The sequence below is a fragment of the Ictidomys tridecemlineatus genome, chromosome 8 (assembly GCF_052094955.1).
Source record: "Ictidomys tridecemlineatus isolate mIctTri1 chromosome 8, mIctTri1.hap1, whole genome shotgun sequence".
NCBI classification, from domain to species: Eukaryota; Metazoa; Chordata; class Mammalia; order Rodentia; family Sciuridae; genus Ictidomys; species Ictidomys tridecemlineatus.
Genome location: NC_135484.1, coordinates 128,683,678 through 128,755,430, shown reverse-complemented (window position 1 = coordinate 128,755,430; position 71,753 = coordinate 128,683,678). Strand labels below are relative to the sequence as shown.

General features: G+C 38.8%; 4 protein-coding genes, 2 long non-coding RNA genes and 1 pseudogene across 10 annotated transcripts in view; 4 read left to right on the top strand and 3 right to left on the bottom strand.

Annotated features, from left to right (window-relative positions):
* Zkscan4 (zinc finger with KRAB and SCAN domains 4) overlaps positions 1-5,378 on the bottom strand; it is a 7,999-nt gene extending 2,621 nt beyond the window's left edge. Inside the window, exons 1-4 of the mRNA XM_005340141.5 lie at positions 4,630-5,378; positions 3,334-3,481; positions 1,246-1,328; positions 1-117 (exon numbers count right to left, since the gene is read on the bottom strand). The exon at positions 1-117 is cut by the window's left edge and continues 7 nt beyond it. Coding sequence (XP_005340198.1) covers positions 1-117; positions 1,246-1,328; positions 3,334-3,481; positions 4,630-5,049 — 768 coding nt within the window. The 5' untranslated portion in view covers positions 5,050-5,378. The remainder of the gene's footprint in view (positions 118-1,245; positions 1,329-3,333; positions 3,482-4,629) is intronic.
* A 2,847-nt stretch (positions 5,379-8,225) lies between these two features.
* Positions 8,226-9,580, top strand: Nkapl (NFKB activating protein like). Its single transcript, XM_005340140.3, has one exon. The coding sequence runs from the start codon at positions 8,298-8,300 to the stop codon at positions 9,516-9,518; it is 1,221 nt and encodes a 406-aa protein (XP_005340197.1). The 5' UTR covers positions 8,226-8,297; the 3' UTR covers positions 9,519-9,580.
* A 5,687-nt stretch (positions 9,581-15,267) lies between these two features.
* Positions 15,268-47,233, top strand: Pgbd1 (piggyBac transposable element derived 1). 5 transcript variants are annotated; one of them, XM_040282211.1, is made up of 8 exons: positions 15,346-15,407; positions 20,493-20,569; positions 37,345-37,814; positions 39,071-39,206; positions 40,218-40,306; positions 43,030-43,153; positions 44,180-44,237; positions 45,389-47,233. In XM_040282211.1, exons 3-8 carry the CDS (start codon positions 37,419-37,421, stop codon positions 46,938-46,940), a joined length of 2,355 nt encoding a protein of 784 aa, XP_040138145.1. In that variant the 5' UTR covers positions 15,346-15,407; positions 20,493-20,569; positions 37,345-37,418; the 3' UTR covers positions 46,941-47,233. The 5 variants fall into 5 exon arrangements, with proteins under 5 accessions (XP_021575706.1, XP_040138145.1, XP_013220575.1 ...); XM_021720031.3 differs by lacking the exon at positions 20,493-20,569 and having other exon boundaries at positions 15,268-15,407; XM_013365121.3 differs by lacking the exons at positions 15,346-15,407; positions 20,493-20,569 and adding an exon at positions 33,939-34,381.
* Positions 15,402-27,438, top strand: Zscan26 (zinc finger and SCAN domain containing 26). Its single transcript, XM_013365116.4, is given in 3 exon segments — positions 15,402-15,541; positions 20,493-20,569; positions 25,725-27,438. Coding segments are annotated over 3 exon segments (1,044 nt in total). The 5' UTR covers positions 15,402-15,476; the 3' UTR covers positions 26,627-27,438.
* Positions 28,221-33,762, bottom strand: LOC120888982 (uncharacterized). Its single transcript, XR_005732654.2, has 2 exons — positions 33,622-33,762; positions 28,221-28,398 (listed from the first exon to the last, which is right to left on the bottom strand). It is a non-coding gene; the product is annotated as an uncharacterized LOC120888982 (long non-coding RNA).
* A 7,747-nt stretch (positions 47,234-54,980) lies between the features above and the next one.
* Positions 54,981-56,363, bottom strand: LOC101969077 (heterogeneous nuclear ribonucleoprotein K pseudogene; annotated as a pseudogene).
* Positions 56,364-58,962: 2,599 nt separating this feature from the next.
* LOC144366307 (uncharacterized) lies at positions 58,963-69,446 on the top strand. The gene is made up of 2 exons (XR_013425329.1): positions 58,963-59,198; positions 59,891-69,446. It is a non-coding gene; the product is annotated as an uncharacterized LOC144366307 (long non-coding RNA).
* Positions 69,447-71,753: the final 2,307 nt, after the last annotated feature.

The following is a 71,753-nucleotide window of genomic DNA, read 5'->3' as shown; positions in this document are numbered from 1 at the left end:
GACTAGGTTTCCACAGTTTTCCTGCCTTTCATCTCTGTAGAGGTTCATTTGAGATGAATTCAGCTGTGTCCAACCAGGAGAGAAGGTCAGGGCCACATTTTCCATTTTCAGCATCCTCTAAAACAATAAATAATCCCACTTAGTACTTCTTGCCTATAATCACTCCCAAAGCAGGATACTTGCAAAGAACAGACATAATTCTTTAGAAAGGGCCTACCTAACCTTATCTCAATAAAATCTTAATTTAAAAGAACTGTCAAAGGCAAGAAACAATTACATTTGATGTAAGTACTTCCATATAAATATCTAAACAGTCCAGAAAGTGAAAAGGTTTGGAAAACAAGGGGCAAAACAAAAGGAGTAGAACCATATCCAAACTCTCCAAAAGATGTGTGGTATGCTTTGGTAAAGGAGCACGTAAGGGCTTATTTACATTAATGGTTTTTAAAATACAATAAAATCTAGATCTGAGGTAAGAAAAAAATACAAAAACTCTGCAAACACTGAGTACTTCAAGCAGGACATTAAAGACTGAGAAATGAAAATCTAGGTTTAGTAAATCTTCCTTCTGGGAGTGGTGACACACTCTGTAATCTCAACTACTTAGGGGAAGCTGAGGCAAGAGGATCACAAGTTCAGAGCCAGCTTCAGCAACTTCATGAGACCCTGTCTCAAAAAATAAAAAGGGCTGGGGATTACAGGTGTGGTAGAGCACCCTGGGATCAATCCCCAGTATCACATTAAAAATAGGGCTAGGGATATAGTTCAGTTCATAAAGTGCTTGCCTCACACACACAAAGCCCCAGGTTCAATCTCCAGCACCACAAAAATAAATAAATAAATAAACAAGCAAAAAAAAAAAAAAAGTTGGGAATGTAGTTCAGTGGTAGAGTACTTGCCTAGTATGTGTAAGGCCCTTGATTTAATCCTCCTCACTGCCAAAACAAAACACCCCACAAAACAAACCACCATTACAATGAAATATTTAGTTGTTGAAGAAAAAAAATCCCACTGATAAAGGGGCTAACCAAAGAAAAGGGAAGCACAGAGAACCCTTTCCTGTAAGAAAACAGGAAAAGCCTCTTAAGTGGGCATCAAATATTAACCAATGATGAGATGAGAAAACTCAAATCCTATGTGGATTTAGAATGGGGTAGGGAAGAACTGGGGAAAGAGAAACCTAATAGGAAGCCTACCAATAGTAAAGTGTGTGGAGTATCAGAAAGGGGAGGGCTTTTAACTCACCTGGGACAGTGGAGTGGATCTGGCAGCTACTGGGGTATCTTCTCTGCAAATGATTCCCTGAGAAAGTCCAGGAACCTGGAGAACTAAGAAAGAAAGAAACTCTGGATAAGATATACCCTGGTGTTTAGCCTCCTTGCCTTATGGAATCTAAGATCAAAAACTGGGTTAGAACAGGGCAGGGTGGTGCATGTCTATAATCTCAGGGGCTCGAGAGGCTGAGGTAGGAGGATCATGAGTTAAAAGCCAGCCTCAGCAAAAGTGAGGTGCTAAGCACCTCAGTGAGATCCTGTCTCAAATACAAAATTGGGGGGGTGAGGCTGTGGCTCAGTGGAAGCACACTTGCCCAGCATGTGTGAGTCACTGGATTCAATTCTCAGCACCACATAAAAATAAATAAAGGACTGTCAACAACTAAAATATATTTTTAAAAAATACAAAATAGGGCTAGGGCTATGGCTCAATGGTCAAGCGCCCCTAAGTTCAATCCCTAGTACTCCAAAATTAAAAAAAAAAAAAAAAAAAACTGGGTTAGGAAATTGTTGCTGAGAAGTTTATACAGTGTGTTCCTTTCCAAAGTGCAAAGGCCTAAGGAGTTCTGGTATGCTCCTGCAGACACACAAAAAATATGGGCAGAATTCTTGGGAGGAATGGTAAAGTGAATACAATATAAAACCAAAACAAAGCTTTTCATTTTTAGACCTTTTGGTCTTCAGCTTTGATGGGAAGAGAAAAGGGGTTTTGTTTGTTTTTGTTTTTTGTTTTGGTTAAACTGTCTTTAGTGTGTATTAGAGTACTTTCCTCTTAGGTTCTGAAAAACTGAGAAAAATAAGGCTGATCCCATAAAGAAGACAGAGAAGTAGAGAGGAACCTCACTTTCCCTATAAGAAATGAACACTGCAAGATTCAGAAAAGGAGTTGGTTTAGGCCAAGACTTCTGTTGGGAAATAAAGACTATATGTTGAATGGTAAGTCTAAGTATTGTACATTCTGGGAACCTGCCTGAATGAACCCCCTAGAACACAAAGTTGCTTCCTGATAAATGATTTTCACCCTGTTTTCATTACAAATCTTATATTTAGAAGATGTATTCTCTTTAATTTGCAACAGTCCTACCATTTCTGGCTTTACAAATTTAGTTGGCTTTACAAATTCTACCTTATTTTCTTCATAGCACTTGTGAATATCTTAAATTATATTATTGATTCATTTTTATCTTCCCTACTAGAATATGAGCTCCACCAGAGCAAAAATTTGGTCTCACTGATGACTCTATTCCCAGTGCTAACAACACTGACTATTATAAAAAAGGTCTCCATAAATATATGTTAAATAAAAGGAGATCACTAAGTTTTTAAAAATAAATTCTTTCCTGGTGCCAAGTTTAATGAAGTCTTATTTAATATGTCTAGGTTTGGTTAGGAAAACTTTCTACTATTGTTTAAAATTCCTGTTTCAGTTGATCAGTAATCAGCATATAAAGTAAACATCAATAGTCAGTCATGGTGGCACACACCTGTAGTTACAGTAACTCAGGACAATGAGGCAGGAAGATCATAAGTTTGTGGCCAGCCTCAACAATTTAAGGAGACCCTCAGCAACTGTGACCCTACCTCAAAAAAAAAAAAAGGACTAGGCTTGGTGGCTCACACCTGTAATCCCAGCAGCTTGGGAGTCTGAGGCAGGAGGATTATGAGTTCAAAGCCAGCCTCAGCAAAAGCAATGTACTAAGCAATTCAGTGAGACCCTGTCTCTAAATTAAATACAAAATAGGGCTGGGTTTGTAGTTCAGTGGTCGAGTGCCCATGAGTTCAATCCCTGGTACTTCCCAAAATAAAATAAAATAAAAAGTAAAATGGACTGGGGATGTAGCTCAGTGGTAAAGCACCCCTGGGTTCAATCCCCAATACCAAAAAAAAAAAAGAGTAACTGTCAGTGGGTATAAGGAACTGAATCAAGTCTTTAGAATTCATACAGCCCAAGGCTAGGAATGTAGGTCTGTGGTGGAGTATTTGCCTAGCATGCACCTAGCACTACAAAGTAAAAAACAAAAGTAGATTCATACAACCCAGCCCAGAAAATAATACTCACCTCTGTCTTGTAGGTGCTGGGATGCAGGAGATTCATGCTTGAGCAGAGCCTTCATTGGTTGGAATTGGTTATTTTGTGATTCTTGAACTGGTGTCAACAATGCCACCTTGCAACAGAGCAGTTCTTGCCCCTGGTGACCACCGGGAGGCTGAAAGTCATTCATCAAGCATTTCTATCATGCCTTCTACATGTTATTTCTACTTTCTAGGCACTAAGACCTTTATGAATATTAATCCACTTAATTCAGACAACCCTAAGAGCTAGAACTTTGTGACTACAAAATTGAGGTCCAGTTTAGGTAGCTCACCTAAGACACCCAATTTATAAACAGCAATGCTAATATAGGAGCTCAGGCAGAACAATTCAAGAGCCCATAATCTTAACCATTATTCTGTGCTCCCCCATTATATGCAATTGTGCTTTTATGAAACTGTTTGGAATCTGGTGCTAAATTCTCAAAGAATACTAATATTTCTTCTTACCTGAAAAAATCTGGATAATAGTATCTAGTTTATGGGGCTTAGGAGACTAGTAAATAAGATTAAATAAGATTATAGTAGGCCAAACCACTCAACAGAGTTTGGCACACGGTATGTCCTTGTTAAATGTAGATTTTCTTCCAGACATCAGTTAGTTTTCAAGTTTCTTTCTCATGTGCGCTCAGAATTTCCCACATTCTTTATAAAGAATGTAAGAGACTCCAGATGATTTTTCACTGTTACAGAGCTCAGTGGAATCGATCCAAGTAAAGAAACTTGGTTTCCTGATAACTGATGGCTCTGAGAGAACTTGCACAAGAACACTGGAAAAAGATAAAGAGGAAACATTGTAAAACAGATGAGAAGATGGAGGTAAAAGTTCATCCATTTTTTAACAAGTTCAAACCCAGTGGTCTGTGAACTTGTATAGGAAAAAAATGGTCTTTTTTTTTACTAGTCTCTAAGAAAAATGTAACATTTAAACAAGCCAATGCGGCATAAGCAGTACTAAGACTTTGTCATCAAAATAGGTCTTATTATTTAGCACATTTAAGTTTAAAAAACACATATATAGAGCTTTACTAGACGTTTAATCATTTAATCATACACATTGCTAACTGTGTATCGATATGATTGAGTTCTTTTGTAATCCTTTATATTTTTCTTTATGTATTTAAATACTCTGAGTAAGGGTCCAGAATATCGATAAGGAGGTTCACAATACAAAAAGTGATCTTAAAGAAATACCCCTCGCTCTGCTCCGATCTTCAGGAAGGCACAGACCACAGCTCTTAGATACTAAACCTTTTCTTTCTACCTGAGGTGTGGGTTCATCCAGATGCTTCTCCAAATACTCCAACAGTACCACCACCTCCTCCCCGCTCTCTGGATGCTGCTCCCGCACCCAGTTCTGCAGGTCCCCAGGTAGGCTAGTCAGGAACTGCTCCAGCACCAACAGCTCCAGAATCTGTTCCTTGCTATGCATCTCAGGCCTCAGCCACTGTCGGCAGAGCTCCCGGAGCAGGCTCAGCGCCTCTCTGGGGCCTGAGGCTTCCGGATAACAGAAAGCGCGAAAGCGCTGGCGCGAACATTCCTTGCCCCAGGCGAGGCTACCGGGTGCGCTCTCCTCAGTAACCGAGGCGAATTCCTCCTTCTCCACCTTCACAGTCAGAATCCCCATCTGCTCTTCTGCAGAGTGGGCTTCCAGGGCAGTTTTTTCTCTCTGTTCTCTAGCCATCCCGAGCAAAAGCAGTGCTTGAATCGCACTCTAGCGCCCGTTGAATATCTTCGGAGAATTCATGAAAGATGGGAACTACTTGCCAGTGAAACTGGAAATGGTTCCCTCCTCTCATACCAGGGGCCCAGATCTTTCCTGAGGCGCAACTGCACAGATCTCTCCAGTAGTTCGTGCCTTGTGCAGCATACTCCTCTACACCCCACCCTAATCCCACAATAAATATTCTCAAAGGATGTCCTCGGGGTGAAAGTGAACGCTGTCCAGACACACTAGAGAAGTTGAGGCTGGGGTCTAGGAAGCCTCGCGGGGAATCAAAGTCACTTCCTGGGCTCTCTAGGAAATTCCTCTCGGTGGTTGTCTCCGAATTAACCCGTTAGGGATCCTGTCTTTACCCTCACTTAACGGAGGTTTGTTAAGGAGAGAATGGCATACCGTGAATCATAAGAAATAGGACAAGAATCTTCAAAATCTAAAGGTTGCTGCTGGGGTCCTCAATTCTTTCTGATGTAAAACTTGCCTAAAAACCTGTCATAAAATTGACACTAAAATACAGCTAGAAAGCAGTGTTTCCTAGAGTCTTCAGAACTCTGGTAGGAGTTTTTGTTCCTTAGAAACATCAGAGAGGCAGAACACATCACCAGGCACTTGTTTCAGAATAATGAATGCCTCAGGTCCTTGCTCCCCCAACACCTCCCTTAGTCTGCCACCTTCCTCCCTTTGAGGCAAAAACAGTAAATTGAAGGAAAGCTCTCCCACCCTGACCTCATCCCCTCACAAATCCTTAACACATTCTAGGCAGTGAACTGCCAATGTAGCCACTGAGATAACTCCAGAAAAAGTAACCAGAAACGTCCTCCCCCAGCACCAGGTTACCACTTTGTTTTCCATAGCCTGTTCTCCAAGTTACCAATTTCAGTTTCCATGGCATGTAACCAGGCTTATGCTGCTCTCTGCTTCCAGAAACTCTCTAGTCCCTTGCTTTAGGTACATATTTTCCTCCTGCTTTCTTTCTTCCTGTTTCTTTCCAGACCCTATTCATGGTCTAGCACTGTGGGTAGATATATAGGCTCTCAAAGCAGATCAACTGAGTAATCCTGACTTTATCACTCATCAGCTAGGTGATATTGATAACTTAAATTTAACTTCTCCATATGTATGTGAGTCAGCCTTTTGTTGCTGTGGCAACAATTCTGAGAACAATAGTAAAATGTTACATGTAAAAACAATTTCATTTTAGCTGAACTTTCAAAATCTGGTGCTTTTTTAAATAATTGCAAAATATTGTTTTCCAAAACTGTAACTAATTCTTAAAGTTCTTCAAATATATTTGTGTTCTGTTAGTGAGTATTTGTTATCTATAAATAAAACACAAAAAAATAAAATCCTCTCACCTCCAAAATGCATGATATGTGTTTATTCTTATTCCCAAGCACACTTTTTGCACTAATGTTTTTTTGGCTAAGTCAGGGGTGATTAAACTACTGTCTACAAACCAAAGTTGACTCATTGCCTGCTTCTGTATGACCTGAGTGAGGAATGGGCCATTTTTGATCTGTAGACAGTAGTTTACTCACCCCTGACTTAATGACATATGAAACCACATAAAATTCAGTTTCCAGAAATAAAATTTTATTGGAACAGAGTTAGGTCCACTTATTTACATGTCTATGGCTGCTTTTGCTGTCCAAGAGTAAAAATCAAACAAAATGTTATTTGTGTAAAAAAGAATTTCATGCTGGGCATAGTGGTGCTTGCCTGTAATCCCAGCGGTTTGGGAGACTGAGACAGAGGATTGTAAGTTCAAAGCCAGCAACAGTGAACAGTGCAACAGTGAAGCCTAAGCAACTCAGTGAGACCCTGTCTCTAAATAGAATACAAAATAGGGCTGGGGATGTGGCTCAGTGGTTGAATGCCCCTGAGTTCAATCCTTGGTACAAAAAATAAAATAAAATTCATCCTTCCTGTTAGAAAAACTGTATTACAAAAAAAAAACCCTGTATTTTAATAGCATTCTGAATAAAAAATTATATTTCACCTATCTTAAAAATGTGTGAAAATTTGTATTTTCTCTTGCTATCAGTATATCATAGCTTGATGGTAGAGCGCTTTCCTGGAATTCATGAGATTTTGGGTTTCATCCCCAGCAGTACAAACAAAACAATGAACGAAACACAAAAACTAGGTATTTATGTAATATCCTTCACATTGCCTCTTGCCCGACAAAGCCTAAACTATATTGATCTTTTACAGAAAATATATTCCACATCTGTTGTAGGTTATAGGTTTCATATACACATGGATATATTCTAAAATTCATTTTCCCACGTGCTATTGGTTTGTTAATATTTGAATTTCCCATCAAATACTGCATGGCTTAATTTCAGTAAACTGAAGTAACATTTCAGATCCATTTCATTGAACTATTAAGTCCTCAAAACAAATTTTTTCTTTATTTACAGAGAATCTGTGGTGCTTACCTTATTCATTGCGATATTTTCCATATACGTGTGATCATTCATTTATATTACTCCCAGCTTGCCAATTCCTATATTAGAATGGTTTACGGTATGGTACTAATCCATGTCCTTTTCAATCACATTACTAAACTTCTTAGATCAAATTATATATTTTGGTTCTATTCAATTTAATTTCCTCACTTCATTGTTTACAATCCTAGCACCATGAAAGCATCATTCCTAAATTGTGGTTTAGCTCATCTTTCACTTTCAAAGTCTATGAGCTAACTGAACGGATCACCTTAACTAGAGAGAACTCTGGTGAGAGAAATGCCTACGTACATTTTAAGACCAGGGAGAAATGGTTTTGTGTGAAATATTCGCCATTTCAGAGAGTTTGCTCTAAAAATATCTTCAGAAAGTGGTTCCGAACTACGTTTCTTAAGAAATGATGCCAGATGAGGAGAGTCAACGGGGGAAAATTCGGGAAGGCTGTGATTCAACAAGAGAGGAACTAATTAGTTTATTTCTCACGGGGGCCCAGGTTGTAGAAAGTAAATTTTAAAAAATAGGCACCCACTCCCAAAAGGAAGACCCATACAGCCTCCCCTGATACCGGCACCTCACCGTCCAGGCGCTGACTCGGTGTTCGCCTGGCAACCCCACGGAAGCAGAAGCCGAGCGCGGGGAGCCCAGGAGCGGTTCCTAGTGCCTGCCCCTGCGTAGACAGGAAGTGTCGAGGCCTCGGTGTCTGCAATAACTGTCCTGCGTTGGCCATTTGGAGTGCTGCTCATGGCTCCAGTATCTCGGTCCAGCTATTCCGAGGACCCCCCAGGTTCTCAGAGGCCACGACGCAGCTCTTCTGGGAGCCCACCGTCTGCACGGAACAGGCGCTCCCCTTGGGGTGGCAGTTCCCGCCCTCACTCCCGAGGACCAGAGGGCCTCAAGCCTCCCTGGGTTGGGGTGAGCGTTGGCCCTTCTTATCCCCTTAGCCGCGCTGAGTCTCGGGAGCGGCCTCCAGGCCTCCACAGCTACGACTTCTCGTCCTCCTCTTCAATTTACTGTGGGGGATATCGCCACCACCACCGTCACCACCACTACGGGGGCGATTGGCAGTGGGCAGAACACTATGAGAAGGAAAAGGAGGAGAGCTATCGGCAAAGGAGGCTGAAGGAGAGAGAGAGAATTGGGGAGTTGGGTGCGCCTGAAGTGTGGGGGCTGTCACCAAAGTTTCCTGAGCCAGATTCTGATGAACATACCCCAGTTGAAGAGGAGCTGAAGAATCAAAAGAGTACCAATTCAGATTCCAGCTCTGAAGAAAAAAGAAAAAAGAAGACCAGTCGTTCAAAAAAGAAAAAAAGAAAGAAGAAGTCCTCCAAAAGAAAACATAGGAAGTATTCTGATAATGATAGTAATTCAGTCTCTGACACTGATTCTAGCTCCGATGATGATAAAAAGAAAGTCAAAAAACCTAAGAAGAAAGACAAGAAAAAGAAACACAGAGCGAAAAAATACAAGAAAAAGAATAAGAAGACTAAAAAAGAATCTAGTGACACAAGCTATAAAGCTTCAGAAGGGGAATTTCCAGAAGGTATCTGGATGGGACAGTCAAAGACTGCAGATACAATGGATTTAATAGGCCCAGAAGCACCTATAATACATACCACTCAAGATGAGAAACCTTTGAACTATGGTCATGCTCTGCTCCCAGGTGAAGGTGCAGCTATGGCTGAGTATGTAAAAGCTGGAAAGCGTATCCCGCGAAGAGGTGAAATTGGGTTGACAAGTGAAGAGATTGCCTCATTTGAATGCTCGGGTTATGTCATGAGTGGTAGCAGACATCGCAGAATGGAGGCTGTAAGACTGCGTAAAGAGAATCAAATTTACAGTGCTGATGAAAAGAGAGCTCTTGCATCCTTTAACCAAGAAGAGAGAAGAAAGAGAGAGAATAAGATTCTAGCCAGTTTCCGAGAGATGGTGTACAGAAAGACAAAAGGGAAAGATGACAAGTAAAGACGTTTGTTGCACAGCAGGACTTTCAACAACAAATTTTCCATCGCCAAAATAATTTGAAAAGATTTTTCTGTGCTGTTATACTTACTACATTAGTAAGTCTCTCAGGGAAAAAAAATCTGCTTTTTGAGATATCTTTAGTCATTTTATTTTTATTTTCCATTTAAAAAATACCTGCACATGATTTTTAAAATATTCAAATGTTACTGAAAGAGAGTAAATCTGTCACTCCAGTCCCCAATTTCCCTTCCCAAAGAAACCTCTTTTTGGTGTCTCCTGTATCTTCCCATCGTTTTGTGTTTATACAAGGGCATACTTTGCTGTATGAAGGTTAGTTTTATCCTGAAAAATGTTTTAAGGGTTTTTTTCTTCCACATTTCTTTGATCTTTCTTTTGGAGGGCTTCATTGCCTCTTGGAGCCAGTCATTTGCCTCGAAAGGACTAAAAGAATCTCAAAAAAGAACAAAGGATTCAATTGAGTATATTATTCTGGTTGCAGTTAACAGATGAGCTTTTTGAAAAATAGAAGACATTTGATTCTTATAAACTGAAAAGTTTAGACAGCAAATGTATTTCCAGTTTGGCTTTACTAAAACTTGGGATTATTTCCCAATCTTTCTTTTCCATGAGTCATTTTCCTCAAACTGGTTTCAAAAAGGCTGCCAAATCTCCTGGTCTGCCTGTAAATAGGAAAATATTTGTAATATTGTCTATAATATCTGTAAAGAGCCAATATTTCTGACTTCATATTCCAAACAAGAATCCAGATTTTCTTGGGTCTCATGCCCACTTAAAACAAGGGCTATTGCCAGGAAAACAGAAAGGCCTACTCCCAGAGCTACAGGTATAGTTAGTTTATGAGTTACATGGGAAAAGAGTGCTATCTGCTGAATGAAAATCAGGGTAATGTTGGACAGGGAAAATAGACAACCAACATATGCCTGTGGTGTTGGATTTAAAAAAAAAAACATGAAATAGTAGATTTGCTGAAAGTTGAAGAAAGTCTTGGCTTTGACTATTAGAAACCAAGTTCTGATTAAAGAGGACATAGGGTTTATATAAATGAGATATAAGAGTGAAACGATGAAGATTGGAGGTACTTGAGTCTTCCAAAGAGTAGATTGGGGTCACCTACACTAACTATCAAAGAAAAAATGAGAAGATATAAAGGAGGAGCAGAACTCATGAAGAGAAGACCAGATCAGGAGGTACTCCATGCACAGGAGAGTTAGCATTGAGAGACTGATTCAGGATTCTCTAGGGAAGACTAGAATAAACTCAACTTGTGGTCTGTCATAAGGCCTTTGTTGTCATTTAGTGATTTCTGCCTGATATCTCACTGATCTTGACAAGTTCAATAGTGGCCAAACTATCTCATTTGAATAACACCCTTCTCAAGGCTCAAGATACTGGTAAGCTGAAGGTGCAAAGGTGGGCTTCTAGAATCTAGCATGGAAGTGTAATGTGAAAGGTCACCTTCATCCCAACGTATGGTACAGTTGAAACTGGACCATTCCAGCTTGAGGTTTTCCCAAAAAACATGGGGGAATATTGACGAAAGACTGTTACATCTTCATTTTTAGAAATAAACAATTTATTCCAAACTAAACACAGGAATTGACAATTTGCTTTCTTCGCTTAATGGTAGATCTTGGAGATGTTTTGTGTCTGTCCATGTCATTCTCCTAAATGACTTATAGCATTCCATTGTATGAAAGGACTATATTTTACTGAATGTTTAAAGTATTTCTTATATTTTACTATTACACAGTACTGTAATGAAAATCTCTATGATGTGTGTGACAATATACCTAGCATATTCATCTAAAATAGAATTATTGGGTCCCAAAAAAATCCTCTGAAAGCCAGGCACGATGGTGCATCCCTATAATCCCAGAGGCTTGGGAGGCTGAGGCAGAAGGATCTCGAGTTCAAAGCCAGCTTTCAAAAGCTTTTTATCTTTGCCAATCTGATGATGAAAATGGCAGTTCATTTTCTTTTCATTTCTTTAGGAGGTAAGAGAAAGCATCTTTTAATATATTTATGAGTGTTTTACAGTTTGTATGTGTGAGCACACTTTATAACTTGTCTATTCTATAGGCTTTTTGTTTTATTAATCAAAAAATTTTCAAATAATAAAAAATATCTATCATGTATCTTGAGAATATTTCTTCCTTTTATTTTTTCCTCTAAATTTGCTTTATATAATCGAATGGATATACATTAAAAATAGAAATTTAAGCAAGATACATTACCAATTTAACAGAACCCGATAATCTAATTTCTTCCAATTTTTCTCAAATTCATTTGAGTGTTTCCATCATGGTGCTCATAAAGAAATCAAACAACATATGGCTACTACAGTTGAATGTCAAATTAAGTACATATGACATACTAAATTCTTCTATAATACAATTATGAAGAATCTTTAAGGAACTTATGTTTTGTATATAGAAAAGTGTTAGAGTCAAACATTCAACTCAACAAAATTAAGAAACATTTCTGATTCCTCTGTTAGGTGTAGACTTCTTCTCCTTTTACTAATGAATTTTTTTTTAGCTGTAATATCACTGAGATGAACAAATAAATCAGAAAAAATAAACACATGCTAAATGGATAAACATTACTACTACATCTTTACTAGACCATCTCTACCTCTAACACTTCAGAAGCTTAGAGATTTAGAGTATTCTTACATTAACTGCAAGAAAAATTAAAGGAGAAATTCCTTTTTTGAGATCACAGCTATGAAGTCATGTGGTTATAAAATTCTGCATTTGTGTGCAAAACATGAATCACATTTACCTTTATTCACCCTAATAGTCTTATCAATCACCTAGCAGGACTTAAGATACCTTTCAAAGAAACAGGGACCGAGATGTGTTTTTATAACTTCAATAATCTCATCACTACAGTAATGAAAGATGCAGTATCCTTTTGCTATGGTTCAAGACAATAAGGAAGGAGAGATCGCAAGAAAGAGAAATCAAAATTATTACAACTGAAAAACTACTTCTCATTAAGTTTTACCATAATGCCACTTTCATTTTTACATAAGCATGGTGGCATAATTCAAGTTCAATAAATCGGAAATCTTTATATTTAAAATTTACCTTGACTTTCATTTATCACCATATTAACAACCAAAAGAATTAGAATTGAGTGTTTCCATCATGGTGCTCATAAAGAAATCAAACAACATATGGCTAATATGTTGGAAAAGGTAATATTAAACCCAATTTGCTGAGTTGATTTATTGCCACATTAACTCATTTTTATATAGAAAAGGGATAGTGCATCTCAGTTTGCTTACAAGCTAGGGGATCACTTAAAATTCTGCATTTCCTAACTGCAAACAGAATATAGCACTTACAACAGGTTATAAATAAACTGGTTTTTAAGCATAGAGCCAGCCCCAATGATAATACACTATTTAAAAAGACCTAAGGCAATGAATTTCATTTCCAATGGGAAAAAAGAACTGTGCAAACAAGCTTAAAACTACTTTTTTGTGTGTGCCAGTGTTATAAAATGTAGCTTTTAATAAAACCTTGACCCAAATGCCATTAACTTCAGAAAAGAATTTGGTGGAGAGAAGAAAGTTATTTCATTTAGGAAAAATAACCACTATCTTCTTTCCTAATCTTCAACACACACAATTTATTTATTTATTTATTTATTTATTTATTTATTTATTTATTTATTTAGAGAAAGAGAATTTTTTAATATTTATTTATTTAGTTAGTTTTCAGCGGACACAACATCTTTGTTTGTATGTGGTGCTGAAGATTGAACCCGGGCCGCACTCGCGCTACCGCTTGAGCCACATCCCCAACCCCAACACACACAATTTAAACATATACAGTTGCTTTTAACACTTTACACAATTCCTATGTACTGGAGCAATAACAAGGTCTAAATACAATTATATTCTTAAACACTGGATCAAGGCTTTACATAAATATACCATCCTACTCCCCACCTCCACCCCCAGCCCCCACCCCCCACGGAAGTTTCTAAAATCACATAACTTTCCTCAACATCTGCAGCCATCCAGGAATTTTTAGGAAACTTTTTGTGCATGATTTTAATTCCTAATTTCTGGGGTGGGGGGGTGGAACTGACTCTACCCACCAGATACAAAATATATACTGCAAATCCAGGCACCCCAATGCCCTACCTCTTCCAGCCACATCCTACATGCCTTCAGTTACCTAATTTTTATTAGGGGCTTAATTCATTGCTTGAGTTAAGGCTCTCAGAACCCAATCATTTCTCCTCCAAATCTTGCATTGTCTCACATGTGAGCTTTTGGGGACACCTCACATCCAAACCTGATGGCACCATAAAGATCACTGTAGTTTATAAAAATGAGAATAATTCTGGAAAATGAAAATCTTAAATTAGAATGATTAGCAATGACTATTCTGTCCTGGTAAAAATGGCATTTTATCTACACTTGCCCCTCCCAAAATTTGCAGACAGACTAATTAACATGCACACTTTGCTAGTATGGTGACTTGCACCTGTAGTTCTAGTTCTTTGAAAGGCTGAGATATAATCATCACTTGTGTTCAGGAGTTCAAGACCAGCCTGGAGAACATAAATATTCAGGCTAAAAAATAAATTAATTAAAATGAATTAATGGACTGGGGATGTTGCTCAGTGGTAGAACCCTTGCTTACTTTGTGCAAGACCCTAGGTTCAGCCCCTTGCACTGAAAAAAAAATGTATTGTACACCCTAATTTTAAAAACTCTATTTAAGAATTTTGATTTTCATAGGCTATTCAATTCAATGCCAATGATCTCAGCCTTGACAAATTAGCCATGGAAGGGGAGTTTGAGAGGGAGAGCAAGATACACTTACTTCCTTTTGAAATGTAAAATTTTGTTATGTTTATCCTTTAAATAATTGGGGGGCAATCCCTTCTTTAGAGATAGAAATGAAATCAATGAATAAGTTTTCCCTTAAAGAAGGAATTCACATAAAATATTTACTGAAATTGTTAGCCTAACCAAAAAAAAAAAAATAAGTTAAATATATTCAACTTTTAAAAGATGCTTTCAAGTATCTGATGCCCAAGGATAAAAATATAACTTTCTTCATGATAATGAACCTGCTATTTTTCTTGTCATAGAACTACGTCATGGTACAATGGTTCCTTTATTATTTAACGATGTTTCAAAATTTCTGTCAACTGATCAATTAAATAGAAAAGTTTGTTCAGATTTTCTTTAAGGATTCATTTTATTCAAAGACTATAAACCAGTTTGTGACAAGATGGGAAAGAGGAACTATTTCTATTCTCTGCTATAAAATCTATTTTGGTAAAATAATATAATATAGATTTTTTTTTCCTCTCTGAAACCTACATTCAAGGGATTTTTTATGACTCTTTCCTAAGATAACAGACACTTTTTTAAATCACTTCAAACCTTTCAATTCAAATATCTTAATTGTTCAATTTAACTTTCCAAATATTTTGATACTAATTATTGTCATTGATGATTTTTTTGTAATTGGGAAGAAATGTGAAGTGTGAGCTTGTTTTATTTATTTAAGTGAGCAAAGTGGAAATGTTGGCTATGTTGTGCTAACATTCAACTGAGCTGGCCCGTTGCGAGACTAAAATAAGTTCGCGCTTTAAAATGAAAACAGGTACAGCAAAAACAGAATATCAACATAAGCTCACATTCCACTCTCCTCTTTGATGAGCAGGGATGCTTTAAAATCTCTCTAGCGAGGCGGACGCAGGACACCACAGAGTCAAGGTCCTCCAACGATCCTAGAGTGGAGAGGAAAGTGCGCCTGGGAGCGAGAGCTGACACTCTGAAAAGCTTAGCAACGTTTTCCAGAGCCTTTGGCTACCTCTGTGGGCCCTTGATCGGTGAGTGGTGATTGGGCTCGGGTTAGGGCAGAATTGTGGAATGGAGGTTTTAAGAATGGCCAACTCTAGATGGATGCAGAGAAGCTTTCCCCGATCGAGTTGCTGAGAATTCGAAGCTGGATACGTGGCGGCAGGTATCAACACTGAGGCCTATGAGAGGACTTGTTAACGATCATAACCTTCTGTATATTTTTCTTGCATTGAGCGCAATTTTAGATAAGTAGTAAAGGACTCTACCCACCAGATACAAAATATATACTGCAAATCCAGGCACCCCAATGCCCTACCTCACTTGGAAGATAATCTTTGAGCAGAAATCTGAGAAGGAACAGCAAGCTCAAAGGCCTAAAGCTGGAACTTGTTTGACATATTTGGGGAATAACAGGGAAACCAGAATGGTTGGAGCACAGTGAATAAGGATGACATTTATAGGAATGATGGATTAGGTAGAGGAGGGTGTGGAAAAAATGGGCATCGAATATATAAAAAATTTGTTTTTTTCTTGGTGATTTTGGAGATAAAGCAGAGGAAAAATGTGAATTATTATTATTATTGTGTGTGTGTGTTTGTGTGTGTGTTTGTGTGTGTGTGTGTCTGTGTGTGTGTGTGTAGGGGGTGGTTAAGTACCCAAAACAATCTGACATGTTTTAAAGCTTCTCTAGCTGGGAACTCATGATGAGAATAGATTGTAGATGGGATGGGTAAGAGTATAATCAGGAAACAACATTTAGGAGTATTAAAAAAAAACTTGCAAATATGTCAAGTTTTTCATTAAAAAAAAACTTGCAAATAATTCAAGTGGGAGATAAAGATAGTTTTGGACTAGTATTGTGGTAGATGTGGTTAATAGTAGTCAGATTATTTGTCTGCTTTGAAAATAAAGTCAGTAATATTTGCTACTGGATCAAATGTAGGGTATAAATATAAGAGAAGGCAAAGATAAGCCAAGGTTGTTGTACTGTGGATGCAAGGGAAATTAGAGGAAATCTGAGGTTCAGCTTTGGGACCTTATGTAAATTCTTCACCTCTTCATGTCTCAGTTTCCTCCTCTATACATCGAGGTTAAAGTTGGCTGTGGCCACTCAAGCCTGTAATCCCAGAAGTTCTATAGGTCAAGGCAGAAGGATTTTGAGATCAGCCTCAGCAAGACTTAGTCTCAAAATAAATAAAATAAAAAGAGCTAGAGATATAGCTCAGTGGTGGAGTGCCCTTGGGTTCAATACCCAATACCAAAAGAGGGTGAGGGAAGAGAGCGAAGAAATTACTTTTTATAAGTTTGTGTGAGGATTAAGTGAATCAATAAATAGGAAGCAGATAGAATAGCTATATAGGCTAGGCAGTAGGAGTAGGATATATAAGGACCCAGGAGCAAGAAAGAGTATTGCAAGCTTGAAGAACTAAGAGTGATTCATAAGCAAAGTAGGTCATAAGAAAAGTTAAAGCACATTAAATTTTTTTTTAAAGATAAAGTGAGAGAGGAGAGAGAGAGAGAATTTTTAATATTTATTTTTTAGTTCTTGGCGGACACAACATCTTTGTTGGTATGTGGTGCTGAGGATCGAACCTGGGCCGCAGGCATGCCAGGCGAGCACGCTACCGCTTGAGCCACATCCCCAACCCCGCACACTAAATATTTTGAACTTGCTCTTAAGAGTAATGATGAGCCATTAGATGTAACAGACATAGACACAATACAGACACAATATTTCATATCCTTCTTAGAAAGATCACTGATGGCCATGTAGAAAATAGATTGGTGTAGCAGAAAGACTAGTTGTAGTAGTCTGAGTAAGAGAAGGTGGTGGCAAAGGGGGATAATGAGAAGGGGTTGGACTTGAGGGATATCTAAGCAATAGAATCAGTAAAACTTAATCAGATACATGAACTACAAAAGGAGGAGAGAGCAGCCAGTTTTCTGACTCAAATAGCTAGGTAGATGGAACTCTCCCCCAAAACAGGTTGTTAATTACTGATTATGTATTATGCTGATATATTTAATTAATCATAAAAATCAACCATATCATACACAATATACCTGTATTGGTCAGGGCTTTCTAGAGAAACAGAATTAATATCTATATTGAACAATCAGTAGATAGATATATAGAAATAGAGTTGTTATAGTTGGGTGTAGTGGTACATGACTGTAAATCAGCTGTTCAGGAGACTGAGGCAAGAAGATCTCAAGTTCAAGACCAGCCTGAGCAACTTACTGAAACCTGCCTCAGAATAAAAAGGGGTATAGGGATGTAGCTCAGTGGTAGAGTACCAAATATCTGGGCATCCTGTGGCTCAGAGTCGACCCAAAATTAACTGTTATAATACCAAACTCATATTTTCTGGCTAATAATAATCATTTTTCATTATTTTCTCATTTAATCTGAAATCTCTGTGAATTAGGTATCATCTTCATTTTACAAATAAGTTAACTAAGTCTCTAGGAAGATAAGGGGACATGGCTTGTAAGTGACAGGGCTGAATTAGAAGGCATAAGACATAGACATAAGACATAGTTTGTTTTTTTTTTAATCTTTTCCTTTTGGGGGGAGGGGTGGTAGTTCTGGGAATTGAACCCAGGGGTACTTTACCACTAACATACATCCCTAGTCCATTTAATTTTTTGGTGATGTAGAGTTTCACTTAGTTGCTGAGGGTCTTGCTAAGTTCTTGAATTTGCTATCCTCCTGTCTCAGCCTCCTGAGTTGCTGGAATTACAGGCATGCCCCACTGGGTCCAGTGGCATAGGTTCTTGCTATCAGACCATATCTACAGAAATAGACCTTATTGTCCTACTAGATACTCTTTATTTTCACTTTTCTTCTTAAATATAAATGTTTCCTAGGGTTCCAGCTCCCCATAATCTTTCTGTAGCCATTATAACTACTGTACTGAAGGCCAACAACTCTATGTTGACTTCTCTCTGTCTGAAAACCCTTTCCTTGTTTTCTTATCTAACTTTCACTCATCTCCATGAAGCCTTTTCTGACCTGTTACTGAGATTTTACTTTACCATTTTGCTCTTCTAGCATCCTATGCATGCCTTCATCAAGACATTTAATCCACTGAACTATAATTGCTTCTTTATAGTAAACAGTTAATAACAGTTAAGATTTATTGAACCAGGTGCAATGGCACATGCCTATAATTATATCTACTTGGGATACTAATGTAGGATCACAATTTCATGGCCAACCGCATCCATTTAGCAAGATCCTGTCTCAAAAATTAAAAAGTGCTAGGGATGTAGCTCAGTGGAAGAATGACCCTGGGTTCAATCCTCAGTACTGGGAGAAAAAAAAAATATATATATATATATATTGAGAAATAGAGAGCAGGGCTGGGGATATAGCTCAATGGTAGAACACTTGCCTAACATGCAAAAGGCCCTGGGTTCAATCTTCAATACCACAAAAAGAAAAGAAACAGAGCAGTAGAGGTTCAAGGAGTTGTCCTTTATTTCTTCAGCGCTTAAGAGACTAGCACATAACAAGCCATCAGTAATGATTTATGAATATTCTGACACTGGATTTAATGAACATATAATAAGTAATATTTATTTACTTATTTACTTTAAAATATTTTTTAGTTGTAGACGGACACAATACCTTTGTTTATTTATTTTTATGTGGTGCTGAGGATCGAACCCAGTCCCTCACGTGTGTGAGGCAAGCACTCTACCACTGAACTACAGCCCCAATCCCTACTTGTTTTTTCTGTATCTTTTACCAAGCCCATTTTTTTACTTGTTATTTTGAGACAAGGTCTTGCTAAGTTGTGGAAGGCCCCACCAAATTGCTGAAAGTGGCCTTGAACTTTCAGTCTTCTACCTTGGACTTCCAAGTCATTGGGATTACAGAGCCACCACACTTGGCTCTCTTTCATCATTTTGAGAATTTTCAAATCCTTCAGAAATACTGAAAGAATAATACATGTAATGTCTTTGTGTACCAGCAGTTGTCAATTTCCTATTACATTTGTATGTTCTTACTCTTTACACACACACATTTGAAAGTTTCAGCATTCACTTTCTGCTAATAAGACTATTGTTTTTTGTGACCATGAACTGTCATACCAGCTAAGAAAGTTCTGTGTCAGGGGTTAATAACCATTATCTAGCTGGGGATGTAGCTCAACAGTAGAGCACTTACCTACCATGTGCTAGGGCCTGACTTTGATCCCTTTGATCCCCAGCACTTGCAAATAAATAAATAAAAATTGGGCATAACCATTGTTTATAAAGGATTAGATAGTAAACATTTTCAGCTTTATAGGTGATACCCTTTGTGGCAGCTGCTCAACTCTGCCATTGTATTGGGAAAGCAGATATAAACAATATCTAAACAAATGGATGTAGCAGTATTATAATAAAGGAATCCAAAATAAGGTAATAAGGTCCAGGCTTTACTTGGTTTTCTGGGCTATAGTTTGCCTACCCCATTCTAATCTTTCATTCACATTTGGACTTCTGAATTTTTCAAAAAAAAAAATTGTAGCTTTTTAAAATTATTATTTCACACATTGCATTTAGTGCTCTCCTTAATGTAGAATATCCTCCCAATACCTTCCTTTTATTTTTGAGCCCATGCCTATTATAAATAAGCTGCAGTCTGGATTTATCTCAAAGTTTTCATTATTAAATTCATGATAAACATTTTTAGTAGAAATGCTGTATAGATGATAAAGCACTATTGTTGTTGCTAAGTTTGATCATTAGGTACATTTGTGACTGCCAAATATCTCCATTTTCTCCTTTGTAACTAAGTAGCCATTGGTTTGGGGTTTTTTTGAGACTGACAATGTCTATGGTCACACTCCTTTCACCCAGTGGTTTTAGTAGTCCTTGATTGAATAATTCATTTTGAGGGCTGCAAAAATGGTGATTTTCAAATCTATTATTTCTGCCATGTTAGATGGCAATCTTCTCTAAAACAATGTTTTCTCATTTTATTTATGTGCTTAGGAATGGTTACTTTAGGAAAAAAAAACAAATAAATAGTAGAAAGCTTATAAATCCAAGAATTGCTATTGTTATTATTGTTACTACTAACATTACTACTTCTGTGATTCTTGCTATTATATTCTTAGGAGTACTCCTGAGAATACAGTCAAAAGAAAGTTCTCCAAAACAGAGCAGTCTGAAATTGGGGTTGGCAACAGCATTGGTGAGTGCTCATTCCATTTCTCCTCTGAATCTGAAGAAGAAGAAACTTTGAGTAATGAAGGAGGATTGATATGTTACCAGAGTCCTAGATTCTCTGGGCCCCAGTAGACCAGATGCAGATACCCAGTGTCTCAAGAATACAATCAAAGAGAAAAACTGGTGATGAAGCAAGAAAGAAATTTATTAATCAGTATGGTTACACTGAGAAAAAACAAGCAGATGAGTATCCTAAACCTTGTCTTCTGGGTTCTGACAAGAGCTTCAGGAATATATAGGAGGAAGACAAAAAGTGGTAGCAAGAAGTCTTAGTCAAAGTGTAGTCTGGTTGACCATTATATCAGATCTGGTTCTTTGAGGTCCTGCTGGCTCTAGGGAAATAGTTATTACTTGAGGAGGCAATTTGGTTCCCATGATGACACAATTGTTCCCATGTAGTGGAGCATCCTTGATTCCATCATGGGGTGATCTGCCGTCAGATCCTAAAATTCTTGAAAATATCTTAAGGCTTGAAAGGTTGAAATAAGAGAGGTTGAGTAAATGTAGAGTTAATGAATTACATTACCAATATTTAAAAAGACACTTCTTATTAACATGTCTATATGCAGAGTTGAGCAGAAATCTGACCTAAAGTTTAAGGTAGCAAAAGAAATAGCTGTAGGACCAAGTGAAGAGTCAATACTTTTAGCAAAAGCAGCCTTTAAGTCCCTGTTACAAGTACTCTACTTGAAAACAAGGATTCAAGCTGTAAGGAAATAGGAAAGGCCTTGGACAGAGCCATTTACAAATAATTCAGACAGTTGTGTAATGAAGAAATCACAGAACTTGAGAGACTTTGAGCCATCTCTGCAAGATCTGCCAATAGTGGCTGAGCCTGAGACGAAGAACAGACCCTGGAGCTGCTGGTGCTCCAGCAATTCCCAGCCATCCTGCTCAAGGAGTCCCAGGACTGAATGCAGGACCATTGTCCAGAGAGTAGGGAGGACTTGGTTGTTGTACTGGAGCATTTGTAGCAGGAGTATGGAGAAACAGGACAAGAGGAGATAGAAATCAGATGTGCTCTTTTGCAGGAAAACAAGAATTAAGCCTCTCCCCAGACAGTTGGGCGTGAGCACAGTTTAGTTTCTTTCCTGTCTGGGTATTCATCTTTATTTGGTTTATTTTTATGTGGTGCTGAGGATCGAACCCAGGTCCTCGAACGTGCTAGGCGAGCGCTCTACCACCGAGCCACAACCCCAGCCCAGGGTATTCATCTTTATAGGTCTTAACATCAGCCTTACTTGATCCCTACTGGAAGGAAACTGAATGTGCTCTAGATTTCCCTCCCATTTTCTTTGCCACTTTGGGGTTTCTTTTTTCTATCTTTGAAGTGTTTTTGCAACAAGTTTCCTAAATCTACATGTACTTAATTATCTCTACATGTACCTAATTATCTGTAAAACCCAAATCAGGCAAAGAAATAAAAAATATTTGTGGAAGAAGCAGCCCCTCTGAAAAGAGGGCAAGAACGGCAGGTCCTATCCAAGTGTGACATTCAAAAACCTGAGAAAGAAAAGGGTAAGAACTAAATTGCATGTTTTTGCTTATGAGGTGAGAGAGGCTGTGCACTTCCCTTTGAGGCCCTACCAGCAATGTTGGTGTTTTGTTTGTTTTTGTTTAAAACCTTTATTTATTTATTTATTTATTTGTGGTGCTGAGGATGGAACCCATTGCCTGTCATGTGCTAGGTGAGCGCTCTTCTGCTGAGCCACAACCCCAGCCCCAACCTTGGTGTTTTGTGTTTTGTTTTTGAGTTAGATTTATTGAGGTATAACTTACATCAGTAGAATTCACTGTAACTCTACCAATCAATGAGTTTTCACAAACATGAGAAAAGTATAGTCTTCTAATCAGCACCACAATCAAGATATAAAAAATACGCATCACTCTAGGCATTTTAGTTGAATAAAACACCCCAAAAGGTGAATCTGGACCTTCATCTTGCTTTTCTTCCCTTTTACTATAGGAATGAATTTTAAAAGTAGTACAGTTTTCCACTGAAGGCAAAGAATCTCTGCCACATGTTTCATTACTTTTTTTCTCCCTTTCTTTTGCTACTATTTGAGGATTGATCCCAGGGATGTTCTACCACTGAGCTACAACCCCAGGGGTTTTTTTATTTTTTATTTTGAGACAGTTGTTGAGGATCTTGCTAAATTTCTGAGGGTGGCTTCAAATTTGCAATCCTCCTTCCTCAGCCTCCTTTGTTTCTGGGATTATAGGCTTGTACCACTACACCCAACTCATTTTTTCTTATCTCCTTCCAATTATTGTAACTAGCAACTGTCTTTTTTTTAATACTTTTTTTACTGTCAATGGACCTTTATTTTATTTTTTTTATATGCAGTGCTGAGAATCGAACCCAGTGCCTCATACATGCTAGGCAAGTGCTCTAACCCCAGCCCAAATAGCAATTATCTTTTATTTCTTAAAGTCACCTGGATTTTTCTATTCTACTCTTAATTTCTTTGTTACTAAAATCCCTCTTTTTCTGTTTCTTACATTTTTCTTTTCTTCTTTTTAGTCTGATATAATCCCTGCTTCTTTCCCTCTCTCTTCCTCCCTTCCATTGAAATTACCTTCTGCTCATACTTCATTATTTGAATACAAATTCATTAATGTTTCTCTTTTCCTTAAAACCTTTGCCTGTATGTATGGTACTTAGAATTGAACCAGGGGTACTCTACCAGTGAGCTATATCCCCAAACCTTTTTATTTTTTATTTTGAGACAGTGTCTTGCTAAGTTACTCAGGCTGGTCTTAAACTTGCAGTCCTCCTACCTTAGCCTCCCAAATTGCTGGGATTACCATTGTGTGCCACCATGCCTGGCTTAAAAACCTTTTAATAAGCTGAATAATATAATTTTCTATAAAATTTTATAATAAAAATTAAAATAAGATAAAAATCACTACCTTAACTCCCAATTTAATTAACAAAGGCCTGTTATCAGTCTTACGTTCACTAGAATAACCAGTTTGTCCCAGTTTTTTTGAGACTTTCAGCAGTGACAGTTACACATCCTAAGAAATCCCTCAGTCCTAAATTGGGACAATTAGTTGCCTTTTGTCCCACCTACTCATATTGTATTTTTCTATCATGCCAGGCAATGTTCCATTTCCTACTTTCTCCTTTCGGTTTCTCTCTTTTGAACCTTTTTTGCCTTGTTTCTTTTATCTGGAACAATTTTTTTCCTGCTCTCCCTGACTACTTCCTACTCATCCTTCAAGATATATCTTAGATATCATTTCCCCAAGTCTAGGTTAGTTATGCTTCCAGAGCAGCAAGGTTTCTCATGTCGTAGAATAGATGATATTCCATTACAGTTTTTGGTCTACTTCTTTTTTTTTCTTGCCAAACTAAAAGGGCAGGGACTTTATTTGTGGCATTTTGTTTTGTTTGTTTTGTTTTTGTTTGAGTCACCATCCTTGAGTAGACTCTCAATAAATGTCTATTGCTGAATGACTGATTTTCTTTCTTTCTTTTTAATTTTTTTTTTTTTTTAGTTGTAGATAGACACAATACCTTTTTTTTTTTTTTAATGTGGTACTGAAGATTGAACCCAGTGCCTCATGTGTGCTAGGCAGGCACTCTAACACTGAGCTATAGCCCCAGCTTGGCTGATTTTATTTCTAAAGTCATCCTTTACTTATTGCCCACTAGACTGTTCAGTTTGAGTCTGCTTCAAATTCCCTTTCTTCTGAGAGTCTCCTGAGTAAATTAGCTGAAAGAAAGGGGCCTACCATTTTCTGAATGACTTTGAAGAAATGATAAACAATGACAGGTATATATTTTAAAACAAAAAGTGAATGTAATGATAATAAATTCCTGCGAATGTTCCTTACCCTCTGGATCTGTTGAAATGTTATTTTATATTCAAAGTTCCGGTTATTTTTTGTTTTAATCTCCCTCCTTCCTTTTAGTTATACATATCACGTTTTTGTTGAAAAAGAATCTCTTCTGTTTCCTTCCCTTCCTTCTCTTAGTCTTTCACTTCTTCATCCTGTGTAGATTACTTCATTCTATTAAAAAGAGCTTTAATCCACAGTGTAGTCCATTATTTATTATATTATTTAATATCTCTACTCCTCACATGTGACTACTTTCTCTGATGCCTTCTTACTAATCCCTTCATGTTCACTTTTACTTTTGGCTCCCATCTCTTCTCTACTTTTTAATATCTGCTGCCTTTCATTTGATCACACTGATTAACCTTCAGGTGTTTTTTAGAGCTGCTTAGGGTCTCACTCTTCTATTTAGTCTATCCATTACCCCATTCTTACTTTGCGTGTCTATTCATATTTCAGGTCTTAAAAGCCATTTTCCCGTCATCCTTCTGCCTGTGTGTTTGAACATAGGTTTTCCTTCATCTTCACATAATTTCACCCTTACAACTCAAATCTATATTCATAAAACATTTTTCTAAAAAAAAATACCATTTGTTTAGTGTTTGCTATGTACCAGGCACTGTGCTAGTCTCTTGGGGTTGGAGTGAAAGAAATAGTCATATGAAATTATAAAAAGTCATATGAGATATAAAAAGTCTGTTGAACCTATATAGGAAACCAGTTACTGCTGTCCAAGAAGATTAGGATTTTCATGAACACATTGCCCTCAAGTTTTTATGGTTCAATGGTTTTTGATTTATTGATAAGGATACTGAGCCCAGAGGACTTAAATTACTTTATAAAATTGTGTAGCTAGTTGGCATCACATCTACATTTCTTCATTTTCACTTACAGTGCCATCCCTTTCTTATTGGCCTGAGGAACTGCAATTGAGCTAGTCCCCCCCCCCCATGTAATGAAACATTTTCAAGACTGTACAGTAAAAAACAATTGGTTTGCTTGCTTTCTAGCTTCTCTGTGTGTGGTGTGTATCACATGATAAAACTTAAACCATTGAAAAGAAGTCATCCTTCACTGCAACCCTCTATCCTTCCCTGAAGGTCACTATTAACAATTTCTTATATATCATTCTATGTACTTTATACAAACACAAGCAACCACAGCATTTTTACTTTGCACACATGGCTTGATTTCATTTTTTTTCTCCTAGTTGCAGATTCCTTTTCCCAAGCACCAAAAAACAGGTAATTAGTGATATATATTTAATGTTTCAGGTGAAGAGACAAGGATTAAGAACGGGAATCTTGTTTTAGTGACCAACTCTTGTGGAAAAGTGGAATCATCTAGGAAAATTTCTGAACCTATAGAAGCTCTTTATGAAGACTCTGATTTGGGAAGGGAGCAGGCTAAGCCCAAGGAGAAGACTGACTATAAATGCTGAGAATGTAGGGAGGGAATTATCCAGCATTCAGACCTGATTGAACATGGACTTGTACCCATGGGAGAAAAGCTCAGTGAATCTGAAGGCTGTCAGAGTTCTACTCTTACTGGACATCAGAAAATTCTTTCTAGAGAGAAAGGTCATCAGTGCCATGAATGTGGGAAAGTCTTTCAGAGAAGCTCACATCTTGTCAGACATCAGAAAATCCATCTTGGTGAGAAGCCATATCAGTGCAAAGAGTGTGGAAAAGTCTTCAGCCAGAATGCAGGCCTTTTGGAACATCTCAGAATCCATACTGGGGAGAAACCTTATCTATGTATCCATTGTGGAAAGAACTTTAGGCGTAGCTCTCACCTTAATCGACACCAGAGAATTCATAGTCAGGAGGAACCTTGTGAATGCAAGGAGTGTGGAAAAACATTTAGTCAGGCCTTGCTCCTCACCCACCATCAGAGAATCCACAGTCATTCCAAAAGCCATCAGTGTAATGAGTGTGGGAAAACCTTCAGTTTGACCTCAGACCTTATTCGACATCATAGGATTCACACTGGAGAAAAACCTTTCAAGTGTAATGTATGCCAGAAAGCATTCCGACTTAACTCACACCTCAATCAGCACATAAGAATCCACAATGAAGAAAAGCCCTATGAGTGTAATGAATGTGGAGAAGCCTTCAGACAGAAGTCAGGTCTCTTTCAGCATCAGAGACATCACCACAAAGGCAAACTGGCTTGATGAGGTGTTCTCTTCCTGTAGAACATCAGAAAGTATACATTGAGAAGCAAACAGCACTTTAGGAAAAGTTATTCTGGCCAACATCAGAATTCTTAGGGATTGAGTTGGAAGCTGTTTGCCTCTATTCTCTGTCCTTTGCTTTCCTTGAAGTTAGTTTTGGAGCCAAATAATTTCACCCTCGACAGTATAGTGAGATCAGAGTTAAATAGCATTCTTTACTATAAGACTTCTCAGAATTTTTAATGTGTTAATGAATGATTATAGATCTCCAAGAAATAGCCTCATGACTAAGTGAGGTCTTTGAAATTATCAGCAAATATAATGTCCACTGATTCATTAGACTTGTGTCAGTCAGGGGCAGGTTGATATTTTTTGCAAATGATATAGCAACAGACTCCTATAAAACTCATGATGTTTGGAAGTATACCACTCTCAAAGTTGTCTTAAAGTATGGGTTAATAGTGAATACTTTTCCCTAACAGGCTCTACCCCTCCCTCCCACTAGCCTTACCTTTATCCCTCCAACTCTACCTCCCATGCACAGAGGAAGCATTTTGGAAAGCAAGGATGATCCTTTCCTGGTTAATAATAGAACTTGCCTTCAGAATTATGTCATTTCATTTTTACACTTTCCATCCCTACCCCAATATCATTAATTCAAGATATTAATCAAAGTTTTACAATCTGTGGAAGAGATATCACATTTTGAACTGTACTGAATTAATCCAAATAGCAACTGTCTTACTTGGTAACTCCAGTGCCAGTACAGTAACTACTGCATATATACTATTCAATAAATATCCACCAAAAGATATTGGACTTATTCCCTTTAATATTGATGATGCAGTTTTTAAATGTTGCTTGTTTTGGAATTCTTTGAAAAGTCAAATAATAAAATCATCTTGGAGAGAAGATTATGATCTTTATATCATGAATAATGAAGTTTCATGATAATGATAAAGAATCTTAAGCTTAGAGTAGTCCATTCCCAAGCATAATAATAGCATCACTAACTGGTCAGTAGTAGCTGCATAAGGTACTGCTCTTTGGAGAAGCTGTCTTAGTTCACCAGTGTGGGAAAATTAGTGAATCCTCACAATGCAATGTCCACTAATATATCCATTGTGGAAAGAACTTTAGGCTCAGCTCTTACCAGACAATTGTTAACACCAGACAATTCAGTCAAGAGGAACCTTGTGAGTGCAAAGAATATAAAAAAAACTTTAGTCGGGTCCTGCTGTTCACTCACTATCAGAGAAGCCAGTCACTAAAAGCCATCAGTGTAATTATGGTTAAATCTAGGTTCAGCTAGGCATGGTGGTGCACACCTGTAATCTCAGCCACTCAGTAGGCTGAGGCAGAAGAATTGCAAGTTCAAAGCCAGCCTCAGCAAAAGCAAGGCACTAAGCAATTCAGTGAGACCCTGTCTCTAAATAAAATACAAAATGGGACTGGGGATATGGCTCAATGGTCCAATGCCCCCGAGTTCAATCCCCAGTACCCCCCCCCAAAAAAAAAAACAACAACTAGGTTCAGCTACATAGCTTAAACACACACACACACACACAATACACACAAATAGTAGTCACAGTAGTGAGTTATTAAAAGTTTTTCTATTTAATAGAGAAGAGTCCAGTATTGAAAAAGTATTTCCACAGTATCACTAGGGTCCTAGATTTCTGCCTTTTGATTCTACCATCCTGGTCCATGTCATCAGTATTTAACGTCCTTGTTTCATCTCTCTGTGGTTGTTCAAGCTCTGGCCATCACATCTAAAATGTGGACAAAAGACAAAAAGAATAAAAAGAGGCTTCTGTCAATTTAGTCAGCTTCCTTTGAACAGTCATTCCCAAAATTGCTTAGCACATATGTCTTGATCAAAACTTTGAGGAAAGAAAGCAGAAAAGGGTATTTTATTCTTTTCTGCAGAGTGCTTACTGAATGTTAGGTTTCTTTCATTAAGAACAAAGGAATGAATGTCAGAATAGGCACTTAGCAGTCTTTGGGCCACTTCCTATTTCTTTCCATTCAATCTTACTGAGTGCAAGCTGACCAGAAGCAACAGTTAATACCATTTTCTGGAGTAAGACCAAATAGGGGAAGCAGCTGTAACTTTTTGGAACACAAAAATTTCATGAAAAGTCAGTTGTATTTCCCCCAACTACAATTTTTTCTTTGTGATGCTGGGGATTGAAGTCAGGGCCTCAGATACTAGGCAAGCCCTCTACATCCTAGTTCCCTAGCTACATCCTTAGTCCCCTCCCCCAATATTTTTAAATGCTATGCTGAGATCAGTAACTAAAAATTTAGCTCCCTGTTATAGTTTAAATCTATTTGATTCTGTTCAGTTAAAGAAGAAAAGTACATAGAGTATTATGAGAAAGCAACTAAGCCAAGCACAATGGCATACAACTGTAATCCCAGCAATTTGGGAGGCTGAGGCAGGAGGATGGCAAGTTCGAAGCCAGCCTCAGCAACTTAGGCCCTAACTTAGCAAGACTGTCTCAAAATAAAAAGCAGGGAATATAGCTCAGTGGTAAAGTATCCCTAGATTCAATCCCCAGTACCAATAAATAAATAAATAGATAAATAGATAGATAGATAAATAAATATTACTGGGAAGTTTTGACTTTTCTCAATCAGAGCTGTCCCCTGAAAGTCCCCCTCCTCCTTTTATTTTCCTGATTAAAGCTTTGTCTGTATATTTGTGCTTACTTTGACTAATATTCAGTTTTGGCCATCATCAAATCAAAAGTCCCCATCTCCAGTATCATTTCCACCTTTATAGTTTCACATAGGTTTATTTAGGAAAAAGCAGATACATATTCAAGGGAGAATTAATGACCTATGGATTAAGCAAGGAATACATATTCAAGGGAGAATGTGGGCCATATCAAGAGTGAGAGATGTGTTTTGGGGGTTCCAAGAGATGTTATTGGTATCCTAGGCCAAAGGGTAGGGGACCTGACTTCAAGGAGTCTCAACAATCCACAGGGTCTGACAAAAGTAAACATGGTTTTACCATATGATTGATTTAGGATAGGAGAAATAAAAAGTAGAAAGGAGACCTACAGGAAGGACAAGGAAATTAAATTTGACTTCAGAAGTTCTACACACTTTTCCAGGTCTGTCTCTTCCAGGTCTGTTACTCCCAAATTCCTGTAAATCTACCTCTGCACTGTTAATTAACACCCCAATAAATGGATTAAGCAAAGAAAGATATGATATCATGAGGATCCCAAAATTTGGGGAACTTTACAGTGCTATCTACTGATAAGATAATGAAGATCGTGTTAGTGAGGATCCTGAGATTGAGCAGATCACCAGAAACCATTTTGAGATTACTGGACTGATTCCTACATAGCTTTCTGAATAAGATAAGATAGATAGATAGTAAAACAAATAGACACTTAAGAAAATGCCCCCCAAAAGAGGCTTCTCCATGAAATTATCCTGTAGAAACATTCCAACCAACTGCTTTGTCCTGGGCTGAGGGTCGGGGGACAGACCTGAGTAAAAGCTACAGATTCAAGAGCTAACCAATCAGTATTTCAGGCTGAACCAATAGCCTTGGCACCTTTCCAATATCTGATTAGCTTGGATATTGATCACTGCTCCTACCCAGTAGCTATATAAACCCTTACAAATCAGTAAACTTAATTGGTAACCTGCTATCAGGTAGCTTCTTGCCCAGCAAGAGAGCTCTGCTTCCTTTGTTGTCACTTAAATAAATCATACTCCTTTTAGTCTCATCTTCCGTTTCTGACAATAATCCAGAAAGAAGTCACAGATGGCGGAGACTGCTGCAATACTGAAGCAGAAAAGGCTGAAAATTCAATTTAAAAAATTTTTAGTTGCATATACACATATGCTGAGGATCAAACCCAGTGTCTCACATGTGCTAGGCAAGCACTGTACCACTGAACTACAACCCCTGAAAATTCATTTCATTCCATACCCATGCCTTCCCAAGTTTCCTTTAAAAGAAGAGCTTGGAACCCCCAAAACATCTCTCACTCTTGATATGGCCCACATTCTCCCTTGAATATGTATTCCTTGCTTAATCTCATAGGTCACTAATTCTCCCTTGAATATGTAGCTGCTTCCATAAATAAACCTCTGTGCCTCTGACTAGCACATGCTGAAATTCTTTTTCATCATGTATTCCATGAACTCCACTGGTCCTAAGTCACTTCCCCCTTTTTCTCCCGGAACTCCTCAAACACTTCTTTAGATTTATCTCTTCTTCTGTGACATGATCACCCTCCTTGGTGACTCAAAGGCATTAAAAACTTGCGTCCACACAAAAACCTGCGCACAGAATTGCCAAAACTTAAAAGAAAGCAAGGTGGTTTTCAGTAGGTTAATGGGTAATTAAAGGGCCTGTTTTTAAGAGGTATTTTATGTTTTTACTATTGGATTAAACATCCTTTTACATGTTGGTTTGGTAATGGAGTCTCAGAGGCATGACCCTGAAGATCCAATAAATCAGATCTGGCAACTCACCTCAAAAACTAAAAAGGAAAGTTAATGATGAAAAGAGCTTTAATCAGTGTGGCTACATTGGAAAGATGAGGAGACCCATATACTTAGCCTTGTATTCAAAAGGCTGACAATGAATTTGAGGTTTTATAGAAAGGGAAATAAAGGCAAGAGTTAGGGGATTTGTATAGCTGGAGGCTTCTCACAGTTAACAAAGCAGAGTGTGTTAATCAGGTGTAATCAGTCTATCATCTCAGGATTGGTCAAGTTGGGCCTTGTCCCAGACAAGAAGTTGCTGTTGCATGTCTGGGAAGGTGACTTTGGCTCATCATATGATGTTTATAACATCAGACCTTGTTCCTAGGAAGCAAAGTAGATGAATGCAAAATGGAAGCAGAGATGCTTTTAACCATCTATTGGACATTTGCCAGCCAAAGTGAGGAGTCACTCACTGAGCTATATTCGTAGCCCTTTTTAATTTGCATTTTGAAACAGGGTCTCACAAGTTGCCCAAGCTGGCTTCAAACTTGTGCTCCTCCTTCTGCCTCAGCCTTCAAAACTTCTGTAAATACAGGGATGGACCACTGCACTCAGCAAGTCTCCTTTTACTCTTAATTCCCTTAAAAATTAGAAGAAAGCTAGGTGGCTTTTAGTAGGTTAATGGATAATTAAAGAGCCTGTTTTTAAAAGGTGTTTTATGTTTTTACTATTGGATTAAACATCCTTTTACATGTTGATTTGGTAATGGAGTCTCAGAGGCATGACCCTGAAGATCCAATAAATCTTGAGTTTTCAGTGTACACATAGCTCAGAAACATTGGGTTTGAACATCAGCACCACATAAGTAAATAAAATTAAATAAATAAAATAAAGGTATTGTGTCCATCTACAATTTAAAAAATATATTTTATAAAAAAGATTCTTTAAAAAATTAAATAGAGAACTATCAAAAAGTAAATATATATGCCCTTTGATCAGTTTCAATATGTAGTACCACCCAATAAATATGAGTATATATGAGAAAGTAAAGCTATTGAATGACATTCCTTACACCATTGCTTATAAAGAGAAAATTTAACCTACACAGACATCAATAGGGATAAGTTATGGTATACCCATACAACAGAATACCATTAGCTATAATAAGTAGATATGGAAAGATCCCCAAGCTATCAGCTGAAAAAGAAAAGGTACAAAATTACATTATGGTATCAAAAGTGTTCTAAAAGGTATGTGCACATTTATTCAGTAAACAAAATGTTCGTTGACTGCTACTATATGGTAAGTAGTGTCCTGGGATGATATGTCAAAATAAATAAATAAATAAAAATAGATACCATTAACCCTGAGTATTGAAACACTTCATTTTGTAGTCTTCATGAACTTGAGTTTTCAGTGTACACATTTAATCTGTATACTTAAAATTTTCTTAGTTTCTTCCATTTATCTAATTATAATTGTTTATTGATGAGCGTGGTGGTGCATATGTATAATTCCAGAGACTTTGGAGGCTATGGCAGGAGGAATCACAAATTTGAGACCAGTCTGGGAAATTTAGGGAGAACCAATAAATAAATAAATAGCTGTGGGAGACCAACCTTACACATGACTGAGTCATACTCCCTGGCTGGGTGCTAAGATGCTCAGTTGCAGAAATGTGGCAGAGCTTTCCCCACCCTTCTTGGGTCCAAGGACCAGTGTCTCCTGCATGGGTGTGTCTTGCTAAAGCCCCCTGGGTGAAACTATGCTCACCTGTTCCTTTGTAATATAACCCCTTGCCCTGTTTAGGATAGAATCTTCCATGGAAGTGCCTTGTGTGTGTCCCCTTCTCTTACTATGCCCTTGGGTGTGGCCTACCCAGGTGTCAATCAACCTGCTGACAGCCGGACATCCTGAAGATAAACTCAGCCCCCTGAAACTTGACCCCTTGCCTCATTTGAATAGCTTCTCCTCAATAAAAGGGGTCAGCCCATGCTCTCCAGCGCTCTCTCTTCCTGCAGACCCTTAAGGTCAGAGGAGCTGTCACAGCGACCCCAAAGAAAAAGATATTTGTGTCTCTTGTGTGGTTATTATTGTGCAGCCCAGTTAGCCCAGTTTAACTGGAGTGACCTCTGAGCCTTTTAGTCTGGCGAACAGAACCCGGCAAATAGCTACCGAGATAACTCAGTGGGTAGAGTGCCCCTGAGTTTAATCCCCAGTACTGGAGTGGGGAAAAAAGAAATATAAAAATTTATTGATCACCTCCTCCCCAGCCTGTGCCTGTGAGGAAGCCAAGGACAGATATGGCTTTGCCTTTACCATGCTGTTGGGGTTTTGTACTGGGGATTGAACAGAAGGAGGCTCTATGGCTGAAGAACATCCCCATTCTTTAAAAATTATTTTGGAACTTGAGACCCAATTGCTTCAATTAGTAGTTGGGATTTCAGGTGAGGGCTACCCCTTCCCTTTATTTGGGGGAGTTTGTGTTGCCTTCCCACACCCCCACCCCCGCCGCCGCCGCCGCCCCTTGGTACCTGGGATAGAATATAGGGGCTCTTTACCACTAGGTTACAACCCTAGTCCTTTTTGTCAATGGTCTCGAATTGCTGAAGCTGGCCTTGAAGTTGCGATCCTACAGTCTCAGCCTCCAGAGTCGCAGGGATTTCAGGCCTGTCCCACAGTGCCCCGCTACCGTTGGTTTTTAATTTAGAAGATTTGTGTAAATGTGGGGCACACTAGGGCCAATGGGAAGAGCCCCGAGCCTGGGATCGAAAAAAGAATCGACCTGTGTGCGGCAGCAATTGGAAGCCAGGCGTATCAGAGAGATGAGGCGAAGGCTCCTAGAGAGGCATGGAGCCCGACCGGAAGTCGCCGGAGGCCGCCCAAAGCGGCGAGAGGAAATAACCCCGGCTGGCTTCTCTGTCTGCAGGAAGTGTCTCAGCCTCCAGCACAGATAAAGGAAGGACCCCAGAGATTTGCCCGCCTAGCTTGACTCCCCGGCAGGGGCCTGGGAAGACCAACCAGCGCTTCCCTACCGTGGAGCCCCAGGCCTCCTTATTCCCGCTGGAGTTCTTCCTGAGGTTCGCCACGTCTTTGTTGTGCTCCTTACCTGAACTTTTAGTCTGTTAATCAGCAGACACTTATTGAGTGCCTGCTGTGTGCCAGGTACTGTGCTAGTTGCTGGCGTGTACTGTTAATAGACTAATTTTGGGTCCACCGGAGAGGTCTGGCTACTGGCATCAGGACATCCGCATACGTTCATCAAGAAGTCCACCAATATTTGTCAAATACCAGGTACTTACCGGGCACCTAGAGTTTATGCAAAGATAAACCCCTACCCGCAAGGTGCAAGATGGGGCGATCTCTAATACAAGTTGGAGAAAGAGGGTGGTGGGTTTAGTTTTCCATGGTTCCACCACCACCTGTGTGGCTTAGTGGACAAACAGTTTTCCCCTTTCTATGTGAGGTTTGAGGATGGTCACAGAAAATTTTATTCCTGTACATAAGAGATGGCATTTGCACGGGACCTTAGGAATTTACCTTAGAAGAATGATAGTACTTGCTATAAAATACAAAACAGGTGAAAAATTTTGGAGTAAATATCATTGCAGTGACATGAAGAATTTGGGAAGACCATAGTTTTCTTGAAGATAGGGATTGTCTTTTATTCCATTATAGCATTATGTCTGGGAAACAATGAGGTGCTCAGGAACTTGAGTGACAAGCAAATGAGTAAACCCTAATAAAGATCAGGTCCCTGGGAGTTCAAATTTAATTCTAGGAGGAGTATTTTAAACTTTTGGAAATGTATAAGGACAACAAACTTTTTTCTGCTCTCACACCCAATAATCAATACAAAAGACATATGTGAACTCAAAAGATGTTGGAATTTCTCCCTACCAGCAAGCAAGCAATTCTTGTGGTGTCCTATAATTTTGTATAGGACACCAATTAGGTCCCCTCTAGTTCAGTTCAATTCTGACACTGTTAGATCTCACCTGTTGAGAGCTCAGTCTCAATAATGCCTCCTACTTCCAATGTGAATGTGGTTCCCAGTTATTTTACCTGGACTTCTGACAAACTAGCTAGAAATCAGGATTCATACAGTCTCTACTCTTGAGTTCATAGAGCTCAGGAAAATACATGCTTACTGGTATATCATAAAGAATTTTACAAAGGATACAGATGAAGAGGTGCATGGGGGGAAGTGTGGGATAAGGAGCATTAAGCTTCCATACCCTTCAGAAACTTCCACAGGTCCAGTTATCTGGAAGCTCTAAGAACGCTGCTCTTTTGGAGTTTTATAGAGGCTTTATTGCATGGGCACAATTGATTAAATCATTATTCATTGGTTATCACCTTCGCTTTCAGCTCGTTTTCCCTCCCTTGAGGTTTGAAAAAGAACTGAAAGTCTCAACCTTTTTAATTCTGCCTTGGACTTTTGGGTGACCAACTTCCTTCTGAAGCCACCTAGGGGCTGCCAGCCTTCAGTCAGTCATTAATGTACAAAAAGAAACATTGCTTTGAAGATTCTAAGGATAATTAGAAGTTGTATGCCAGGAAACAGGAACAAATACCAAAGGAGGTGGGTTGAATGTTGTCAGAATTGTGTTTTAGGAAATATTAATCCAGAGATGGAGGTTTAGCAGGAATACCACACAGAAAATGACAGTAATAGTGATTGAAAATAATAATAAAATAATAAAGGACAGAGGCATTTTGTATAGAGGATTAACTGGAAGCCTGGGGCGCATGCCTGTAATCCTAGCACTCAGGAAGCTGAGGCAGGAGAACCACAAATTCAAAGCCAGCCTCAGCAAAAGCAAGGCACTAAGTAACTCAGTGAGACCCGTCTCTAAATAAAAATACAAAATAGGGCTGGGAATGTGGCTCAGTGGTTGAGTGCCCTCAATTCAACCCCCAGTACCTGATAACAAACAAACAAACAAAAAAAGCCCAAAGGATTAACTGGACTCAGAGGGATTATTTATAAGGTATTGTTTATTTGTACATGGAAGTTGGTGACACCAATAGAAAGGAGAAATACAGAGTGCAGCTTTGAAGGGCTCTCTGGTTTGGAGTATATTTAAATTATGGGGCAAGTGAATGAAGCCTATAGCTGGAGGTATCCAGCTGACATTTTAAGTGTGAATCTACAGTGTGAAAGGCATCTTGGAGCCAGACAAAGATTTGAGTGTTCTTGGAACAGAGATATACTGAAATCGAGATTGTAAATGGAGAAAGTGAGGAGACAAGAGAAAAGAACTTGATGCATGTCTACTATTTCAGTTATCTATTGTTGTATAAAAAATAAACTAAAATCCTAACCTTCATGGTTAAAAACAATTTCTCAGGATTCTGTTGGTTGACTGCCACTTCTGCTGGTTTCACTTGGAATTACTCATGTAGCTGCATTCATCTGGTGAACTATGTGGAAGTAGGCCTAACTGAGCTATTGGGGCTTTAGCTTTGGAGCCTTGGTTCTCATTTACCTTGACCTCTGCATGGTTAGCTTGCGCTTCCTATAGCATGGCAGTATCATGATAGCATGCCAAGAGCTATAAAGGCACTCTTTTACAGTGTCATATCTGCCATATTTCAGTAGTCAGAATAAGTCATAGATCAACAAACATTGAAGACAAGGAAAAAAAATCCACTTAATTATGAGAATAGTGGAAAAATCTTATTACAGAAGATATTTGGGAATAGGAAAGTTTGGAAACATTCTGTGACACCTACAAGGTAGCATACCCTTGTAATCCTAGCTGCCTCAGGAGGATCACAAGTTCAAGGTTAGCATTGGCAACTTAGACCTCATCTTATAATAAAAAAAATAATAGAGCTGGTGATGTAGCTCAGTATTTGAGGGCTCATAGGTTCAACCCCCAGTACCTCAAAAGGAAGAAAATAAGAGAAAAAAGTGGAGTTGTCAGTACATAGAGGAAAATGACCTTTGAGATTGCATTGTATGCCCACAAAGCTAGCCATCTTGGTCCTCCCTGGGCAAAATTATCCCTTTTCCCCAGTTGAAGTATAAGCTGTTCCAGCACTGATAACTGTTCTTCCTCATATTCTACATTCCTTACTTCTGGGCTGAACCCCTTTATGTTTGAACCCCTTTATGTTCAAGATATACTTTTTATTGATTTTACTTGTAATAGAGGCAAGCAGGCTCAGCTTTTGAGAATGACTTACAATGGGTACAAAGATTTAAGTACATTGTAATTCGTATGTTTCTGATCAATTCTTATATTTAGATGTACATTTGGGAAACAATATTTGAAACATAGTCCTCAGCCAAAAAGACCTTTCTCCAGCTACAAAGCTCAACATGTATGAAGCTTTACTGGGTTCTGCTCCTGAAAATGAAGACAGCCTTGTGAAGGTAAAAGTGGAAGATCCCACTTGGGAGCAGGTGTACAACACACAGGAGGGCAGCTCCCACACTCAGGAATTTTGCCGCCTGAGATTCCGGCAGTTCTGTTACCAGGAGGCTCCTGGGCCCCGGGAGGCTCTGACCCAACTTCGAGAACTTTGCCAACAGTGGTTGAGGCCAGAGATGCACACCAAAGAGCAAATACTGGAGTTGCTGGTGCTGGAGCAATTCTTAACCATCCTGCCCAAGGAGCTGCAGGCCTGGATGCAGACGTATTCTCTGCAGAGTGGGGAGGAGGCAGTGACAATGCTAGAGAATCTAACTTCTGGACATGGAGACACAGGACAGCAGGTGAGAAGATAATGTGTATGGTGGTGTGGGAAAAGAAATGATACATATGAATTTGTTAATTTTTAATTTTATTTTGAAATAATTTAAAACTTACAGAAAGATTGGGAGAATAGTATAGAGAACTCCTGTATGCTCCTCACCCACGTTCACCAGTTGTTAATACTTATTTCATGATGTACCCATCCCACTTCCCTACTTGTGCAAGCGAGCCCTCTTTGTATGAATATGCTCATTCAAACAAAGACACACATACACTTTTTTTTTCCTGAATCATTTGAGAATTAATTGCAGACATTATGCCCCTTAACCTCTAAACACATCAGTGTATATTTCATTCTCTTGTACAACCAGAATACAATACCAAGGTTAGGAAAATTACATAAAATTGTTATGGTACTATCATATAACACTAGTATTTCACATTTTGCCACAATATCCCCTCAGTGCGCTTTTTTAAAAAATATTTTTTATAGTAGGTGGACATAATACCTTTATTTTTTTTTTTATTTTTATGTGGTGCTAAGGATTGAACCCAGTACCTCACATATGCTAGACAAGCAGTCTACCAACTGAGCTACAACCCTATCCCCAATAGTGCTCTTTATGGCAAACTTCCCCTTGATCCAGGGCATAAGCTAGAAAGTGTCACATATTATATTTAGATGTTGTGTCTCTCTAGTCTCCATGAATCTGCTCAGTCTTTGTTTGTCATGACATCGATATTCTTGAAAAGTACAGGCAGTTTTTTTGGAGAATTTTCCTATTTCAGTTTGTCTTGCATTTTCTCCAGAAAACTTTGGCTAGAGTATCTACCCTAGGGGTAATACTTTGTTCTCAGTCTGCCATTTCAGAAGGCTTTGATGGTTTATCTCAATACTGATGAGATTATGGTGGAGCCTAACAAGTTTCTTCAGTACAAAGTTACTATCTTCCCCTTCATAATTACTGCATAGTATGTAGAAGACATTTTGAGACAATGTATATCTGAGTCCTTATTAAACATTCATCTAAGGAGTCTTTTTTTGAGTTGTTTTTCTGGGCAGGAATCCTTTGCTTGTCTTGCAGCTTCTATTCTGCACCCTAGATACTGAATAGGACCTGACTGCATGCAGTCCTTATTTGACAGATGAGTGTCTGTTTCACTTTCTGCTTTTTTAAGGGATTAATGGGGCTTGTTCTCTGTTCTCTTGGAGAAGTCTCTAACGGCTGTTCAGTTCCACCAAGATATGTTTTCAAGGTGAATCTTTTGTCTACAGGCCTCTTTCTATATTCAGGGACAAGACATGCACCTAGTGATGACACAATATCAGGAAGCCTCTTTGGAGTGTCAGCTCCTGCCTGGGGTAACCACCCTGACATGTGAACCTCCTCAGCCTCCCCAGGAAGTGAGTGGTGAGTGCCAGAGGGTGAGTGGTGAGTTTAGTAAAGACACAGGAAGCAGGCCATTAACAGGAGCATGGTCTCCTTAATAGGAATGTGATTATCTGTGTCCTCAAGGTTTTGTATTTTGTTTTTATATATATTATGAAATGATTACCACAAACTTCTTAATGTTCCTATTATCTCAGTTATCTTTGGTGAGTGTGGTGAGAATATTTAAGATCTATCTCAGCAAATGTCCAGCAATATTTATTGTTAACTGTAATCGCTGTGCTATACATTAGGTCTTCAGAATTTGCTCATTTAGCTAGGCACAGTGGTACTTGTCTGTAATTCCAGTAACTCAGGAGGCTGAGACAGGAGGATCTCAAGTTTGAGGCCAGCCTGGGAAGTAAGAAAGGCTCTAAGCAATTTGGTAAGACTCTGTCTCAAAATATTTAAAATAAAAAAGGATTGGGTATATAATTCATTGATATAATATTCTTGGGTTCAATTCCCAGTATTTTTTATTTATTTTTATATATATATATATATATATATATATAATTTGCCCAGGGTCAACAGAGGAAGAACCTCTTCTAAAATTTAAAGCTTCTTACTTTTGACCAAAATACCTTCTTTATGACATCTCTATATTCTACGTTCCTAAATTTATACCCCTCCTCTCCTGAAAAAAGATCAGAATTTTTCAAGAATATGCTATAGTGGATATTGTCCCTCCTACCCGAACACTCATCACCAGCTTCTTCCCTTCTCTTTATTTTCATATCTGATTTTAACGTTCTTTTTGTGAAAATGCATCACTATAAAGCATTCATAAATGTCACTGACTTTGGGGGTGGGAGACCCTGAAGTTTTAGAATTTCTGACAGAATAGAAACAGTTATAGTGCCCTATCCTAGACAGTAAGGTGTACATCTTCATTTGGATGTTTAATAAATCGAAGTTTTAGGGGCTAGGTCCTAAACAGAGGACACTCTTAAAGACCACTGCATTCAGGACTCTTGTTTCCTTTCTTTACAGAGTTTACTCCCCAGGAACCAGCCCTTCTCCGAGAGGAAAATTCCAGAAACTCGACAGCAGTGCTTGAGTTTAACTCACCCAGGTTCCAGGTAAGCAAGGGTGCCTGGGCTTTGGAAACCTCAGTAGTTACCCTCCTTTTCTCCTTGACCTGTTCTTTGCCTTTCTCTTTGCCCACACTTCTCACTCATGGTATATTTTCTTGTGTTCATTCCATCACAGAATGTCACAGGCCATGTGCTCAGTAATCCAAGGAGTTAATGTCGATTACATTCTACTGCCTCATATTATACTGTGTTGAGGAAGTACATCCAGATCTCAAGATATGAGAGTGAGGGGTTTCAGAACGTGCCTCGCTATCATGTGTTTGGAATCTCTGGTTTTTCTCCTCAGCCTGAGAACTAGGACCCTTTTTCACATTCCAATTAATTTGGTGATGATAACAGAAATTCTGTATATGCAAAATAAAACTTCACATCATCTTCACAAAATGAACTGCTTTTTTCCTTTTTAGTGTCTCAGTGGTTCATTTGTTTTCCTAGTTATTTGGTTTTTAAAAAACTACACGTTTCCCATTTAAGTCCTCTTACGTACTGCTGGCACATCAGTTTTCTCAAGACACCATCTTCATGGAATCCTTTCCTCACTTAGTCCTTTTCTTTGACTTCTATTGTTCTCAATCCCATTAGACCCAATGTTTGCTGCTCTTAATAAGTACTTTGTCTTCTTGAAAATAAATGTATGGATAATAAAATAAATATATGAAATAATGATTTAAGAAAGTGTATATACATTTTAAATATCAACCCAGTTGTGGCTGGGCATTGTGACACATGCCTATAATCCCACCAACTCAGGATGGTGGTGTGGGTACAAGTTCAAGGTTAGCCTTGACAATTTATTGAGACCCTGTCTTAGAAAATGAAACTCAGTAGTACACTGACCCTGGGTTCAATCTCCAGTACTGCAAAAAAAAAAAAAAAAAAAAAAAAAAAAACCTACTGCCTTAAAAATATATATATAATATAAAAAAGTGATGTATGTATGTATGTATGTATGTGTGTGTGGTACTAGGGATTGAACCTAGATTCACCCTACCACTGAGTTATATCCCAGCCCCTTCTATTTTTAGTGACAAGGTCTCACTAAGCTGCCCAGGTTTGCCATGAACTTAAAATCCCCCTGCCTCAGCCTCCCAAATCACTGGGATTACAGGCAAGTGCCATCACACCCAGGTTCTAACAGATTAATTTTGGATTTCTAGATTCTAGAACTGTGAGAGAATTAATTTCTGTTGTAAGCTATCAAGTTTGTTACAAAAGCCCAAGAAATCATATAGGTTTCAAGGCAAAGTAGACTGATAAATAGATCATAGAAGGGATGTGCTATTTAAATAAGGTAGATTTTATATTTTTTTAATTAATAATTTTTTTTCTTGTACTAGAGATTGAACCCAGGGCACTCTACCACTGAGCTATATCCCTAGTTCTTTTTACTTTTTATTTTGAGATAGGGTCTCACTAAATTAGCTGAGGCTGGTGTCAAATTTGTAATCCTCCCACCTCAGCCTCCCAAGTAGCTGGGATTACAGGTATGTACCACTACTCCGCCATAAGGTAAGTGGGTGTATTTTTGCCGGGGGTGGGGGCGGGGTCGTGCGGGGAATGAGGTAGGTTTTTAAGTATCAAAATAATTGTTTGCAGTTTGGGATGGTATAGTGATGAAATAAATATATCTTCTGTCTCAAAACTCACCTGTTTGTCAAAAAGTCTGTGAAAGACTAGACACAATATCAGTTTCCAGGCAAAAGGAAAGAAAGGGTAATTTGGATAATGAAAAAAAAAATCAAAAAGTTAGTAAAAAGCCATATGGTAGACCTTTGGAAACAGTGTCAGATAAAGAGAGAAAACCATAGACAACCCCCCAAAAAATTAATTACAGTGTATAATATTTCTGACTTAGCTGTCTTATATTTCTGGCTTTGAAATATTTTAAAGCAATCTTCATTAATGAAATTCAATGAGATCTCTACATTTATATTGTTTTACATCTGTTAAAAGTCTCAGAACTCTTCCATTATATATTTGTAATCAGTTTAATTGCATTTTCCATAAGTGCCATTTTGTATTGAAATGCCTATTAGCCATAATAGAAAATGCTGTTAAAACAGTTGGTAGAACCAATTTGAGTCAACTTTTTTTTTTCTTTTTTTTTTTGATAATACTGGGGGTTATTGAACCCAGAAGTACTCAACCACTGAGCAGCATCCTCATCCCTTTTTGTTTTTTGAGACAGGGTCTTGTTAAGTTGTACAGGTTGGCCTTGAACTTGTGATCCTTCTGCCTTAGCTTCCCCAGTTGCTGTGATTACAGCTGTGTGCCACCATGACCAGCTTAAGTCAACTTATACAAAAATATCTTTATTCCATGTAAGCTTCCTTCTCTGAAACATTCTTATATTACTGTTGGTTAAATCATCTCATAAAAACTTTTCAGAATTCTTATTCTTAGAGGTAGCCAATTTATATCAATTTTAGATTTGGTTCAGCAGGACACTGAAAAGTTCTACAGGATATGTGACATTTTGTTATAGTGTGGGACTGTTCCATGCATTTCAGGATGGCCATATCCTGTGAATAACATTGGCATGAGCTGGTGGTCATCATCACTGGTAAAACCAAAAAGTTCTCACAAATTTACAGAATATTCTGAGTGGCTGGTACCACTGTTCTGTAGTGTGATATTCAACACCTTTCACAACTGGACCCCTTCTCCTTACCACAGTGAAAACTGAAAGGCCACTTTTTGCCTTTTAGATGTCAGCGAAGACTGGGGAGGGAGAAGCCCAGGCCTTTGCCCTAGCAGAGTGGCCACATCTGAGTCTGGCTCAGAGGAACCTCTGTGAGAATTCAGCTCAAGAAAAGGTTACAAGCCTAATGAGTAAGGACAGGCCTCTAACTGGTCCCCTGTCTGTGCTATCCTTGTCCTGTCCTTTCCCTGACTTGGCCCATGGGAGCCCATACTTCTATAAACCCTTACCCTCCCTTCCTCTTCTTCTGGCCTCTGCCTCCAAACTTTTCTCAGTCCTTATAATTTTGCGTTTTTCCCAATCATATTATATTCTGCTGCTGCTACTTTTCCAGGTTGTTAATTCTTGTGATCTTCTCTGATTTTCTCTCCCTATTCCTTTATTCCCTTCTCTGATTTTCTCTCCCTATTCCTTTATTCTCTTTGCATCTCTTCTTCTTCCCCATCAAGGATTCCATATAACTTATATCCTTTCACATTTAGAAGACCCACAAATACTTCTGCCTGATCCCTCTTTACCTTAGAGGAAATTCTCTTTATTCTCTCAGAACATTATTATTCATGTTTTCTTTCTTTTTATTCTTTAGCTGATAGATGGATCATTTTAACATTTTTATTTTGAAATGATATTTAGGCTACCAACAAGTTTTAAAGATAGTACTATCCATGTTTTCTTTAAATGTGCTCTGCCCTATTGTGCCTTCTCCCTAGCTGGTGTTTGGTGCCAAGGTTAACCTTTCTTATCATCTTCCCATAGCATACCACATTTTGTAGTATTGCTGAAACTGGATGCCCTGGAACACCTGTTGATTTCTTTGTTTTTTGAGGGATAGTACTGGAGATCAAACCCAGAGGTACTTTACCACTGAGTTACCTCCCCAGCCCTTTTTATTTTCCTTTTGAGATAGGGTCTCACTAAGTTACTAAGGCTGGCCTCGAACTTATGATCCTCCTTCCTCAGCCTCTCAAATAGCTGGGATTAATTAAATATATGCCACAACACCAAACCCTATTGATTTTTTGTTTCTTTTATTTTGAAACATCTATTCCCAACCACAGAGATTGTTTTTTCTAAATTCATAGAATATATGACATTAAATAATTAATGTATTATTTTAGCAAAAGTAATTGTAACTAAAGATGTTTTGTTTAATATAGAGCAAGACATTTCTGAAGCAATGGATCAAGGTAGGAAGACTTCAGGAATACCCAACAGGTGAGTATCTGTGGTCCTGAGTGGATCCATCTTCTGCAGATCTAAGAAGCAATTAGAACCATTGGGTTCAACCCCTAGTACCACACACAAAAAAGAATATCTTGTTGTTTTATGTAACAAAAAGTTCAAACTGTAGATTTGGTGCAGCAACTTACCATGATATCAAAGATTCATCTCTCTGTGGTCCTACACCCTTTTTCTAGTTCCCCATTCATACCCAGCTTCCTTACCTCACTCTTTTTCCCATTTCCCACTCCAAGATCCTTCTCTCACCACATTGAACTTAAAGTTTAAAATTTCATCAGTGAAAAGGTTCAGTGACATGATAGGATTCAAGAAGTATTCCCAAAGTTAAGAATGTCAGGGAATTCTTAAGATGGATATGTTAAAGAGGTCATGCATATAGATACTGAAGACACCCGGGATTCCCCCTTGTGTCTTCTAAAAATAGACTGGTTTACTAATAGGACACAAATACATAATATCCAAAATTTTAAAAGTAGTAGTATAAAATAATACTTTCATCTTAAAAACGTTGGCTTTCTTCCTTATAAATCCCATAAAAATCCATTCAAGTGCAATGAGTTTTGAGTTTCTTTTTTATTTTCACTCAAAGAAATACATCTACCAGATCAAAGAGGGTCTCACACCTTCCATGTGTAGAAATTATGTGTGAGGAGGCCTGGTAAATAGCAATTGCCATCCTTTTCCAAGTTAAAAACCAGTTGACATGGACATAGGAGTAAATCAGATGGATCCAGAACCTTCAACTTATTGATAGAAGCTAGACTGGATAAAGTGGCTCAGAGGTAGAGCTAAATAGGCTCAAACTGGCAGAGGAGAAGTGCAGCAGAAGTCTTCTTTTGTGGGCCTGCCTAATGCAACTGGTGACAAAAAGGAGCATGGAATGTCTGCATCCTACTCCTAAAGAGGATAGAAAGAGTTGCTATGCTACCTGAGTTTCTTCTCCTAAATTCAACAGTTATGTCCTGAGGAGTGAGTTGGGAAGAGGCCAGCAATGTTAAGTCTAGCCAGTTTTCCCCATGGAAACATGAGAATTCAGAATTAGCACCCTACTGTACTGCTTTAGATTTAACATGTATGAAAGAATGAGACTTTCTTTGTAGCATATTTTCTTTTTTATTTCCCAGAGACTGTGCACCCCACATCTCTTGTAGCTCTTCTGTCCCTACTGAAAAGACAGTCTCAAATTTGAACACTCTAAAGGACCGTCATCCACCCCGTGACTCCTGGGCCCGGATGCACATTGCATCCTTGCAGTATGCAGCAGGAGATATTACCCGAAAAGGAAGAAAAAAAGACAAAGCTCGAGTGAGTGAACTGCTCCAAGGTCTTGCATTTTCTGATGACTCAGAAGTGGAGGAAGATGAGCCTGAGGCTCAGCCTCAAAAGAAGCTAAAGGTGTCAAATGTCCCAGAAAAAAGTTGGACCAAAAGAGACATTAAGCCGAACTTTCCCAGCTGGTCAGCACTGGATTCTGGACTTTTAAATCTCAAGAGTGAAAAGTTGAACCCAGTAGAACTCTTTGAATTGTTTTTTGATGATGAAACATTCAACTTGATTGTCAATGAAACCAATAATTATGCTTCTCAGAAAAATGTTAACTTGGAAGTCACAGTTCAGGAAATGAGGTGTGTATTTGGTGTCCTGCTATGGAGTGGATTTGTAAGGCGTCCCAGAAGGGGAATGTACTGGGAAATCTCTGATGCTGATCAGAACCTGGTTCGAGATGCAATTAGAAGGGACAGATTTGAGTTGATTTTCTCATACCTGCATTTTGCAGATAATAGCCACCTAGATCAAAAAGATAAATTTTCAAAATTGAGACCTCTCATAAAGCAAATGAATAAAAATTTCCTCTTGTATGCTCCCCTAGAAGAATACTATTGCTTTGATAAGTCAATGTGTGAATGCTTTGATAGTGACCAATTTCTGAATGGAAAGCCTCTTAGAATTGGCTATAAAATTTGGTGTGGTACAACCACACAGGGTTATTTGGTTTGGTTTGAGCCCTATCAAGAAGAATCAACTATGGAGGCAGATAAGGATCTTGACCTTGGGTTAGGTGGAAATCTAGTGATGAACTTTGCTGATGTTCTTTTAGAGAGAGGTCAATATCCCTATCACCTGTGTTTTGATAGCTTCTTTACAAGTGTCAAATTGGTGTCAGCTTTGAAGAAAAAGGGGGTGAGGGCAACAGGATCAATTCGTGAAAACAGGACTGAAAAATGTCCTCTTATGAATGTAGAACATATGAAAAAAATGAAGAGGGGGTATTTTGATTTCCGAGTGGAAGAAAATGATGAAATAATCTTATGTCGTTGGCATGGTGATGGTATTATCAGTCTGTGCTCCAATGCCATAGGCATAGAACCAGTCAGTGAGATAAGTTCTGCTGATGGTGAAGAGATCCCACAGGTAAATCAACCATGCATAGTGAAATTGTATGAGGAATGCAGGAAAGGTGTAGCTAAAATGGATCAAATTGTTTCCAAATATAGAGTGAGGTTAAGAAGCAAGAAATGGTATTCAATTTTGGTGAGCTACATGATTGATGTAGCTATGAACAATGCATGGCAACTACACAGAGTCTGTAACCCAGATTCCTCTTTAGACCTCTTGGACTTTCGGAGATGTGTTGCACATTATTACTTGGGACACGATGCTAATCTTCCAGACTAAGGTAGATAAACAAAATGCATACAGTAAAAAGATAGTAAAACCACAACTACCACATTTGGTTGTATCTTACCAAAGCAAATCTGATGCATATAATGCAATTATTGAGTAACTACTATTTTTTTAATGAGACATTTATATAAAAGAGTTTCAAAGACTATTATAAGAAATAATGTTCAAAGCTATCTGACAATGTTGAACTCCAGTGGTACTTTTCTATATGTCTAATTTGTATCAGATGTGAGAAATCATTTGTTGAATTTATTTTGTACATTAAAAGAATGGAATTCTCCCTCTCTTGTTCTCTAGAGAATGTAATTTTTTATTAATTTTTAAAATTTTTTTTCTAGAAATAGTTTAGTAAAAATTGACCATTTCTGAGAAACCCCTATCGCATGCCCAGCAATAAAAGAGGACCATAACACAATATAAAATTTGCTAAAGGACTTATAGTTTCTTTGAAAAATTGCAGACTCTGAAACACATCAGCAAAGTCCAATATTAAGTTCACATTCCTTTTTATGGGCTATGAATAAGAATCTGATTAGATACCAAAATAAAACAATGCAAATGCTGAACTATTTAGGTCAAAAGACCTGTACAGAAGCATCTGTCCCCAAAGGCATTCCAGTTTGAGACTCAATTTTAGAATAAGGCATAACAAATGTTATCAAAAATATACAAGGTAATGAAAAGGGAACTCTACAATTGCCAGCATACTCTGAATCTGATAAAACAAATGTAGATAATTTTATTATTTTTTCTTTAATCAATTGCCAAGATTGAAATCAAAGATAAGTAGAAGGCACAACAAGTTTTGATCTAGTTGTATTTGAATTTTCAGATTTTTTTTGTTGTTTTCTGTTTTGTACAAATGAAACATGAGAAAAAATGTACTTCAAAATGGTCTTATCAATTCAAGAAAAGCCTATCAACCACAAGAGAATACCATTTTAAAAATACTGGCAATATTATAACCATAAAATGACACTGTATCTATAGTCCAAAATGGAGCTGTTGCCCATGAGCTAATAATTATCTAAATAAAACCCATATGTCAAGAAGCTTAAGACCAGAATTGATATTAAGCTGGATCAGACTGTTTAAGCAAATTGAGCCAGACAAATGTTGGAGAGTTCAACAGAGGAATACCAGAGGTGAAGCAATGCCACTGAATATTGAAGTGAAAGATGTGTACTGTTGTATCTGTGTGGATTGGCAGCAGAAGTCAAAAAAGAGTTGAAGAAAACAGGAAAATATGAAGCACATCAGGGTCAAAGAAAGGAAAAGATAACAAGTTGACATCAAACCCATTTTGAAATATCCTAAGTAGTAAATCCAGGAGTAAGCAGAAATACTTGGAAAAGTGAACTGATTCATTAGTATTGAAATGTAGTTTTGGTAGATTAAACAGTAAAGAGAAAATGGATTTTACTGCAATTGTGTTGTAGACAGAACTTTTCTTTCAGCAGGAATTTTTTTTTTTAGATTCTCTAAATTTATTTTAAAAATCATAAAACTTTTCTTACAAAAGAGCATTACATTCTGCACACTGCTCTGAACAGATGCCAGGTACATGTGGACTATTATTTTCTTCCCTGTCCCCCCCCCCAAAAAAAAAGGTTTACAGTGCCCACAAAGCAAGGTGCTCACAATAATTACATAGAGGGGTTGTTTTGTTTTGTTTTTTAAACCACCAGCAATGAACAAAAAAATAAAATTCACTCACTCTGCTTCTGTTTCACAATTTCAATGTTAGTTTTTGCACGCCCTTCCCTCCCAACCCTGTTTATAAGGAACTAAAACTACATCTGGTAGGTGAACAGCAAAGATTTCGCTATACCTCAAATGCAGAACACCTATGAAGCAGAGGAATGTTGGCTTTTTAAACAGAAACAGATTTAAAAACAAAAAAAAAAGGCAGGGGGATCCATCATGGTGGGCGGCGAGGAAGCAGCGATTCCAATGTCTCCACTTTAATGGGACCTGAACGACCCATTGGAACAGCCGCAGCCTACCTACGGAGGAACTTCTAACAAAATTCCCTTAAGAGGAGAGCAGCCGAGAACTGGTAGGTTTATTGGAAGTGACAGTTTGTCCCAGAGAAGTGGATCTTGGCTGGCCACGCGGGGACAGAGGTACAGTCCTGCAGCCATCAGCCGCTCCTGCAAGCGGCTCTCACGGAAGCCCATCTCTCGCTCAGCGAGCGGGTGCCCCACCCACCTGCCTGGCTCTTGACCAGGCGGCCGCAGCTACCTGGCTCCACAGGCGGCTCCACGGCGGGTGCGGGAGTTTAGTCCCGCAGCGAACATCCGCTACTGCAAGCGGCCGGCACCCGGTGGCTGGCCCGCCCTGCCCGAACCGGCAGGCGCCCTTCACCATCCGGGCTCTCACAGGAGGCCCATCTCTCGCTCAGCGAGCGGCTGCCCCACCACCTGCCTGGCTCTTGACCATGCAGCCGCAGCTACCTGGCTCCACAGGCGGCTCCACGGCGGGTGCAGGAGTTTAGTCCCGCAGCCAGCACCCGCTTCGGCAAGCGGCTGGCACCCGGAGCTGCGTGGCCCGCCCCGCCCGAACCGGCAGGTGCCCTCCACCATCCGGGCTCTCACGGGAGGCCCATCTCTCGCTCTGCGAGCGGCTGCCCCACCCACCCAGCTCTTAACCACGCGGCAGTATGAAAAGACAAGGAAAGAAAGGACCACAAGCAATGCAGGTCAACTCAACTTTAGAAGAGGCAATAGCTGCATCAGATGGAATGTCAGATAAAGAGTTCAGGATATACATGCTTCAGATGATCTGGAGTCTCAAGGAAGACATGAAACAGCAAAATCAGACAATGAAAGATCACATTGATAAGGAACTACATAAACAAATACAGGAAGGAAAAGATCAATTACACAGGGAGATACAGGTAATAAAAAACAAACAAATAGAAATCCTAGAAATGCAGGAAGCAATAAACCAACTTAAAAACTCAATTGAGAATACTACCAGCAGAGTAGATCACTTAGAAGATAGAACATCAGACAATGAAGACAAAGTATTTCAACTTGAAAAGAACATAGACAGCTCAGCAAGACTGCTAAGAAACCATGAGCAGAACATCCAAGAATTATGGGATAATATTAAAAGACCAAACTTAAGGGTCATTGGGATACAGGAAGGCACAGAGCTCCAAACCAAGGAATAAATAATCTATCTATTCAATGAAATAATACGAGAAAACTTCCCAGACTTGAGGAATGAGACAGAATCCCAAATCCTAGAAGCCTACAGGACGCCGAATGTGCAAAACCATAAGAGATCCACACCTAGACATATTATAATGAAGATGTCCAACATACAGAATAAGGAAAGAATTTTAAAAGCTACAAGAGAAAGGAAGCAGATTACATTTAGGGGTAAACCAATCAGGATAACAGCGGATCGGATCTCTCAACACAGACTCTGAAAGCTAGAAGATCCTAGAATAACATATTTCAAACACTGAAAGAAAATGGGTTCCAACCAAGAATCGTGTATCCCGCGAAATTAAGCTTCAGGATGGAAGATGAAATTAAAACCTTCCACGATAAACAAAAGTTAAAAGAATTCGCAGCTAGAAAACCTTCTCTTCAAAAAATCCTTGGCAAAACATTACAGGAAGAGGAAGTGGAAAATAACATTGAAAACCAACATTGGGAGGTAGGACAGTAAATGGGGGAAAGTAATCAAAGAGGAAAACAAATCAGGTTTAGTATCATCAATAAACAAATATGGCTGGAAGAACAAACCATATCTCAATAGTAACCCTAAATGTTAATGGCTTAAACTCACCAATTAAGAGACACAGGCTAGTTGAATGGATCACAAAACAAGACCCAACAATATGCTGCCTGCAGGAGACGCATTTGATAGGAAGAGATATACATAGACTGAAGGTGAAAGGTTGGGAAAAATCATACCACTCATATGGACTGCGGAAACAAGCAGGAGTGTCCATACTCATATCTAATAAAATAGATTTCAAGCCAATCAAAAGGGATAAAGAGGGACACTACATACTGCTCAAGGGAACCATACACCAACAAGACATAACAATCATAAATATATATGCCCCAAATAATGTTACACCTATGTTCATCAAGCAAACGCTTCTCAAGTTCAAGAGTCTAATAGACCACCATACAATAATCATGGGAGACTTCAACACACCTCTCTCACCACTGGACAGATCTTCCAAACAAAAGTTAAACAAGGAAACTATAGAACTCAACAACACAATCAACAACCTAGACTTAATTGACAAATATAGAATATACCATCCAACATCAAGTAGTTACACTTTTTTCTCAGCAGCACATGGATCCTTCTCAAAAATAGATCATATATTATGTCACAGGGCAACTCTTAGACAATATAAAGGAGTAGAGATAATACCATGCATCTTGTCTCATCATAATGGAATGAAACTGAAAATCAATGATAAAAGAAGGAAGGAAAAATCAGGCATCACTTGGAGAATGAACAATAGGCTACTGAATGATCAATGGGTTTTAGAAGACATTAAGGAGGAAATTAAAAACTTCTTAGAGTTAAACAAAAACACAGACACAACATATCGGAATCTATGGGACACATTGAAAGCAGTTCTAAGAGGAAAATTTATTGCTTGGAGTTAAAAATTCCTTAAAAAAAGAAAAAACCAACATATAAATGATCTCATACTTCATCTCAAAATCCTAGAAAAAGAAGAGCAAAACAACAGCAAAAGGAGTAGAAGGCAAGAAATAATTAAAATCAGAGCTGAAATTAATGAAATCGAAACAAAAGAAACAATTGAAAAAATAGACAAAACTAAAAGTTGGTTCTTTGAAAAAAAATAAAATCGACAGACCCTTAGCCATGCTAATGAAGAGAAGAAGAGAGAGAACCCAAATTACTAACATACGGGATGAAAAAGGCAATATCACAACAGACACTTCAGAAATACAGAAGATAATCAGAAATTATTTTGAATCCTTATACTCCAATAAAATAGAAGATCGTGAAGGCATAGATAAATTTCTTAAATCATATGATCTGCCCAGATTGAATCAGGAGGATATAGACAACCTAAACAGACCAATAACAATAGAGGAAATAGAAGAAACCATCAAAAGACTACCAACTAAGAAAAGCCCAGGACCAGATGGGTATACAGCAGAGTTTTACAAAACCTTTAAAGAGGAACTAACACCAATACTTTTCAAGCTATTTCAGGAAATAGAAAAAGAGGGAGAACTTCCAAATTCATTCTACGAGGCCAATATCACCCTGATTCCTAAACCAGACAAAGACACTTCAAAGAAAGAAAACTACAGACTAATATCTCTAATGAACCTAGATGCAAAAATCCTCAATAAAATTCTGGCGAATCGGATACAAAAACATATCCAAAAAATTGTGCACCATGATCAAGTAGGATTCATCCCTGGGATGCAAGGCTGATTCAATATACGGAAATCAATAAATGTTATTCACCACATCAATAGACTTAAAAATAAGAACCATATGATCATCTCAATAGATGCAGAAAAAGCATTCGACAAAGTACAGCATCCCTTTATGTTCAAAACTCTAGAAAAATTAGGGATAACAGGATCATACCTCAACATTGTAAAAGCAATCTATGATAAGCCACAGGCCAGCATCATTCTGAATGGAGAAAAATTGAAGGCACTCCCTCTAAGATCTGGAACAAGACAGGGATGCCCTCTCTCACCACTTCTGTTCAACATAGTTCTCGAAACACTGGCCAGAGCAATTAGACAGACAAAAGAAATTAAAGGCATAAAAATAGGAAAAGAAGAACTTAAATTATCACTATTTGCTGACGACATGATTATATACCTAACAGACCCCAAAGGGTCTACAAAGAAACTATTAGAGCTAACAAATGAATTCAGCAAAGTGTCAGGGTATAAAATCAACATGCATAAATCAAAGGCATTCCTGTATATCAGCGACAAATCCTCTGATACGGAAATGAGGACAACTACTCCATTCACAATATCCCCCCAAAAATAAAATACTTGGGAATCAACCTAACAAAAGAGGTGAAAGATTTATACAATGAAAACTACAGAACCCTAAAGAAAGATATAGAAGAAGACCTTAGAAGATGGAAAAATATACCCTGTTCATGGATAGGCAGAACCAACATCATCAAAATGGCGATACTACCAAAAGTTCTCTATAAGTTCAATGCAATGCCAATCAAAATCCCAACAGCATTTCTTGTAGAAATAGATAAAACAATCATGAAATTCATATGGAATAATAAAAGACCCAGAATAGCAAAAACAATGCTAAGCAGGAAGAGAGAATCAGGCGGTATAGCGATACCAGACTTCAAATTATACTACAGAGCAATAGTAACAAAAACAGCGTGGTACTGGTACCAGAACAGGTGGGTGGACGAATGGTACAGAATAGAGGACACAGTAACCAATCCACAAAACTACAACTATCTTATATTTGATAAAGGGGCTAAAAGCATGCAATGGAGGAAGGATAGCATCTTCAACAAATGGTGCTGGGAAAACTGAAAATCCATAAGCATCAAAATGAAACTGAATCCCTTTCTCTCACCATGCACAAAAGTTAACTCAAAATGGATCAAGGAGCTTGATATTAAATCAGAGACACGGCGTCTGATAGAAGAAAAAGTTGGCTATGATCTACGTACTGTGGGGTCGGGCTCCAAATTCCTCAATAGGACACCCATAGGGCAAGAGTTAACAGCTAGAATCAACAAATGGGACTTACTCAAACTAAAAAGTTTTTTCTCAGCAAAAGAAACAATAAGAGAGATAAACAGGGAGCCTACATCCTGGGAACAAATCTTTACTCCACACACTTCAGATAGAGCCCTAATATCCAGAGTATACAAAGAACTCAAAAAATTAGACAATAAGACAACAAATAACCCAATCAACAAATGGGCCAAGGACCTGAACAGACACTTCTCAGAGGAGGACATACAATCAATCAACAAGTACATGAAAAAATGCTCACCATCGCTAGCAGTCAGAGAAATGCAAATCAAAACTACCCTAAGATACCATCTTACTCCAGTAAGATTGGCAGCCATCATGAAGTCCAACAACAACAAGTGCTGGAGAGGATGCGGGGAAAAGGGTACACTTGTTCATTGTTGGTGGGACTGCAAAATGGTGCAGCCAATTTGGAAAGCAGTATGGAGATTTCTTGGAAAGCTGGGAATGGAACCACCATTTGACCCAGCTATTCCCCTTCTCGGTCTATTCCCTAAAGACTTAAAAAGAGCATGCTATAGGGACACTGCTGCATCGATGTTCATAGCAGCACAATTCACGATAGCAAGATTGTGGAACCAACCTAGATGCCCTTCAATAGATGAATGGATAAAAAAAAATGTGGCATTTATACACAATGGAGTATTACTCTGCATTAAGAAACGACAAAATCATAGAATTTGGAGGGAAATGGATGGCATTAGAGCAGATTATGCTAAGTGAAGCTAGCCAATCCTTAAAAAATAAATGCCAAATGACTTCTTTGACATAAGGGGAGTAACTAAGGACAGAGTAGGGACAAAGAGCAGGAGAAGAAGATTAACATTAAATAGGGATGAGAGGGGGGAGGGAAAGGGAGAGAGAAGGGAAATTGCAGGGAAAGGGAAGGTGATCCTCAGGGTTATATAAAATTACATACAAGAGGAAGTGAGGGGTAAGGGAAGAAGAACACAAGTGGAATAAATGTTTTACAGTAGAGGTGGTCGAGAGAGAAGAGGGGAGGGGAGGGGAAGGGTGGGGGGATAGTAGAGGATAGGTTAGAGAGCAGAATTCATCAGACACTAGAATGACAATGTGTAAATCAATGGAAATGTAACTGATGTAACCAATGTTATTCAGCAATCTGTATACGGGGTAAAAATGGAAGTTCATAACCCTTCTGAATCAAATTGTGAAACATGATATATTAAGAAAGATGTAATGTTTTGAACGACCAACAATAAAAAAAAACAAACAAAACAAACAAAAAAAAAACATGCAGGACTCCTTCAGTTCTTCATTAGTCTTAGAAAAACTTTCCAGAGTACTGCTTCACACTGTTCTGCAGCAAATACTGTACATTCTGTATCTGGTCCTGTGTTTCTATAAAGGTAATGATCTGATCTTCAGATCCTTCTAAAGGCTCTTCAATTCTGATTGAGGCTCTGGATTCATGACAGATTTGCTTAATCTGCTGACCATCTTTGCCAATAATAGATGGAGCCAAATCTTTGGGAATAGTTACTTGTATTGCAATAATAGATCTACCAAGATCACCATATGAGCCACGACCCCCTGCATAGGAATAATCATATCCAGAGCCACCCTGTGGTTCATAAGCCATCTGCCATTCTGATGGGCTCCATGTATCTATTGCAGATTCCCAAGTTTCATCAGCACTGAAACCAACCATGCCATCATGGTCTCTAGGTTTTTCTCTTTTGTCATAAGCCATTAGATCTAGATGGTGGCGGTAAAGGAAGAGAAAGATTTCAAGCTCTGCTCCCACCTTGGCCACCTCGACCAGAAGGAGTCTTGGTCCTCGATGAGGGCTCATATCAACATAATGTCTTCTAGAGGGAGGCATGGGATACCCACCTCTACCAGGTGGAATTCTGTTGAAACCACCTCTTCCCCACATGAGAAATCCCACTAGATGTCCGCGGCGGTCATCAAACATCATAAAACTACCATAATCATATGTTTCATCATAAAAACTAGGATCATAAGGGTGTGCATGCCCTTTGATGGGAAACTCAGATATAATATCAAGGATGATCTTTATACACTCTACTACCCTATCAGGCTTTCCCCCAATAAGAACAACTCTGTCAGTGGAATGAGGGCAGCATTCCTGGAAAAGCTTAATTGTTGTCTTAGTGTTCTCTCGAAGTCTTTGATTTTAGCATCTTTGACCCCAATAATTTCTCCTACCAGACTCTGATGAATCAACAGTCTCAACTCAAAGTCAAAATCACTTCCTTTATTGTGCTGATAATTTAAGCATTCCATATCATCAGATTCAAGCAGGAGCTGGCTGGTTGCAGTGATTGATGGCAACTGCAGGCCCTCTTCCAAGATACCGATGGTTTTCTTCAGAATGTCTCCAATTGTTCCAATATCAACACTGATTCTCAATATGGTCTGTCTGGAGACCCTTAGTATTCTTGTCTCCTTTCCCAATCACTGCCCCAGCATTCTTGCTCTGAAGCAGAATTTGTAATTCAACCATATCATCAGTGTTTGTAGATCTTTTAAATGCTTGCTCCTCTTCCATATTTTCTGCGGGACACTTACCAAATTCACCGTTGGTTTTAGTGTTGGGGAAGGTTTCCTCTGGCTGTTCAGTATCCATTTTCTTGTATTAAATGGACACACCAATCAGTTATTATATATCCTTGCAGAGCAAAACTGTAGTGTTCTGGGGCAGGACCAATAACTGACATACTACTGCTGCAGTAGCCACACGAATCTGCTGTCCCCTCACAGCCCTGCCACCTCAGACAGTCACAGCTAGACAGAGAACAAGCACAGGGCCCCTCCTCAGCCTTCTCTCAACAGGAATTTCTGTTGTGTGCATAGTTTGTGATGGAAGTGTAAACTATGTGTCACAGAGTCACAGATTGACCTATTCCACACAAGCTGCTTAAAGTGTAAGTTCAGTATTTCCTGTAATTTGTTTCTTCGTGATATATTCTTCAACATTTCTGGTATCTATAAGCATCTACCCACAAAAAATCACCTTGCAGAAGTTCAACACCTTTGTAATTATGAGACTGTTGCCTTAGAAAAGGACTTTCTAAGGTTTCTTGCAGAATAATGATCACTTTGTATACTCTGTCCATTAAGCTCAACACCTGTGATACTTCTCTCCATACCTCTTTTATGGTGCATATCCAATACTATCTTACATGGTTATTTTTATTCAGTACATGTCTATTACTAGAAAATAAACATCCAGAAAATCTCTATGCAACCAAAGCAGGACCTAAAGTTATTTGCTATTACTATTCAGGATACTTGTTCACTTCAACTTCATGGGATAACTTAGAAATCCAAATAAATAGCTTTATCTTTAAAATGTACTTTAGAAAGGGACAGATTTGAGTTGAGTATGGTATTAACCTTGATGGGAAACTTGGGGTGAGAGATGGGGAAGACAAATGGTGATTTTAAACTATTAGGGTTTAGGGTATAGCTCAGTGATAGTGTAATGCCAAATTTGTGGGACCCCAATAGACCTCTAGGAGCTGAATCCGATGCAATTACACAAGAGTCTTTATTGCACTTCCATCCTGGGCTCACAACCGTTTCCAATGCAGAGTCCCAGGGAGTGAGTCCTGACCCTTTGTTCAGTGAGATTTTATAGGTTTTGGGGGATACTCTATGCATCACAACATCACACAGCAAATCATTTCACATCGAGGGAAAGTCAAACAACAACTCTTAACATTGATTAGCACATTCACTGGAGGGAACAAGTTGGGTAGGGGGATTCCTTTGAAATGATTGTTTAGGCCATGAGGGATGTATATGCTAAACTACATGGTTTCCCAACATGTTATCAACCACCATAAACCTGTGGGGGGATCATCTGGCATCCCAGGTATTTTCCCTGTCTCATGCTGATTGGTGGCTACTAGGGGGTTGCTTTGGGTCCTCACCTAGCCTAACTGAGTCAGGGATACCTGGTACCGAAGACCTCTCTTATTTGTAGACAAACAGCTCAGCGGGGTGGGTATGTGCTTAGGAGTGCTCTGTGGGTTTTTCCAAGGACAAAGGTCACGCCCCCTTCCTTGGACAGGCTTTTCTCTGAGATAGAGGCTGGTTTCTCAAAAATGGAGTCACAGCAGTTTCTCAATAGAATATTTACATATGTGAAGCCCTGGATCCAATCTCCAGCACCAGGGAAAAGATAAGTTACTTTAAGTAATCTGGCTAGCACCAAGGAACTATTCCAACTGAGTCACCATAGTTACTGTAAGGCAGGACTAAGATCAGGTTTCCTGTATCTCTCACATTGAAAGATCTAATTCAGGATTCTCAGCATGGAGGGATCTGATTAGGAATTCTCTGATTATCAATAATTGGGTACAAAATTAGGATCAAACTGGTTTGCCTTTTTTGCATATACATTCTGAAATAAGGCCCACACTCAAGAGTAAATATTTTCTTTATTATTTTAAATAAAAATTTTGCGTAAAGTTCTTTACTGTAGTTTCACTCCCCTGTCATTAAGGGAAAATCCCATGTAAATATGTAACTTCTTCACCACAGTGGGTTTTTAAGGTTGAAAGTCAGAGTTCAGAAGAAGAAAGTGCCAAATACAACTATATAAAGTTTTTTCTCCAGGATATATTTACTAGAGTTATCAGGCTAACTAAATCTGTAGCTATCTTGCATGTACAACTACAATTTATCTTCAAGGTAGGGCTTAGCTAAGTGTCAATGTAGCCTCCAGGACTGTTTTAGTTATAGTTTTAGTAACAGGTATATGACTAATGCAAGTAATAAAAATGGGCTCTGAACAAAGACATAATTGGTTTTCACTGTACTAGCTGCACTCCTGGAATAATAATTAAGCTCTTCACTTCTTCTTTTATTGATTCATCTATTGTTTTAGATGGTGTTGCATGCCTTTAAACCTAGCCACTCTGGAGGCTAAGGCAGGAAGATCACATAGCATTTTTTTAATTGACGTTCTTTCTTTATTTAGGTATTGGGGTCTGAGCCCAATGCACTTTACCACTGAGCTATATCCTAACCCTTTTATTTATTAATTTTGAGATAGGATCTTGCTAGGTTCCTGAGATTCTCACTAAATTGCTGAGGCTAGCCTCCCAATCACTGAGATTACAGATGTGCATCACACCTGGCTCCTTGATTTTGTGTGGGTGAGGTGGGGGTGAAGGGACAGTTGTACTTAGGAAGCGTTGATCTGACCAAAACTGTTTCTAATCTCCACAGTGATAGGGCCTCTCGCCTATGTGGACTCTGGTTTGGCTGCTCTTAGCACTCCTAAGGCCCTCATCCTTGTGTTCCCGCCAGTGCTGGACAAGTTTGTAGCCCTGACAACAGGCCTACCACAGTCCTCAAAAGAGTGTTGAATGCTCTTCATAAGCAGAAGTGTTGCAGCAAGAGGTCGCCACTGAGAAGGGTACCACCTGTGCACAGAAGCCCAGCCCAGCGGTTTTTAACCGAACAGGTAGGTGCTGGAGCCCGAATGGTGGAAGCCTGGCCACCTGCCACAAGAAGTCTTGTTGGCCCTGTAGGGTGCAGCTTGCAGTAGAAAGGGTTGGTGTCGCTGAGCTAGCGTGGGTGCTGAATTTGGCTGGAGGCTGCACCGGTGGATACCAATCCGCTAGCACACCAATGTGGCTCCCCGCCCCCGCCCCCCCTTGCCACCCACCAGGTGTATGCTCAGTGGATTTGGAGGTCCCAGGATTGGATAAGGCCTTTCCTACACACCACACACGTGGACCTCATTTTTTCCCTTGTGAATTTGCCCATTGACTGCTTCTGTGGCATTTGGAACTCTGAAAAACTTTTGAGGAGCGCATGGGATTAAGGGAGTTTCACTTCTTCAGGTGTTTCCTACTCTAAGGCCAGCTCCTTTTTCTTTTATTAGAACTTTTTCAACTTTGGATTTTTTATTTGTAATACAAAAGAAATTTGTCAACCCTTCCCCATATTGGATAAGGACAGAATTAATCAGATGAAATAATAGTAAGCTTGAGTGTTGACAAAGACTGCCAGGGCCCCTCTCTGCTTTATTTATTTATTTTTTTCTTTAATTTTTATTGTTGGTTGTTCAAAACATTACATAGTTCTTGACATATCATATTTCACACTTTGATTCAAGTGGGTTATGAACTCCCATTTTTACCCCGTATACAGATTGCATCATCACATCAGTTACATATCCACTGCCCCTCTCTGCTTTAGACTGCTTTAGACTGAAGCTCCAGAGAAGAAACAAACAGAAAAGTGATCCCAGCTTGGTAAGTGATAGTCCCAACCTGATCTTTTCTTAAAATTGGAACCATCTCAACACAAAGCCATGAAAAGATAATTTTGGCTTTACTATAAATTACTGCAAATTCTGAACCTGCTTGGAATGCCTGCTGTGCCTTGAACTCACCCATGCCTGGCTCTCTGACCAGATAGCAGTCCTCTCTGAAACTTTAGTGACACCTCACAAATCTTGGCCTTCCCTGGCCAGATAATGACCCTCTCTGAGGCTCTAATGACCTTCATAAATTCTGATGTCAGGGCCAGCAAAAATGTAAACTACCATTAGTGTTATGCTCCTCAGAGTTCTGTTGTCTGTAAACCCCCCTTTGTGTAACTTTCTAGGCTATAAATCTGGGCTACAGGAAAGCTGCGGGTGCTGTCTTGTTCCCGCGGTTTTGAGTGGGAGAGGCAGCGGGCCGGTCAAAATAATAAGCTTGCTTTAATTTTATTTTAATTGGAGTCAGTAGTCTTTTCTTGCATCTAACAATAAGGAGGTTTAGTAAATGTTCAGACAGGAAGAATGATCTCCAAAGGACTGGAGATCAGCTATTCTGAAGAGAAGAGGATACCAACATGGCCTTAGGATTTGGAAGCCATAGAAAAGGGACTTAATGGATAAAATATGGCATTTAAAAAGAAGACTGTTGTGGATGTCAGCAGTGTTCTGGATGTGCAGAAGAGGTGCCAAGCAATCTAGACCCATAGTTGTGGCAGGTATCAAAGAACAAAGAACATAAAGAGCCTGCTGGGCAAAATGAAGGAAGATTGCTAGGAAGTAAAGAATGGAGTATGTCATATGTGTCAGGTTGATGGCAGTGACTTAGGAACAAAGCATCAGCCAGCCCGAACTGTGCAAAAGAAACACCAATCAGCCACTAACGGGACCACCTGTCAGTTAGTGGGGTCTCCTGGCCAATCCTGGGTCCTAGCCAGCTACCCCTGACCAACCTTAGAAGGACAAAGGACTCTAAAAATCCCTTTTCCTGTCCCAAGCCCTCCCTTCCTGCCCTAAGCCCCATAAAATTCCAGTCCAGTTGAGCCCCCACAGGGTTTCTCCTCTGACCCTATTATCTACCGTGTGGGTCTCATAATGAGTTCTGCCCTGAGCGAAATCTCATTAAAGCTTCATTCAGCAGCCTTTTAAAATCTGCCTCCTTTTGGTTGTCAACATTGCCTGACCTTACAATATGGCTGGAGAACATCAAGAGAACTTCAACAAAAGCAGCCAGGGTGAAGAGGAAGCCTTGTAATGCCAGATTTGTGGGACCCCAATTATCTTACCTGATAAGCAAGATAACACAAGAGTCTTTATTGCAAGCTCAAGCCTGGACTTATAACTGTTTCTAACACAGCGGTCCCAGGGAGTGAGTCCTGGTCCTTTATTCAGTGAGATTTTATAGGTTTTGGGGGATAGTCTATGTGTCACAACATCACACAGCAAATCATTCCATACCAAGGTAAAGTCAAACACCAACTCCTAACATTGATTAGCACATTCATTGTCAGGAACAAGTTGGGTAGGGGTGATTGGTTAGTACAAGAGGGGGATTCCTTTGAATTGATTGGTTTAGGCCATGAGGGGTGTACGTGCTAAACTACATGGTTTCCCAACATGTTATCAACCACCATAAACTAGTGGGGGGTCATCTGGCATCCCAGGTATTTTCCCTGTCTCATGCTGATTGGTGGTTGCTAGGGGGTTGTTATGGGTCCTCACCTAGCCTAACTGAGTCAGGGACACATGGTGCCACAGATTTTTTCTGTCATTTGCAGACAAACAACTCAGCAGGGTTGGGTATGTGCCTAGAAAGGCTCTGTGGGTTTTTCCAAAGACAAGGGTCTTTCCCCCTTTCTTAGGACAGGCCTTGAGGTAGAAGCTGCTGTTGTTAATTTATTTTTAAAAATGGAGTCACATCAGTTTCTCACCCTCATAAGGGCAGACTACATACACAGAAGCTAGTAGACCTACAAACTCAAGATGTTTCAAAAGAATTTACTAAGTTACCTGATAAGCAAGCTGTAGAGATCTACAGGGATTGTAGACATTCCTGAGACAATGAGACAATGGAAAACTTTGTTTCTTCTGTCAAAGATAAAGCACTGGCCTGAGAGGTTCATAGATGTGGCCTACTATATACACTGTATGTTCTTCTAGTCAAATGATTAGTGGTAACTAGAGACAGGCAGCAATGAGTTTGTAATAAGAAAGGGCAAAAATATTCTACTGAAGCAGAACTCTGGATCTTGACTTTGTCTTAGCCTGTGGAACAAAGAAAATTGACTTTAAAAAAATCCCTAAGCACTAACATGTATGTATAACATCATAAAATCTAAGTTTTAAAATTTATGAATTATTATTCCCAGCTGCCCTGTTAACTACCTACTGGATAGCCATGCTTTTCTTTTTTCTTTTCTTTTTTTTTTTTTAAAGAACTGGGAATTAAACACAATGGCCCTCTATCACTGAGCTACATTCCCAGTCCTTTTTATTTTATTTTGAGGTAGTATCTCACTAAGTTTCCCAGGCTGGGCTCAAACTTGTGATCCTCCTACTTCAGATTCCTGAGTTGCTGGGATTGAAGGTGTGTATCACTACTCCCAGCTATCAAATATGCATGCTTAAATGAGGCATATTAAATAATTCCCTTCAACACAGATGCCAGAACAATTAGTCACTGAACTAAAATCAGAAAACTACAAATGGTCTCAAGCCAATAAATGCTATGGCATCTGTGGCAGGGACAAAAAGGAATTTTAAAAATATGGAGATGGTTTGCTGATGATTTCTTTTTGCCACATCCTGGGCTTAATTAAAGAAGCCCCAGGTTGAGAAGAGGAGCCACCTGGTTGAAAAGGAAATAAAATAGTATACAATAGTTTCACCTGGGGCAAAATGGAGGCGTCAAGTAAAGGTTGGTAGAATGGAGGCTTTTATGATAATTTGGGCTTTGAGGTGCAAATCCACAAGTTTGCATCTAAAACAAGTTTGCTGAGAAGGTAAGGATATGCATAGGAGATCTAGGATTTGTCAAGTGCAAGAGGGCTAAGAATGAGACATTAAACAGCTTGCTTTCTCCTTTCCGCTTTGGGTCAGAGGCCTAGGAATAAATGAATGTATGGCTAGGGAGTTGGGCACATAAGTCAGTGGTAGAGTTTAGCACATGTGAAGACCTGGGTTTAATCCCTAACAAAACACATGCACACATACGAAACATCATAGCTAGGAAAATGCTCGGGGAGGGTAAAGTGCTAGATATGTAATGCAGAAGTAGATTTGGAAAAAAGATTAGAGAAGAAAATTCAGAAGCTGAAGTGAGCAAGATGAGGTGGTACAAGAGCCAAGTACTCATTGCAAGGTGATAAAGATGTAGATTTCCAGCCTAAGATGTTGCAAGAGGCAGTGTTCCAAGTAGAATTGGTTAAAATGTAGATATAGTCTTATGATGATCTTAGTTTCTGGCAAGGTGCTATGGTGGTAGTTGCCACAGATGTACCAAATCCAGGAGTGTTGTTTTAGTCAAATTTTTCATCAGTGTAACCAAAATACCTGGCAAGAACATCTTAAAGTGGAGAAAAAGTTCATTTTGAGGCTCACTGTTCAGAGGTTCAGTCCATACATGGACTGCTTGATAGTTCTAGGCCCGAGGTGATGTGCAGAAGGTCATTGGCAAAGGAAAGCAGTTCAGAATATGGCAACCAGGAAACAGAGAGAGAGAGCTTTGTTACCACTGTTGACCGGTGACGAGTCCTTGCTTCCCCAATGTTGAAGAATAACCCCAGAGAAGCACACCAAGGACTTCTCCCAGAGGAAGAAGGGGACCCAAGAGATGGAATCTGTGGAAGTGCAGTTGTTTCCCCTTTTTATAGTTTCTTTCAGTGATGGAATGTAGGTGGGAAAGCCTGAGGGGTGGGACACAGGTGAGCCAAAGAAGTAATCTGGGTGGGAAGGACTTCTGAGTTGGCATCTTCAAGTTTGCTGGGGGCTGTTCATTAACATTCTTTGGGATGGGCTCTGGGCCTTGGGCTTTTCCCAGATTTCATTAACATTCCATGAGTTGTCCTGCTTTCCCGGAATTCATTCTCAACATGGCCTCCATTTTAGATCTTACTCGATATTAGACCTGATTTACCTAACTACACTGACTACCTAACTTTAAATCTGGCTTCAGCTTCACTCACCAGTGACAATATATAAACCTCAAAGACAGATCCCCCAGTGACCTATTTCCTCCAACCACATACTACCTGCCTATAGGTACTGCCCAATAAATCCACATAGATAGAGTAATCCACTGACTAAGTTAAGACTCTAATAACCCAGTCATTTCACCTCTGAAAATTCTTGCATTGTCTAATACATGAGCTTTTGGGGAATACCTCATATCTAAACCATAACAAGTAGTATATTCACCAAGGGCCTTCCTGTATATTCTACTATCTTCCCCTGATAACACCTGAATATGGCCACCATGTTTACCCTTTCCTAAGAATCTCCTGAGTCAGTAACAAAACTGAGGAAATGAGAGGGAAAGCTATAATTAGCAAAGGAGATTCTTCAAGCAGAATAGGCCCTGGTTATTCTCTCATTCCAAGTTCGTGGAAAGAAACAGCCATCAAAAAGGGTCTTTTAATGTTCTTTTCTTTGGTGCTGTGTTCTGTACCTTGCTTCTTGCCTTTAGGGAGGCACCTAGAACAGAGAGCCTCTGCCAAGAAAGGCCAGGGTTAACATGAGAGCCATCTAACTTTGAAGGAGAGTACACAGAATTCTTAGTATGGCCCTAGAGTCATGTTGTATCTAGAATTGTGCATAGCAACAATGTAATGGTGTATAGACATTTATATCCTGATAGAAAAATGTCTTAAGATACTGGTCATTCTCCAAAGGGCTTATCCACACTTTTTTATGGTGAGGGATACAGTCAATTCTTTCTTGTCTAAACTGGTTAAATAAACACACTCAAATGATAGGGGGAGAAAAGCCAACAGAATAAATTGTTTCCTAAAGAAAAGGGTAGATATTAGTTCTGCTCTCCTATCTTCATTCATTTTCAAACTAATAAATACTTCATATGTATTAAATGGCCATCAAGGATTAATAAAGCAGGATCTTGATGAATGGGGGGAAACAATAAAAATAAGCCCAAAGATTACTTAGTTGTCTCTAGCTGGCAGTACTTCCACATCAGAAGAGATTCTGCTTTTCACCAAACTTTGGAATGGCACATGGTTTTGGAGATTTTCCTTCAATCTGATTTTCCTTTATGGATTGCACAGCTGGATGATTAAAGTGTCTATAATGCCCTTGGAGGTATTTTTTTCAGGATTACATCCCTTTTATGGAGATGGCTGGACCCTTATTCTTTAGAAATTATGATGTGAATTAGGGCTAAATCCTAATTCATGGGATTTACTGGAAGAAAGAATCAGTGCTTCATTTGTCCCTTCAGGGACTGCAGGGGTAACATTAGGTCACAATTTGGAGGTCCCTTAGTTTTCCAGATAGTCTAAACCTCAATAATTTAATAGCAGATTTACATCATTCAACATCTTGTCTTCAGTCCCAATTTTTTTTAAAAAATGAAATATATATGATAAATATGTGTATGTGTACAACAAGATATATAAATTCTTTATAATTTATACAAAATATAAAGAATTTCTACTCACTAGTAAGATTTAAAAACCCCAAGGAATATGAATAAAGAATTCACAGAAGAGGAAGCTGTGCTGTGGCATTCACCTGTAATCCCAGTGGCTGGGGGGGAGGGGGAGTGGCTGAGGCAGGAGGATCACAAGTTCAAAGCCAGCCTCAGCAAAGGCGAGGCACTAAACAACTCAGTGAAACCCTGTCTCTAAATAAAATACAAAATAGGGCTGGGGGTGTGGCTCAAAAGTCAAGTGCCCCTGAGTTCACTTCCCTGCCCACCCCCAAAAAAAGAATTTACAGAGGAGGAATGCAAATGTCCAATAGGCATATAAAAAGGTATGTAATTTCATTATATTTAGTATTAAAAATAAAAATAAGATATTATTATACACTAAACAGCTTGACAAGTATTTAAAAGTTTGATAATATAAATATGGAATAGATAATGGGATAACAACCATACTATGCTGGTGGAAATGTAAATTGGCAGAGCCAATGTGAAGACATTTTGGTAATATTAAAATTTTACAAGCACATATGATGTGATTTTTTTTATTTTCAGTACTAGAGATTGAATCTAGGGCCTTGTACATGCTGGGCAAGTGCTCTTCCAATGAGCTACACCCCCAGCCCTATGGTATGATATTTTAATTCTGTCATCCCCTACTGCCTTTGAGAACAGGTTTCTGTTTTATTTTTTAATAAACTTCTTTTAATTTTATTTATTATTTTTGAGACTGGGTCTTGCTATGTCACTCAGGCTGACCTTGAACTCGATATTCTCCCCACTCAAGCTTCCCAAAGTACCTGGGATTATAGGCATGTGCCATTCACATGGCTTGTGAACTGGGATTCTTGACACAGGAGAAAGGTGTCAGAAATTCTCTTTTAAGATGTTCCCCCAATGGTCCCACATCCCAGTTTTTGAGAACTTATATTGTTAGACCAGGACGCAAGAAAAAACCACTGACTCCAATTAAAATCAAATTAAAGCAAGCTTATTATTTCGACCGTCCGGACTGCCTTTTCCTCCCAAAACGGCAGGAACAAGACAGCAGCCCCAGCTTTCCTACAGCCCAGCTTTATAGCCCAGAAAGTTACACAAAAGGGGGGTTACAGATAACAAAACTCTGACAAGCATCACACTAATGGTAGTTTACATTTTTTGCTGGCTCCAACATCAGAATTTATGAAGACCATTAGAGCCTCAGAGAGGGTCGTTGTCTGGCCAGGGAAGGCCAATATTTATGAGGTGTCACTAAAGTTTCAGAGAGGGCTGCTATCTGGTCAGAGAGCCAGGCATGGGTGAGTTCAAGGCACGGGCAGGCATTCCAAGCAGGTTCAGAATTTGCAGTAATTTATAGTAAAGCCGAAATTAGCTTTTCATGGCTTTGTGGTGAGAGGGCTCCCAATTTAATAAAAGATCAGGTTGGGTTTATCATTATAATTCTCTCCCTTTAAGTAACTTGCTTCTAAACAATAGAATACATCAAGATTGAGAATCCACTTCCATGATTAGGTTATAAGAAACTGACTTTTATCTTCCTAGCAGATACTCTCCCCTAGAGGTTCTGATGAAGCAAACCTCATGTTAAAGAAGCCTATATGACAAGGAACTGGGTGTTGCCTCTTGCCAATAGCCAGCAATTAACTGACAGCCTTAGTCCATGAACACTTAAGGAACTGAATTCTGCCAACAACCGCATGAACTTGAAAGCAGATCTTTCTTCAAGTCTTCAGATAAGATGCCAGCCCTAATCACTTGATTTCAGTCTCTGATGCAGAGGACCCACCTGAGCCACACCTGGATTCCCAAACCCATGGAAAGATTATTTAGTTAGTTAGTTAGTGACACTGTGGTTGAATCCTGGGCACTTTACCATTGAGCAATATTCCTAGCCCTTTTTTATTATTATTTTAAGATATGATCCCACTAAATTGTCTAGTCTGGTCTCAAACTAGCAATCTCTCTGCTTTGGCCTTTTGAGACACTGGGATTACATGCATGCACCACCATGCCCAGAGCATCGTTTTAAACTACCAAGTTTTGAGATAACTTGTTCACAGCAATAGATAATTAGTACCAGAGAAGACACAAAAGTAAGAGAAAAATAAAAACACTGTAGTCCAATTGGAGGCAGGAAGACCACACACACACACATACACACACAACTGAAAAAGCTCTCCCGACACACACACACTACTGGAAAAGCTTAGAAACAATAACCAGGTAAGCAATGAGCTTTATCTCACACCCAATTTATCATTTTGAAATTTCATTTCTCCAAAAAGTCATCAGGGATCCTGGGAGAAATAGCTGAATTGAGATCTGAGGCAAGAAATGTGTGACATGAGCCTAAAAACATTTTGCCACACCATAAAGCAAGGAAATGCCTAACTATAAATGCCAACTTGAAGAGCTTCCCATTTGAAGATGGGAAAATCTGAGCTCCAGTAAAGATAATGACTGCAATTGGATTTAGAACACATATAAATAAATAGCTACAATAATAAGTGTATTTTAGTGAATAATAAATCATATAATTAGAATATCATGATTTGACATTCATTATGAATAATGGATTGAGATATTCTTCAACTGTTAAATCACAATGCAAAGAAAAGACTACTAACTCCAATTTTAAATCAAATTAAAGCAAGCTTGTAATTCCGACCGGCCAGGACTGGTTCTCCCTACAGTACCCCAGCTCTCTAGGAGCATGGTATGATGACACAAAGTTTCAAAAGGGGGGTGTCTTGAGAACTTACAGATAACAGGATCTTGACAAACATAATACAAAGGCAGATAGTAGGTTAATTATCTAAATGGTTCAACATTTCAAGTTAGAGAGTAAATTTAGGTCCCAATACCAGGATTTATGAGGTGCCTCTAAGGTTTCAGAAAGGGTTGTTATCTGGTCAGGGAAAGCCAGGCATTGGAGAATTCAAGGCATGGGCAGGCATTCCAAGCAAGTTTAGAAATCACAGTAATTTATAGTGAAACAGAAATTAACTTTTTATGACTTTGTGATAAGCTGGCTCCCAATCTTAAAATGGAATTAGGCTGAATTCATCACAACAACAAATGCTAACACCACAAAAAGAAACCAGACCTTCCTTATTTAAGGAAGAACACAACACCACAATGCAATGATCATGCCAAAAACTTGAACTTGAATTTGATCAAGGCTCTAGATTAATCAGTTCATTCTTATGAACTACCAATTCATAGGTAATAGGGACTATGAACAACTATAGGATAAACATCTCCACCCACAACAAATACAATGAAATGGGGAAAAGAAAAAAAAATGAAGCAGAAACCTAAAAGGAGACAAGATAAGGCTGGGGGTGCTGAGGACCATTGCCAAGTAGGAATGACGCATCGAAATTTCCTTGCCAGCGTACCCCATGTTAAATGGACTTGCCTTGGAAATCCACTGTGACCTTGCATGTGTGTTTGAGAAAGGTGACCCTGCTCAAGGACGAGGGTGGATCCAGGTTTAAGGTGTATCCTGCAGGTTTGAGAAAGTATCCCCCTCCTTGGGTTTAGGGCGTTTCCGGTTTAAGACAAGTTTAAGGCATTCCCAGTTTAAGACAATGTGGTTTTAGGGAAGTTCCAGATTTAAGTTTATTGCTGCTGGGTATAGGGCGTTCCTTCTGCCTGAGTTCTTGTGGAATTGAGAAAGTATTTGGGACGTGAATTGTGGGGGCAGAACTGAGATTTCCCCAGAACGTGTGTAGAGGCCGGTGTGAGTTCGGGAATAAAGAATTGCTGTTTGAATCTACAAAGTGAGTGGCTCGTGATCTTGTGCCCAGCCAAGACTGCGGCATTGGGGTGCAGCTCAGTTATAGAATGCTTGTTTCATGTGTGAAGCCCTGGGTTCAATCCTCAGCAACCACAAAAACAAAACAAAAAAACAAAAACTAAAGAGACTAGATACATCAGCCAAGCACTCTCTGAGGACATCATGAAAAAGCCTGACTTAAACAAAACAAATGTGGGGTTTTTTTTGGGGGGGGGGTGGATCAGTGATTAAACTCAACTACTGAGCCACACTCCCAGCCCTGTTTTGTATTTTATTTGGAAGCAGGGTCTCACTGAATTACTTAGCCCTCACTGTTGCTGAAGCTGGATTTGAACTTGTGATTCTCCTGCCTCAGCCTCCCAAGCCACTAAGATTACAGGTGAGCACCACACCCAGCCAAATGTGTTTTTTTTTTAAAGGTGTTATAAGAACTGGAAATTTAACTCCTATTGCATAAAGGGAATAACCTAATTTTTTAGGTGATAAAAATACTATGACTGTTTTACAAAGGGATTTTATTTGTTAGTGACACATACTGAAGTATTTATAGGTCAAATTGTATATCTTAAGTTTTGCCTCAAAATTAGGGAAGGAAGAGTTCGGTGGGAGTATATACGAAGACTGGTTACAAGTTGCAAGCTGTTAAAGGTGGATGGACACATTCAGGTCATTTTTTTTCTTTCAACTTTCATCAGTGTTTTAAATTCTCTGCAATAAAAACTTTAGAAATGTACATATGCTATGGTTCTTATACTTGTGCTCAAGGAGGAAAGTACAAGACCTGCCACTGCAGTGCTTTTTCACATGGTGAAAAATAGGACAAACCTCAATATCTAGCAATAGAATTACTAAATAAACTCTGTTCTCAATTCTATAATATTGGAGGCAAATCAATGACTGAATAGAAGGCTTTGGCATTATCTGAAATGTGGTTAAGGAGCACAGAGAGCAGGCAAATCTGCTGCCTACAAGATGTGTAACTTGGGCAAGTGAACTAACTTCTTTAAACCTCAGTTTCTCTTTCTTAAAAATGGAAATAACAATCATGTTCAGATCATGTTTAGGGATTATATGAGTTATAATATTATAATATAATATAATAATCCCCACTCCCCAAACATCCAGAGACTTCTATTCCACAATACATAGCTGACTCTTTGCTTCCAATTCCTAACACTCTTCCCATCCACCCCACTCACCCTTCAAATGGATTTATAAGTTTAAACTGTATTGCCTCACCTCCTCATATCTCTCACGAACCTAGAATTCATGTCTTTCCGCAATGACTCAGAGAAGTAATTTACCCATAGCCACATACCTAGATAATTACACCACTATGCTATACTACCAAATAGCAACTCAATGTATCTCCCATTCTTCCATCTCTACTCTTTTTGAGTTCTTCCTTCCCATCAGGCTTTCATTGACTCCAGAATTCCTACATTTTCCCTTTCTCCCCAGCCTCTCACATTCAACCACTGACATCATATGATGTTCCAGGATTCTATCAGTTTCCTCCAACAGGTGTTATGCCAATGTGGTTACCAAGTGCTTATAGGGTAGAGCTGCCAATTAAAAATAATTACTCAACAATCATAAATATATATGCCCAAAACAATGGGGCATCTACATTCATCAAAAAAACTCTTCTCAAGTTCAAGAGTCAAATAAACCACAACACACTAATTTTAGGTGACTTCGACACACCTCTTTCATCACTTGATAGATCTCCCAAAGAAAGCTAAACAAAGAAAATATAGAACTCAATAATGCAATCAATAACTTAGACTTAACTGCCATTTATAGAATATTTCATCCTTCAATGAGCGAATATACTTTCTTTTCAGCAGCATATGGATCCTTCTCTAAAATAGACCATATATTATACTGCAAAGCAACTCTTAGTAAATACAAAAAGGTACCATCCTGCATTGTATTAGATCATAATAGAATGAAATTAGAAATCATTGATAAAATTAAAAAATAGAAGCTACTCCAACACCTGGAGACTAAATAATATGCTATTGCATGAACAATGGGTTGCAAAAGATATCAAAGAGGAGATTGAAAAATTCCTAGAAGTGAATGAGAACACTGATAGAACATAATGAAATCTCTGGGATACTATAAAGACAGTACCAAGAGGAAAATTCATTGCATGGAGTTTATTCCTTAAAAGAAGAAAAAGTCAACAAATAAATAACCTACATTACATCTCAAAGCCCTAGAAAAAGAACAAATCAGTACCCAAAGCAGTAGAAAACAGGAACTAATTAAAATCAGAGCTGAA

Bases quoted from the DNA above. Each gene is read 5' to 3' on its own strand.
- Pgbd1 (XM_021720031.3), top strand. From the start codon at position 37,419: ATGTATGAAGCTTTACTGGGTTCTGCTCCTGAAAATGAAGACAGCCTT. The intron at 39,207-40,217 runs GTGAGTGCCAGA...CTTTCTTTACAG, and splicing joins GCCTCCCCAGGAAGTGAGTG to AGTTTACTCCCCAGGAACCA. The intron at 44,238-45,388 runs GTGAGTATCTGT...TTTATTTCCCAG, and splicing joins ACTTCAGGAATACCCAACAG to AGACTGTGCACCCCACATCT.
- Nkapl (XM_005340140.3), top strand. From the start codon at position 8,298: ATGGCTCCAGTATCTCGGTCCAGCTATTCCGAGGACCCCCCAGGTTCT.